Source organism: Meriones unguiculatus, chromosome 6 (assembly GCF_030254825.1).
Source record: "Meriones unguiculatus strain TT.TT164.6M chromosome 6, Bangor_MerUng_6.1, whole genome shotgun sequence".
In the NCBI taxonomy this organism is placed as follows: Eukaryota; Metazoa; Chordata; class Mammalia; order Rodentia; family Muridae; genus Meriones; species Meriones unguiculatus.
The window spans coordinates 5,847,112-5,919,200 of record NC_083354.1 but is presented as its reverse complement, the minus strand read 5'-3'; the positions used below and the strand labels follow the sequence as shown (position 1 = coordinate 5,919,200).

At 41.0% G+C, this 72,089-nt stretch overlaps 1 long non-coding RNA gene and 1 other non-coding gene across 4 annotated transcripts; both read left to right on the top strand.

Annotated features, from left to right (window-relative positions):
• Positions 1–37,461: 37,461 nt before the first annotated feature.
• LOC132654586 (uncharacterized) lies at positions 37,462–68,263 on the top strand. 3 transcript variants are annotated; one of them, XR_009592212.1, is made up of 5 exons: positions 37,462–37,653; positions 46,734–46,908; positions 47,968–48,008; positions 50,110–50,201; positions 64,698–68,263. It is a non-coding gene; the product is annotated as an uncharacterized LOC132654586 (long non-coding RNA). The 3 variants fall into 3 exon arrangements; XR_009592211.1 differs by lacking the exon at positions 64,698–68,263 and adding an exon at positions 54,534–57,587; XR_009592213.1 differs by lacking the exon at positions 64,698–68,263 and adding an exon at positions 57,484–57,579.
• Positions 65,781–65,922, top strand: LOC132654964 (small nucleolar RNA SNORA48). Its single transcript, XR_009592565.1, has one exon. It is a non-coding gene; the product is annotated as a small nucleolar RNA SNORA48 (small nucleolar RNA).
• Positions 68,264–72,089: the final 3,826 nt, after the last annotated feature.

The following is a 72,089-nucleotide window of genomic DNA, read 5'->3' as shown; positions in this document are numbered from 1 at the left end:
TGTGTGTGTGTGTGTGTGTGTGTGTGTGTGTGTGTTTGTAGAGGCAGTGGATACCCTGGCAGAAACATCTGTAAGGGCCATGGCTTTGACAACACAGTCGCAGTTTGTTCTTTCTCTTGTCTTTCAATGGCACAATCTTTTTCTCTCCTTTTCCGAAAGAAGAGGACCGAGGGTTTCCTGGTAGAATGCACAAGCTTAGTACAATAGGCTGTTTTCCCTGTTTTGTTGTTGTTGTTGTTTCTTTGTTTGTATGTTTTTGTCTTTGTTTTTTAGTGTCAGCTGAATGACTCTGATCTGATTAGGGTTAATTTCCTCTGTTTACATCCTCATCTCTTAAACATCCCTTTCCTTTCCATCCTCCAAGCCAGTTCTTGTAATACTGTATTGCAAAGTCTTGACTGGCTTCCTGCTGCCTTCAAAATAAATGAAAAGTGCCTTATTCTGACCCTCACAACTGCCCACCATTCAGCAGCCCCGCCCCTTACCCCCAGCTTCCCCCCCAGTTTTGCTTGTTTGATTTGAATGATTGTATCTTTATCCCACACTTAATTTGTTCCTGTAACAAATTTTTGGTTCCTCTATTTTGGTTCAAGTATTTGCCCAATGGGTATTTATAAGAGAAAAAGAAAAGAAAGAAAGCCTGGAAGGAGAAAAAAAGGGAGGGAAAGTAGCCACGAGGGAAATAAAGCAAAAAGTATAGGGGGACTGTGTGGCTTTTACATTCCAGCTTCCGCAGTGATACAGAGTAGCGCTTGGTACAAAGTGCTCTGATACAGAGCTACACTTGGTGCAAAGGTCTGATATTTGTGGAAATACAACAAACTCTATAGATGCAAACCACCCGGTTAGTGAAAAGCAGAAGAGGAACATTTTATGGAGGGGTCTTTGCGGATGGCCTGACGCGATCACTGTAACTGGATGCTGTTTCTGGCCCCCCACTATGTACACAGTTCGTATTAGTGGCGTGGTCTAGTTGCATACATTCTTATGGTACACACTTTGGACTGTGTCAGAAGTTAAAGCTCCTGCACCTGGGCTAGGAAATCAATGGAAGAAGGCTCTAGGCTCTGGGTTAGCCTTCTGGAGTGTGGCCCATAGCCCTGAATATGTGAAGAACATGTGACCATAGTGACTTGCCATGGAGGCAGCAGGTCCCAAAGGGGCTAGCATCGAACACCTCACTGCTTTAACAGCGCTGTAACATTCAAGCGCTTTTCATCAAAGGTCTGGGTTAAAAGCCCAACCTCACTACCCTTGGCTCTTTGCTTACTCTTCCTAAAAGTCCCTTTGCTCTGTGTATAACAGAAGAAAGAGCCCTATTAGACTATGAGAGTGAGAAGAATAATTAGGTGAAGAAAATGAGCCTTTTACACTGAGTATTTGAAAACGGACTGCCTCAAAAAAATATTGTACAATACTTGTATGGGAGCATTGTTTTTGTTTTGTGGTTGTTTTTTGTTTGTTTGTTTGTTTGTTTGTTTTTCGGGTTTTCGAGACAGGATTTTTCTGTATAGCCTTCGCTGTCCTGGACTAGCTTTGTAGAACAGGCTGGCCTCGAATTCAGAGATCTGCTTGCCTTTGCCTCCCTGAGTGCTGAGATTACAGGCATGTATCCATGCGCCTGGCAGGATCATTGTTTTAAGGGAGACTTTTAGGTTTTGACTTGTCTCAGTAATGGATATAACTTTCAAAACCACATCCTCAGAAAAGGAATGTTATGTACAATTTGGGGAATGACCTACAATACCCATAGTTTGTTTTGTTTTTGTTTGTTTGTTTTAAAAAGACCTCTGTCTGTCTCTCTTCCTCCTCTTCCCTCCCTCCTTCCTTCCCTCTCTCCCTCCCCGTGTGTGTGTGTGTGTGTGTGTGTGTGTGTGCTGGTGTATGTCTCCCACATATGTGTAGGTTGCTTTAGAGATTGGGAAAGGATGTCAGAGCCCCTGGGCCTAGAATATGGGTGATTGTGAGATGCCTTACATGGGTACTGGAAACCTAACTCACATCTGTTAGAAAAATTGGAAGCTCTTGTAATTTCTCCAGGCTCCATCCTTTTAGTTTTGAGTGAGTGTGTTTGTTAAATATATAATAAGTCAAGGCAAAAGGAGAGGGTGGGGGGGAGGAGAGTTGACTCTTGGGCAGAGCACTGTTCCCTCAGGTATGGCTTCCAAATAAAAAACAAAACAAATAACAGCAGAAAGGTAACGTACAGACACCAGGCACAAAGTGAGAGCGGAAGCCCTGTTGACAGTCAGATGCTGTTCCCCGGAGACAGTGCTGTGCAAAGCAGTGTCCCCTTGGGTGAGACTTCCAAGTTAAAGGAAAAAAAAATGGCAACAGGTGGAGATGACATCACACCAGATACAGCTACAAGAAACCAGGTGGGGAAGGTAAGGTTGTCATCTGGAGCTTCTTTTTTTTTGAAGAACCATATTTACTTTGCAAGGGAAACAGTATTTTACATTCTTCCAGACACTGATAGCTTTTGATTAAGCTTTCTCTCCATGTGTAAGCTTCTAATGGCTGCCTGAACTTTGGTTTCTTCTTCCCACTGCAAGCACTTTTAGATTATGGGGTAAGCAATCGTAGCATCACTATGTTTTTATCTTGGGCTGTTTTGCTGTCACAAAGTTAAGGAGATTCACCCATTCCTACACAAAGGGCCTTGGAAGACACTTTTGGACAAACATATTTGGGTCTGAATTGCCTGAGGGCAGCCCCACTTCCTGAGCAGGCATATTCATAGGCACAAACAGCACAGGACAAGTTACCATTACAATGTACATTATGCTCACATAGCTATATTTATTGGGTTTTGCATTTATAGTTTGTCTTAGTACTTAACTAAAAAATCTCATATGGATACTGTCTTAATCCATTCAAGCTACTGAACAAAATACCAGAGACTAGGTCCCTAGTAAACAAAAGAACTTTTTTGCAAGTCCTTGAGGCTGTGTTGTTGGACTCTTTCTAGTTTATCAGTGATGCCTTCTAGCTATGCCTTACATAACTAGAAGAGGCTGTGTGTGCTGGGTGGTTTTGTGTGTCAACTTGACAAAAGCTAGAGTCATCAGAGAGAAAGGAGCCTCAGTTGAGGAAATGCCTCCATAAGATCCCGCTGTAAGGCATTTGCTCAATTAGTGACCAATGGGGGAGGGCCCAGCCCATTTGGGTGCCAGCCCTGAGCTGGTGGTCCTGGGTTCTATAAGCAGGCTGAAGAAGCTATGAGGAGCAAGCCAGTAAGCAGCACCCCTCCCTCCATGGCCTCTGAATTAGCTCCTGCCTTCTTCTTGCCCTGTTTGAGCTCCTGTCCTGACTTCCTTTGGTGATGAACAGCAATGTGGAAGTACAAGCTGAATAAACCTTTTCCATGCTTTTTGGACATGGAGTTTTGTCACAGCAATAGAAACCATAGCTAAGACACCACAGAAGCTCTACCACATGACTTGAACACTCTTTGACGGCTTCTTTTGCGAGCCTATGGGGGCTTAGGGTTTCAACACATGAGCCTTTTAAGGATGTGGACATTCAGATTAGAGTATGTGCCTAGAGCCATGTAATCGGTAAGAGTGGATATAATGCTTCTCTGTGTCTTAAATGAGGGGTACAACATCTGGAGGTTTTGAGCCATGAACTATTTCTAAGCATTGATGAAAAAAACAGTGCAATGGTGAGAAGCTCAGCTCTCTGAGCTCAGCTGTTGCCCATGAATCCAAGTGGTATGATAAAGACTACCAGAGCTGAATATTTGAATGCCACTGAGAAGTTGGTAAAATCCTCATGCCATCTTCTTTTGTCTCACCTTTCCTGCTTTCATTCATTCCATCCGTTCTTCTCATTCCTCCTGGCAAAGTCCCCTCCTCAGTTGAGGCACACAGCAAGCCATCCCGTATGCTTCTCAGCTATTTTAGTTAGGGTTTCCATTGCTGTGATAAAACATTAGGACGAAGGGCAACTTGGAGAGAAAAAGGTTTATTTTGTATTATACTCCCACATCATAGTTTATTATTGAAGGGAAGTTAGGGCAGGAACCTGGAGGCAGGAACTGAAACAGAGACCATGGAGGAAAGCTGCTTACTGGTTTGTTTCTTATGTCTTGCTATTCGTGCTCTCTTATGTCATTGAGGACCATCTACCTAGGAGTGTTCACAGTGAGATGGAAAGCCTGGGTAAGAGAACAGGAACTACAGACACAAGCATCACCAATAGAACACAAGAAATGGAAGAATCTCAGGTGTAGAAGATATGATAAAAGAAATTGACACATCAGTCAAAGAAAGTGTTATTATCTAAAAAGTCCCTCACACAAAACATCCAGGAAATCTGCGATGCTATACCCAGTAAAACTCCCAGTCACCATGGATGGAGGAAACAAGATATTCCATGACAAACCAAATGTAAAAGTATCTATCCAAAAATCCAGCCCTACAGAAACTACTAGAAGGAACACTGCAACCTAAGAAAGCTAACTACATTCAATAAAACATAGGAGATAAATAACACCATACCAGCAAAACACACACACACGCATACAGTACTACCATAAAAATAACAGAAGTTAACAGTAATTGCTCATTAATATCTTTCAACATCAATTGACTCAATTCCCAGATAAAAAGACACAAGCTAACAGAAAGAATGCAAAACCACAATCCATCATTCTGCTGTATACAAGAAACACACCTTAGCCATAAAGATAGACATTACCTAAGAATAAAGAGCTAGAAAAAAAATTTTCCAAGTGGATCAAAGACCTCAACATAAAACCAGATACACTAAATCTAATAAAAGAGAAAGTGAGGAACAGCCCAGAACACAGTGGCATAGGAGATAACTTGCTGAACATCAACAGCTCAGGCTCCAAGATCTACAATTAATAAATGGGACTTCATGTAACGGAAAAGCTCTGTAAGTGCAAAAGACACTGACAATAGAATGAAAAAGCAGCCTATAGACTGGGAAAAAATCTTCACCACTACTACATCTGACAGAAGGTTGGTATCAAAATATAGAAAGAACTCAAGAAATTAGACACCAACAAATAAAATAACTCAACTAAAAAATGAGGTACAGAGCTAAACAGAGAATTCTCAACATAGGCATTTCTATTGACTGAGGAGCACTTAAAGAAATGTTCAGCATCCCAAATGTTCAACGGAAATGCAAATCAAAATGACTTTGAGATTCCATCTTACACCAGAATTGCTAAGATAAAAAACTCAAGTGATAGCATATGCTGGTGAGGATGTGGAGAAAGGAAACACTCCTCCATTGCTGGTGGGAGAGCAAACTTGTACAACCACTTTGGAAATCAATCTGGCTCTTTCTCAGAAAATTAGGAATAGTGCTACCTCAAGTTCCAGCTATACCACTCCTGAGCATATATACCCAAAAAATGTTCCACCATACCACAAGTACACTTACTTAACTATGTTCATAGCAGCTTTATTCATAACAGCCTGAAACTGGAAACAACCTAGATATCCCTCACCCGAAGCATGGATAAAAAAATAATGTGGTAATTTACACAATGGAATACTACTCAGCTATTAAAAACAAGTAAATCATAAAATTCGTGGGTAAATGGATAGAGGTAGAAAGGATCATCCTGAGTAAGGTAATACAGAAACAGAAAGACTCACATAGCATATACTCACTTATAAGTGGATATTAGTTATAAAGTACAGGATAACTGTTGTTCTTAAACACAATCTCAAACATTCAATTTTGCCAGTAAAAACTCAGAAGTCACGTGCTGGGGTAAAGTAAAGCCTACTATCTCAGAGAGGCAGAGAAGCAGCCAGCTGACCTTCTACTCAGCTGAAATCCCAGAAGGAAAAAACACAAAAAACAAAAAAACTTCTTCTCCACTCTGTCTTACAAAAATAAAACGAACAAAAAACGATTCAAACTGAACATCTCTCCTTTCTACTTCCTATGTGTTTCTCTATCCATCCTCCAGACTTCCTCTCACTCTGTACGGTTTTTGTCTGATTTTTCACTCCTTGCCAACTTATTGCTTGCTCCATCTCTTGACCTATGGTTGACTTTATTAAATCCTGCTTACAGAAAGTTCTTGGACTGTAGTATGGTTACCCTGTATTATATGGCTGATATCCTCTAATAAATGAGTATGAGGATGCTTATCTCTCATTCAGAAGGGCAAATAGAATAGACAGAATCACTTGAAAAAAGAACTGGATAGGAGCCTACCATAGATGTCCTCTGAAAGACTCCACCCAGCAGGGGATTGAAGCAGATGCTAAGACTCATAGCCAAACTTTGGGCCAAGTGCAGGGAATCATAGAAAAGAGTTGGGGAATAGAAAGACCCAGAAGGGGCACAAGCTCCACAAGAAGACCAACAGAGCCACCAAATCTGGGCCCAGGGGAGCCTGAAAAAACTGGTACACCAACCAAGAACCATCAATAGTGAGGATCGAGATCTCCTGCTCAGAAGTAGCTAATAGGCAGCTCAGTCTCCATGTGGGTTTCTTAGCAAGGGGAGTAGAGGCTGTCTCTGAAATGGACTCTGTTGCTAGCTCTTTGATCACTTCCCCCTGGTTGGGGAACCTTGAGAGGCCACAGAGGAAGAAGATCCAATCAGTCCTAATGAGACTTGATAGGCTGGAGTCAGATTGTAGGGGAGGAGGTCTCTCCCTTTCTGAGGAGAGGGATGGGGGAAGAGGGAGGGGGGTGGTACTGAAAGGAGACAAGGGAGGGGGTTATAATCAGTATTTAAGTGAATAGATTATAAAAATCAATTTAAAAAATTAAAAAGTTCTTGGGTTAAAGGTATGTGTTAGGGCCGAGCCACTCCACAACTTGAAACAGGTTGTTCTGGTATACAATTTTTGGTTCACAGTGAAATTAAATATTCTGCAACAAATAATCATTTGTTATTTGCTATAATCCACAGACCCAAAGAAGCTAAGTATCCAGGAGGGCCCAAGGGAGTATGCTTAAATCTCACTCAGGAGGGGAAATGTAGATGGAGGGGGGAATTGGGAGAAGGGGTGAAGAGGGGAATAAGAGGGATCAGGTACAAGGAGGACTGAGGGAGAGAGAACTGAGAAAGAGAACTGAAATCAGTAGGTGGTCAGCTCTGGGATGAGCCAGAAACCTAGGACAAAGGAAACTCCCAGGAATCTAAGAAGGTGGGCTAAGACTTCTAGCAACAGGGATATGGAACCTGAAATAGCTGCCTCCTATAACCAGGCAATACTTCCAATGAAGGGACAGAGACAACAACCCACACACAAAAACTTTGAACCAAAATTTATCCTGCCTATAAGAGACACAGGGATCAAGACGGTATAATGCCAGGATCATGGGACCCTCAGAGACCACCAGGAGACAACTCAATGCAAGAGCAAGAGAGCTTTATTACAAAGCGATCAAACTCGGGACCCAAGTCTCACAGACACAGCAGTAGAGAAGTGGGACCTCGAGCTCTGAGTGAGCAGGATTTTTAAAGGGAAAGTCTGTGAGCAGGGGGTTTCCATGGCAGCAAGCAGGGGGGTACATGTTTCCATGACAGCAAGTGGTGGGGGGCCATGTCTTGACATTACAGGATTGGGTAAAAGTTAGAGGGACGAGATGACCTTCTCTGAGGCACATAATCATAATTGGTAAGGCACATAATCACAATGGCTATTCTTCTAAACTATATCTGAAACATTGGGGAGAATTTTCCCATCTGATTCTTATTGATTATTGCCAGGGAGATTGTCTCTATTTTCTATAAAGTATTTATTCTGTGCTATTTCCTGGAGGCTGTTGCTAGGAGAGTTAACTTTGTTTTCTGCCAAGTGTACATTCTGTGATATTTCCTGGTACCTGAATTCAGCTCCAGTCAAGATGGCTTTTTATTTCAAAATGGAGTTATACCCAGGCTAACTTAAACTCTTCAATGGAACAGAAATTGAGGGAATGGCAACCAATAACTGGCTCAACTTGAGACAGATCCCATGAGAGAGAGCCAACCCCTGACACTATTAATGATATTCTGCTGTACTTGCAGACAGGAACCTAGCATAACTGTCTTCTGAGAGACTTTATCCAGCAACTGATAGAAACAGATGCAGAGACCCACAGACAAACATAGGTAGAGCTATGGGAATTTTGTTGAAGAGGAGGAAGGATTGAAGGAGCAAGAGAGGTCAAGGACACCACAAGAAAACCTACAGGGTCAACACACCTGGGTCCACAGGGGCTCACAGAATCTGAACCACCAACCTAAAAGCATGCATGATATGGACCTAGCCCCCATAGACATATGTAACAGATGTGCAGCTTGGTTCTCATGTGAGTCTCTGACAGCTGGAGCAGGGGGTGCTGTCTCTGACTCTGTTGCTGGCCTATGGATCCCTTGCTCCTAACTGAGTTGCCTTGTCTAGCCTCAGTAGGAGATGTGCTTAGTTCTACCTCAGCTTGATATACCAGGGCAGGCTGATAGCCATGATATCTTTTCTCCAAAGTGAAAGGGAGAGGGGGAAAGGTAAGGGAAGGGGGAAGAAATGGGAGGAGAAGAGGGAGGGAAAGATGAGATTGGAATATTAATTAATTAATTAAATGAAAAAAAGAGGAAATATGCAAATTAGTAAAATTAGAGATATATGAAAAGGGAGAGATCACAACCGACAGTGAAAAAAATCCAGAGAATGATAAGGACATACTTTAAAAACCAGTATTCCACCAAACTGAAAAAAATCTAAATAAAATGGATTAATTTCTTGGTATATAACATACCAAAGTAAAATCAAAATGAAACAAACAACTTAAACAAATCTATAACCCCTAGTGAAAAGAAAACCTCTAGACTCAAAATATTCAGGGCCAGATGGATTAAGTGCAGAATTCTACCAAATATTCAAAGAACTAATGTTAATACTACTCAAATTATTCTGCAAAACACAAAATGAAGAAATACTTTTTATGAAGACAGTAATTTCCTCACACCAAAACTACACAAAGACCCAACCAAAAAACTATAGACCAATATTCCTTATGAATAAAGTTTTTAAAATTCTCAGCAATTACTTATTAATTTAAAATACTAAATAATTACAAAATACATGCAAACTGAACCTAAAAACACATGAAAAAAGATCATTCACCATGATCAAATTGACTTCATCCTAAAGATTCAAGGATACGTCTACATACATAAGTCAGCAAATGTAATACGCCACATAAACAGTCTGAAAGACCAAATGTACACAGACATCTCATTAGATACAGAAAAGGCCTTTGCTGAAATCCAACAACACTTCATAATAAAAGTTTTAGATACAAGGGATACAAACGGCATACCTCAACATAATAAGAAATATGTACGGCAAGCTCACGGCCAACATCAACCTAAACTGGAGAGAAATTCAGAGCATTTCCAATAAAATCAGAAGCAAGACAAATATGTCTACTCTCTCCATTCAGCATCGTAATTTAAGTCTTTGCTAGAGTAGTAAGACAACTGAAGGAAATCAAAGTGATACAAATAGGAAAAAAAAGTAGTGAAAGTATGTTTATATGAAAATGATATGATTTTTTAAATAAAAGAGGTTGAGGACTCCACCAGAGGGAAAACACTTTTAGCAAAGGATCAGGACACAAATTTAACACACAAAAATAAGTAGCCTTCCTATTGACAAATGACAAACACATGGAGAAAGAAATTACGGAAATAATAACTACAGCCTCAAAAATATAATAAAAAATATTTTGAGATAACTCTAGCCAAGCAAGTAAAATATTTGTATAATAAAAACTTTAAGACATTGAAGAGAAAAATTGAAGGAGATATTGGAAGGCAAAAAGGTCTCCCATGGTCATGGATTGGTAGGATTAATATGGTGAAAATGGTCATCTTACAAAAAATCAATATAGAGATTCAATGAAATTCTCATCAAAAATTCCAACGCAATTCTTCACAGAAATTGAAAAACTAATCTTTGATTTCATAGAGAATCATAAAAATCCCAAGATAGCTAAAACAATCCTGAATAATAAAAGAACTGCTGAAAATATTACCATCTGAGATTTCAAGTTGTGTTACAGAGCTATAGTAATAAAAATAGCATGGTATTGACATAAAAACAGATACATTAATCAGTGGAATAGAATGAAGACTCAGACATCATTCCACACACCACAGCGCATAATTTTCAACAAAGTAAAAAATACACACTGAAGAAAAGATAGCATCTTTAACAAACGGTACTGTTCAAACTGGATAGCTGTCTACAGAATGATGAAACTAGTTCTGTATCTATCACCCTGCATAATACTCAACTCCAAATGCATCAAGGACCTCAACATAATGCCAAGACCATATAACCTAAATCTGATAGAAGAGAAAGTAGGAAATAGGTCTGGATTCATTGGCACAGAAAAGGACTTTCTGAACAGAACACTGATAACACAGGCATTAAGATGAAGAAGTAATAAATTAAAACGCTTCTATATAGCAAAAGACACCATCATTTAGGCAAAGGGTCACACTGTAGAATGGGAAAAAAATCTTTAACAATAACACAGAGAGTTAGTATCTAGAATATTACATATAGATAGATATCATATATATATAATTCTATATATATTCTATGTATATGATATTCTTGATACCAACTCTCTGTGTAATTAAAGATATATATATATATAATCTGAACACACACACATTATATACGTATATATATATATGTATATAATCTGAACACACACATATAAACCTAAACACCAAGAGAGCAAAATACACCAGGGAAATGCAAATCAAAGCTACTCTTAAATTTCATCTTACACTAGTTAGAATGGCCAAGACCAATAAAACAAATGACTCCACATGCTGACAAGGATGTAAAGGAAGGAGAACACTTGTTCATTCCTGGTTAGAAGTGCAAACTGGCACAACCACTATAGAAATCAGTGTGGGTGTCCCTCAAGAAGCTGAGAAGCACTCCAGCCATAACACTCTTAGACATACACCGAAGGGACTCTACATCCTAGCACAGAGATGCTTGCCTATCCATGTTCCTTGCTGCTCTATGCACAATAGTCAGCCTAGATGCCCATAACTTGATGAATGGATAATGAAAATGTGGTACGTTTATATGACAGAATATTACTCAGCTGTTAAAAAATAATATTATGAAAATTTCAAGTAATGGATGGAGCTTGAAACAATCCATCATCCTGACTGAGGTGACATAAACTCCAAAAGACAAAACCATGTTTTCACTTATATGTGAATGTTAGCTCTTAAGCTTTAGATATTCGTGTTTCAGTCAGAACAATCACTGAGATCAGGTAGCTAAGAAAGGAAAGGGAGGGGGATTTTCCAAAAAAAAGAAATAAAATAGAGTGCTCTAAAGAGATAAAAGAGCGGCAAGAATAGAAGGATTAAACAGGGAAAGAGATGGGAGAGCAGGGTTAAGGAAGGAAAAGGGGAGAACACAACCAATGCCAAGGCCTTTTAAAAAGCCACATGGAAGTCTACTATTCTAAAAGCTGTGTGTGTGTGCGCGTGTGTGGTATACATTTACACAATGGAATATTATTCAGTTGTTAGGCTATATAAATGTATATAAGGAAACTTCATATATATTATATATATGGAATATATATGGAAGATTATATATATATATATGAAAGATTTTAAGTGGAGTTTCCATATAATGGGAAGACAATGCTCCAGCTAGAAATCTTATACCATGAAGCAAATTCTCTAGGACCAGGAACACGTTATGTCTTATTGAGTCATTGGCTAAAGGGATTCCATAAACACCTTCAAACACCATAGGCTATTGATTGACAAGGCTATTGGCTACTTATTCTGATGGTAAGGCTCATTACTAAAGACACCTCTTACTTAAGTCATCAAACAGAGATAAATCAACCTGGTGCCAATCTAGAAGTTTCATCCCTTTAAGATACTCTACATTCTACCAGAATAGAAAAGTAATCTCGAATATTATTCATCTATAAACCCTCTGACCTACAACAGTGATGTGCCTATAATATACACTGTTGCAATTGTGGCACAAATACTATGGAAATAAATAGCCACATTTTATTGGATTTAAGGTCCATTCAATGAAACTGAACTCCTACCTGAAACTGCTAACATGGATAGGTCATGAACCTAAGGGGAAACCTCTATTACTATTCTGCTAATGGAATGTAGCAACAAAATAACTCCTAATGACATATTGCTATACCCATAGATCAATTACCTCTCTCTATCCTTATCAGAAACACAGAGATTCACAACTGGCCAAGGTGCAGAGAGGGAGAGACATTGGCACACTCAGCCATCGGTAGAACATCTTCATCAAACCTCTCCCTTCAAGGTTCAGGGATCTATTTGGAAGAGGTGGAGGAAACATTACAGGAGCCAAAGGTGGGAGAGGACTCCAAGGAAGCAGATTCTTCTGAACACAGCAGGGCTGGTGCACATGTGAGCTCGCAGAGACTGTGACAGCACACAGAAGGCATGCACAGGTTCACAGCAGACAAGAATCTCAACCCTAAGGAGAAGATTCAGGCACAAAGACCCACCCAAGATGTCTGTAATTGTCACGTGCTGTAAAGGAAAAATCTGTTTTCTCTAATGGAGTATTACTGGGAATGCCAATCACCCTCCAAGTCAGGCTCCATGCCCAGGAGATGTTGGCCAACACAAAACGAATTTCATGGTTTTTTGTGTGCTTTTAGTTTTGTTATTGTCTTATTGAGGTACTTCTTTACTTTTTTAAAGCATATATGTTTTTGGTTTTTTTTTTTAAGAGAAAGAGCAAAAAACATAAAGTTGGGTGGATAGGGAGATGGGGAGGAGCTGAAGGTAGAAAAAAATATGATCAAAATATATCATTTGAAAAAAAATTAAATAAAAAAATCCATAAAACCAACAAATAAAAATAATGAAACTTTTATGCAGCTACTTCTCTGTTCAGAGCCTTGCAAAGCTTCCCACTGCTCTCTCAATAAATGTATAACTTCCAAATATGACTTCCTGTGCTGCCTGAACCTCATTTGTACCCTGCCCTAATGTCTCATAGTGGGCCTTCTCTGCCTGTGGTGACCTCCTTCTCTTGACCTTTCTGTCCCCCAGTTCAAGGACTGTGAAATCCTCTCAGGTTCTCCTCTTGGTAGTCTTCAGTTTTCATTCTTTTATGGTTTGGGTATAAAATACTCCCCACCTGGTCCTGTGTTTAAGAACTTGTTTCCCAGCTGGTAACACTGTGGAATCTCCGAGAGCTTGGAACTTGTGGACTAAGCAGGTCACTGCAGGTGGAGTTAGCGGGAGTGGGGACTTATGGTCCAACTGCGTGTCCTGATTCACCAAAATGTGAACCTTTCTCTTGGGGCTTTTGTGTATAAACCTGTACACCTTAAAATTTTTACTGAAGTCATTTTTTTCATGCAATACATTTTGAATATATTTTCTTTCCCTTTCTCCAACTGCCTACCCTCCCAAATTTATGTTCTTTCTCTCTTTCAAAAAAAAACAAACAGGAAAACAACAGCAGCAAACCAAAACAGACAGAAAAGGAAAGGAAAAAAAAGAAAAGAAAAGAAAGAGGAAAGAAACATTTTGCCTTGTTTATGAACCACACTTGGCAAACCAACCCAAGTATGACGAGAGCGTCGTTCTTCTAATGCATGTAGCCCTTAGGATCCCAAGACTGGGGGTTGTGTCTCAGTCATAGAGGACTTAGATCATAAACACAAGGTCCGGGCTTTAACCTGCACTAGTGGAAAACAGTTTATCAAGTTGTGCATCTATATGAGGTGAATTTACTCAACAGTTTTCACAGAAGGCAAAATATGCCCCTGCTTTTTCTTCATAATTTCCATGTAAGCAGACAGGAGCGTGCTCACTGGACCTGGGCTTCACGGAGCCAGAGCTGAGTACAAGATGGGGAAGAGGGCTGAGAACCGGTGCCAAGCAGGAAGGGTAAGCACAGAGCTTCCCTAAGGGGTCCCTTGAGTTCTTTTTGGTGCCCCCAGGAGTGGGGGCGGGGTGCTCAGATACTTTTCAGCCTGACCTTGGGTGAGCAGATCTCCTAAGTAGGTAACCCTTTCATTTCCGGCTCCCAGATGGTATGTGAAACACAAAGGGGAAGGAAGGCGGATGTCGGGCACAAGCCAATATAAGAAACATTTCATTTACATTTGGAAAGAGAATAAATAGCAACTGCCAGAGCTGCAGGAATCCGGCTTGGTGCTTAGCAGCCCTGCTGGTCTCTGCCTTTGTTTTTGTTTGTTTTTGCTGAGGCTCCAGAACACTAAGACACAACAAAAAGAGACAAGAGGGCCCTAACAGGACCAAAGAAAGACAGAAGAGGAAGTCACTGAGAAAGGAAGAAGAAAGAAATCTAGTTATATACGAAACAAACAGAAGAAAAGTTAGAGTGAAAGCAACCTTCCTCAAGTATACATACATTCACACATACAAACATACATACATGTATGTGTGTATCTATACACACATATTTATACACACACACAAATATATCAGGAAGTTGTATATATAATATGTAATCTCACAGGAAACCTCACAGGAGTCCCTTCTTTAACATCCCTAATGTAAAATTACAGGAGCTGAGCAAAGCATTGTTTGAGCACAGTGTTTTCACTCCAAAATCAGAGGAAAGTTATATAAAACCAGACACTTACAAAAATGCAAATGTGAACTTATTTTAAAAGCTAAACCTGAGAATTGTTATATTGCTTTGTCCCAGAGAACTAAGCATGAATGCTTTTAAAATGTTTGGGAAATCTTAAGTTTAAGGTACTTGGTCACTGAGAAGACTGATAAAACATTTATATCTTGCCAAATGCAAGCAAAGGAAGACAGCTTACACGCCCCTCAGCACAGCATTGATTCTTCTGAGAGGGTGACAATCATTCCGGTTGAGCAATGTAGAGAAAGAAGTGAGGACGAGTCTGTAAATCGTGGCAGTGCTAGCTGAATGATGGTGATGCAGGCCTTTAATCCCAGCAGAGGCAGGCGTATCTCCGAGGTCAAGACCAGCCTGGTCTACAGAGTGAGTTTCCAGGACAGCCAGGGCTATATAGAGAAACTTACAAAACAAACAAACATCACCACAGAGCCATTTTCTCTGTCGTGCATTCATTCTTCACCCACACCCCCATCTGAGAGACTTGCTGAATGAGGATATGCTCCTTCCCTCCTGTCACAGCTAACTTAGTCACAGACCTTGCGTTTTGAATGTATTCATGTTCATGAGAAACCTAAAAATTCTTTTCTTTAGGAGGATGGAAGGTTGTCACTGGACTGAAGAGGATCCAAGCCTCGAGATGGTGGTGACATGGACAAAAAATTCAGTCTTTGAAAACACGAAAGCATATGTGCAGAGAGAAGCAATCAAGGGAACACAGGGGCCTGAGGAGGTAAAAAAAAGAGTAACTTCCGTTTCAGAGGTCTGGGCTTCTTGAGGCCTGATCTTCTGTCAACTTCCTCTGTGCCTTTCCCATAAATTTCTTCCTTTCCTTTGGTTGTGCAGTTTCACTGCTTGCCACTGCAGTCCCCAAATAAAGACATGGCTCTCCATGAGGAGGGCCAGAACAGCATCCAAAAACAACTTCACCGGGAAGCAGAGCAAGCCTTCAGTTTATCGCCCTAACAGACACAACTGAAGCGCTGTTAATAATTACACCAATGCTGCAGGAAAACGAGGATGTATGGCCGTCCCCGCCAGGTGAGGAGAAGGGGAAGTTAGACAGAACTGCTTGTGCTTCCCAGGCATGCTGGCAGCCTGTGTCTACGCTGCTTTATCAGACAGTCACGGTAATCCTATTGACTTGGACCAGGAGCTACACTAGAAATTAAATAATCTGTCTCCAGAGTCCTTTTCTACATGAGACAAGGACAGCAGGTCTCTCCGACCACACATTCTGTTCTTGTCACACCAGCAGCTCTTCTTCCCTGACAGTTTGGGCTGGGGCTGGAGCCCAGAGGAGTGATGGCTGAGAAATGCATACAATCCCACTAATGCCTCCCAGAGCTCAGGCTTCCCTATTGACTGGGACAATGGTCCTCCCTGGTTCTCAGTCGCCTGAAACGCCTCTCAGCTGAAAAAGCACAAAGCAAGAACATTTCTGCTAGGGGAAAAAGGAAAAAAGGAACTTGAAGCAATTTAGGAGAAGTCCCATTTTCACCTGAGTTACTTGAGCATCGAGGGACACAAAAGAGTAGGGAGTCAGAATTTTTTCAGATAATTGCTTGTTTTTCCTGGTCTAGCCGGTTGAAAACTCTCGGGCTTTCTTTTTCCAAACTTGTATTGGCCTCACAGCACCGAGTACCCACCATTTCAACATAAGAGCTGTGTGGCACAGGAAAAGATTCAATAGAGAAGAAAACTTGATATTTTGATTAAAAGGAAGGTGAAAAAGTCTCTCCATTAAGGTTTGATGTGATCCCAGGTTCCTTTCTATGAAAGTGCCAAATACAACAGGAAGTAATTGGTTTCAAGTTCTGTATGCTTTTTCTTCTCAGATTCTTCCAGCTCCCGGGAACAGTGCAATCATAATCATACACTGGGTGTCTGGGGCCTCTGGGATTTGCTAGCCATTGAGGGGAGTGTGACAGATAAAGGGATTGGTTACAGCCAACTGTGCCTAACCTGTCTATCCTTAGTAAGTGGGAGACTGCCAGAGTGGTAATCGTAGCCTAATTCAAGGGGACAGGATCCAGACAGGCTGCCAGCTTGCCTGCCCCGATGGTCCGGCTCGAGGAGACACTTCAGCCTTGGGCCAGAAGACAGGGCCTTAGAGACATTCTAGTCCGTGCTGAGATCACTGAAGGAGTCTACCCGGCACAGCGGCTCCAAGTACCCAGTTCCAGTTTAATTCTGAGCTGGTGAGAAGGTGGAGCAGTGACGGAAGAACTTGGAAAGAAGTTTCTGAACGGAGAAGAGCCTGATTGGGATGGAAGATCTGGATCCTCAACTCCAGCTCAGACCCGAGGGGAAACCCGTGCTGCTCTCGCTGTGGTCACAGGAGGCCGGGAGGGCATGTCTGACCTGAGGTAACGTTACTAAACCTGGTAAAGCGGAAAGATGATTATGGAGTGGAGTAAGGATAATTTATGAAAGGGGGAAAAGAGAGAGAGAGAGAGAGAGAGAGAGAGAGAGAGAGAGAGAGAGAGAGAGAGAGAGAAGAGAGAAGAGAGAGAGAGAGAGAGAGAGAGAGAGAGAGAGAGAGAGAGACATAAAACAAGTTAACAAGTTTGGATTTTGAGAACTCTATAGCTCTTTGTGGTAGTTTTGATACCCTACCGCATCTAACCAGTATTTCCTCGACTTTTGCATGCACGCAGAATTCTACCATAGCAGTTAAAGGACGCCACTATTTCTTTCGTGAACAACCCAATACTTGAGAATTATCCAAGTGTTCATATTATTTTCCATCCCCTTTCCCCACCCAATTTCCAATCAAGAAAAATAATTTAAACCAAATTACCCAAAGGCATATTTCCCCAGCATGTGTTCACAAAGTATCATCTAGTCGCCTGCGCTTAGAGAGTAATCTACAGGTGAACAGATAAGTAGCCTTTTTCGGCAGTAAATTATCTGCCAGTGTCATTCTTTCTAGCAGCATGGGAAGTAATAAGATAGAAATGGAGTGGCCCAGCGCAGAGGTCAGGGCATAGAAAGCACAGCTCACAACCAAGCAACGATTCTCATTGGCTGATGCTCTTTCCACTTATTTCCAACAGTCCCCAAATAAAAACTACCTTTTTATTTATAAACGTGATGACGGGCATTGTTAAGAAGGTTTCCTTTATAGATTCAAATTGATTTTATTTTATGCATATCATGGTTTTGGATATAGTTTTCTTCCTACAAGTCAAAATTTTTTTGTAAATATAATTACAAATTTACAAAATTTGTAAATTTTTATTTTTTTTATTTATTAATTTTTTTCTCCAGAATTGGGTAAAAATCATGACAGAAGAGGTGATTTTTTTTTAACCATAACAGCATGCTTTATATACTGGTTATAATGCTTTGATCTTCAATGGCATAAGTTTCCCAGGAGGTGAGGGAACTGTATATGTTTTGAAATCATATGAAGTTATTTCCTAAAAGTGGGATAACAGTATTTTTGGGATTCCCCAAACCCATTCTTTCATTATACATTTATATATAATGCCTCAAAATTTAAATTGTGGCCATAGAGTACTGGAGAAAGAAGGGAAGAGGGAGGAATAATTAGAACAAATATAGGAATATATATATATGTTCCATGTTTATGATAAGAATTAAAGGCAAGTTCAAGAGAGGTCAAGATCCTGTGTTAAAGCAATCTACTTTAACATAGCATGGTTCTGCTAAATTACTCTTTTTACTATGATCTTTCTTCAGACATCATAACTGCCCAACAACCAACTTTTGCTGGGATTTTTTTTTTTTAGCCAATCAGACTTGTCATTTATAAAGACTTTCTAGAAATTATGATTAATGAACATGCTTAAGCTATCTTTTTTTATTTTTTATTTTTTTTATCAGTTACATTTTATTAACTCTGTATCCCAGCCGTGTCCCGATCCCTCATTCCCTCCCAGTCCCTCCCTCCCTCCCTCCTTCATCTCCACCGTGCCCCTTTCCAAGTCCACTGATAGGGGGGACCTCCTCCCCATTCATCTGATCCTGTTTTATCGGGTATCTTCAGGACTGGCTGCAAAGCCCTCCTCTGTGGCCTAACAGGACTGCTCCTCCCTTCGGGGGTGGGGAGACCAAAGAGCCAGTCATTGAGTTCCTGTTAGAAATAGTCCCTGTTCCCCTCACTTTGGGAAACCAATTGGTTACTGAGCTACCACAGGCTACATCTGAGTGGAGGTTCTAGGTTATATCCATACATGGTCCTTGGTTGAATGTCAGTCTCAGAAGCTTAAACTATCTTTAAATTTTTAATTTTTAAGTATGTATTTGTATGTGGGAAGGTTGTATGTGTCTGAGTGCCATACCTAAAGAAGCTAGAATAAAACAGTGGATCCCCCGAGCTAGAATTACATGTGGTTGTGAGGAACCCTACTTAGGTGCTAGGAACCAACTCAGGTCATCTTCAAGAGCTGTGTAGATTTTTAATCCAGAAGACATGTGTCCACCACTATAAATATTTTGAGAGGTGAAGGTTTTCAAGAAATGTGGTTGATGTTTGGTCCTGTGTAATGGCTTGTAGTATTAAAAACAGAGAATGCTAAAAATCCACCATCGGCAAAAACTCTGGAGGGTTTTCAGCCCAAGAGGCAGAATCCGGTACTTTCTTGCTTAGCAGTGGCTGCATGTACCTCATGGAGCATGACCCAGAGCTTGAGTCATCTTTCTTCCTTCCTTTCTGATATGTCTCTAGAGTGGGCTTTGTACCCCAGGCAACCAGACATCAAGGCCTTAGTCATGCATTGACATTTTGGCCCATAAATCGACACCTTCTTGCTTCTGAGCCCTATCAGGCTTTGGATTGTGTATGCAAGCTTACCTTTGCTGAGCTGGAAAGAGCCTAAGAAAGAATGAGAGCCAGAGCTGTAACTTCCAGGTTCCAAGATTTCTAGGAATAGAAAGCTAGACAGCACAATGTGCTTTCTATTCAACTGATGTCTATTTGTATTCTGTTATTTTATTTTGTGGTGCTTGGGATTAAACCAAGGACCTTATGTGTGCTAGGAAAGCATTCTTCCACTGAGCTATACCCCTACCTCTGCTATGATCATATTTACATGAACATAGTGTTGCTAAAATTTCTTCTAAGGGGAGATTTATGCAACATCTACCCCCTGTCCACCAGGTCCCAATGGAAAACTGAGGTACAATTCTGCCAAACTTCACTCTGAAGAATCAATCCGTGTATAAGAATTCCTTACAGAGCATAGGTTAGGGGTGACATATAGGAGTGCAGGTACTGTTCCCCTAACAGACCAACCCTGAAACACCTTTGCTCAACATGGATGATGCCTTCCCTGTACTCACATAGATAGATCCATCCTCCCCTAGAATTCCCCAGCCTATACACTGTAGCTCCTCCCAAGGCCACGTACAATTAAGGCAGAGTTGCACATAGCAGTTGACAAGAATTATCTGGATATGTAGAAGAAGGTCTCCTGATCCTCTCCATCATTCTAGAAGGGGGTACAAACAGTAAGTCCAACTGGGATGGTCTTTTGCTATGACAATGTAGTGGTTTGAATAAGACTGACCCCTATAGGTGCATATATTCAAATGTTTGGTTGTCAATGGGTGGGCTGTTTAGGAAGGATAAGGAGGTGTAGCCATCTTGGAGTGATGGGCTGTGACCCCAAACTTGGAGTTGAATAAATTCTTTCTTCCCTAAAGTGACTTTTGTCAGGCTATTTTATCACAGCAAAGGAAGTGAAACCAGGGTACAGGTCAGCACGTTTTTGAAATTCAGAAGATCTAAAACATCGGCTGTTAAGTTGTGGGGAGTGGGTTGGGGAAGTTTTGCCCCATGTTTTCCCATCTTCCTTCATGCTGGCAGGCTGGACAAGAAGATTCCTATTCTCAGGTGAGAACATTTTGAAATTCAGTTTAGGCTGAGAGACCAAACAAGGTAGAAGACTCATTCCACAGCCAAAGTGAATAGGAGTGCTAGAGAAGACCTATGGTGGTTATAACCTATACAGGGGACATTTTTTCTTAAGAAAAAAGTGAAAACAAAAAGAAATTTAAACCGTTCATCTCTGATTTTTTTTTTAAAGATCTATGAAATATTGTCTAAGAATATATATACAAACACACACACACACACACGCCACTGGGCCTATTTATTTTGGTATTTACAGGCTCACAAATTCATTTGCCTTGCTTTCCATGCAAACCACACCCAAAGAAGTTGGGAAACGGGAAGCAAGCCTGTGCCACCCTCCTTCAGCACTGGGAGTCAAGCCAAGCCCCCAGCCTCTGTGACCTGAGTGTTTCATTCTTTTGTTCCGTGATGAGCTTGGTGGACAGTCCTTTCCTCTAGAGCCTGTGAATTGTTTACGCTTTGTGGTAGAAGGACTTTGCAAATAGGGTTAGGTGAAAGATTCCTGAGATGAAAAATTATAAAATTATCCTGGAGCATCCTGGTGAGCCCAGTGGGATTACTGAGGCTCCCGTGAGAGATAGAGGGAGACAATGGCATAAGAGAAAGACCCGATCCTGGACACTGGGTTCATGAGATCAAAGCAATCCGGTATAAAAAAAGACACATGCTAAAACCTGTGGACAATAGACTTCTAGAAGGCAAAAAAAAAAAAAAAAAAAAAAAAAAAAAAAAAAAAAAATAAAAAGGAGATAGGAGAGGTCCTGGAAAAAGAAGTGCAGCCAAGCCTAGACCTTGATTTTTAGTTCTGCAAGTCCGTTGTCTAACTTCTGACTAGCAGGGCTATAAGATAACCAGTTGATGTGGTTTTAAGGTATTGGGTGTGTGGCATTTTGTGTCTGAAGCTTAGGAATCAAATTCAGTGCCTCACTATCTACCTATGAATGAAAGAGGCTAATCAGAGCTCTCAACAGCTATCTGTCCGTCACTGCCTGGAGATGCCAGCTCTAAACGCATCGAGGCCAAAGCATTAGGTTCATCTGAGTTCCCTGATAGACCATTTTCCCCTGGAGCTTAAATATCCTCAACATGGACTTACAGGACACTTCTGTTTCTAAGTTTATGCTCCCCATTCACATCCTCCTGCAGTTCCAACTGCAGCATTCAAGGCACACGCCTGTGTGCCATGTCTTCCGTGCCAAAGAGAAGCTGAGAAAGTTGCTTGTTGCCAAAATAAGGGTTTTGAATTATCACTAGTGGCATTTGCCATGGTAGCATTCTGAATTTGGTGATGTAACTCTCTCATGCACTTTGCCTCTGAATTCTTGGAAAGTTTATCCCTAGATAGGATATTGAATGAAAGATACAGTTCTCACGGCTGCTTTGATAACACTATTTTCCTGGCTGTACAGAAAACACCCTGGGTTCTTTGTTTCTTCTCATGAAATGTATCCCGATCTACAGATTCTGAATCTTGTATTCTCTGCAGTTATTTATAGGAAAAGTTTTGGCTGGTGAAAAACCCACCTACAATCCTATATCAGGCTCTTCTCACAGAAGTTGAAATAAGACAGACTCGAATGTCTTCTGTGTGACATTGGACATGACGGTAAAGGCGTACTGTCTGAGCAACGCAGCGGTTTATTTTCACACTGATGGTTTAAAAACCTCTTTGGTTATTTATAACATGTGGGAAAGACTCAAAGCCACAATCCCAAAACATCTCCATGAATTACCATTCAATCTCTGCTATGCCAAGAAGGGAATGAAATTATGAAAAGACACATAATTTATTCAGTGTCATGCAATAAATAAAGGACAGAGGGGACCAAGGGAAGGGACAGAAGCTAAAGCACAGCTTCTCTGTTGTCTTGCATAGAAATGAATCCTCAAAGCACTGTAGAGTCCTTACCCAACATTATTGCTGAATAAATGAATTAAGGAATAAATGCACAATACATCTATTTATAGATGGGTTTTCAATTAAAATGTTGGCTAGTGTCATTCTTAATTTTAATTTGCATAATGCTTTTGACCTACTGTTCAGTGTTCCTTTGTGACTCCTACCCCACCGCAGCACATCCAAACTTGTCTTTTTACATCTTTAGAATATATAGTCAAAATACTAAAAGAAGAAATTGTAGCGTTTTTTTTTTCCCCTCAGTCCATTGTGTGAGTGCTGCTTCTATGCCATAGAATTCTTAGGCATCTTACTTGCAAAATTTATGGCTGTGTTTTAAACAGCTGAATGTTTTTATTATTATTATTATTATTATTATTATTATTATTAAGAAATTCATCTTTAGGTAGCCCAGAGCTAAGCCAATCTGAAATGATCAAAATAAATTTGATTTTCCTTCACTTTAAAAGAACTGCTTTGTTCAAGGAAGGGTTCTCCTTCACAATTTAGAATAAATATGCCCTTCATCCTCAGCATCTTTTAAAATCTCAGCGGTGTTATTTACATGATCTTGTATTGATGCAAGGGAGGGGACCTGCTAGTCCTTGTAAAAATCTTCATCTCCCTTTACCATCAGTAGAACAACAAGGACAAAAGGTAAAAACTTAAATTTAGAACATTTTGTTACAGGGCAGCATTGAAATGAAAGCGTTCTTTCTTTCTTTTCTTTTCTTTTTTCCTGTAAAAGCATAAGAAACCTGAGAAGTGAGAAGGCTGTTTCTGTGAACTGCTTGGGCACTAAGAATAGAAAGTGGAGGAAACAGAACAGTAATTGCAAATTGCCTTTTATATTGTGGGTTGAAGGCACTTTTCTGTCCAATAATTTTAATAAAGAAATTCCCCCAGCCATCCTCCCAATCAGTTTGAACATAACTCAAGAATTCTATACATTGTTCGCTTGGGCATGATTTTCAGTTGTGTCTAGTATCATGCCAAGACCTAGACCAGACTACTATGGCTAAAAATCAGCCTCTGGAGTTACTAGAAACTCATATTTTCTTCCATCTCTTAAACAATCAGCTATTTACAATTAACTGACTATTTTGATTTTTAAATTCAATGAATCATAAGTAGAACTTCAGACCTGTTAGAACGCTAGTGTTCAAGCTAAGTTTATGGCATTTTCTTCTGCAAACTCCATAAAACCCTTGTAGACATTGGTTCCTAGCCCATGGGATATAAGTCTCTGAAGTGTGAGGATGGTGACCCTATGCGTTCTCAGCTTCCTGGATTGGCTCTTCACTGAAGTCCTGCACAAGCGCAACTACTAACTCCCAAATATATGTAGATGGTAATGTGATACAGAAAATTCCAAATCATTTAAATATCTTAGCTAATTCATGCCTCATCGTGATGTATTTCTTTAGTCAATGGATAACTGCTTGGGGGTGTTCTGTCATTCTTGATATTGAAAATGGGCCAGTGAGGCTCAGTGATAAAAAGCTTTTAAAGCGCAAGCCTGAGGACACACATTCAATCCCTAAAACCTACATTAAAAAGCTACATGTGATGCCATAAATCTCTAATCCTAGCTCTTGTATAGCAAGATGGCAGGTGGAGACAGGATAATTGAGAGACCAAAGAATTAAAAATTAGGTTTTTGGTTATTGGATTAAAGTTTAAAGCACAAGCCTGAACAAAAAGCCAAGACAGGTGGAGACATGACCAGGCACATGTGGGGAGAACCAGCCTTAGTGCATTCTTTCCTGTCCATTAGAGATAGTTCCTAGGAAACTGGCCCAGATCACCCCTCTCCACTAGCAACAGCCAAACAAAGGGAGCCAGACTGTTAATGGGTTGGGGGCCTTCCCACAGCCAGTCGGTTTAAAATGCAACATTCCCCTTTGTGTTTCAACCTATAGATGCTTGCCAGGCTGGAATTCCCCTACTTTGGGCATGCTGGGAGGGACTGAAACCTGTAAATCACCCTCCTACCCTGAGCTCTACTCTCAATCGCTGCATTGGTGAGGGTGTGGGCCCAAGCTCGAGCTTGTAATAAAAAGATCCTCATGTGTTTTGCAAGGGACTACACTCCTGGCAGTCTTTTGGGAGTCTCGAAAATAGAGCATAATCACCAGAAGCTCGTGGACCAGCTAGCCTGGAGTAAACAACTCCGCAGAAGCTGCAAGAGAGACTTTGCCTCAAAAACAAAGTGGAAGGACAGAACTGACTCCCCCAAAGCTATCCTCTGACCTCTACATGCACACCATGACACACATGCACTGCCATTCACATGTTAAACACACAAATAATAACACTATTATACAAGTAAAAGAAAATAAACATAGTTCATTTTAAATGGAAAGGACCTCATGATGTAAAGTAGAAATAGATATAAAATCAGGCAGATAAGAGTATCAAAGGTCACCTTCCAGCACAGTCTAGAATGGCATCAGCCATTAACCAACAGAAAGAATGTCTCTCTGCTTGTAATGATAGCCTTGGGGAAAAAACTCCAAATATTTCAGGTCCTAATTGTATTGGAGAAAAATGTGAATAAAGCATAGGCTTATTCTCTCTTTCCCTCCATCCATCTCTCTCTCTCTCCACCCCCAGGTGTGTGTGCACATGTGTGTGTGCACCCCTCTTTGCTTGCAAGACAGAGGGCTGATGCTTTCCCACAGCCGTGTACAAGGGAGGAACAATCTACTGCTGAGCTCCTTATGTTCACCGCAAGCAATGTCCTTTTACGCACACGCACAATTAGATGAATTAGAAGCAAGCAAGAGGGTTTTGGAAACAGATTGAATGGGTGTGAACATAGCTGGTGATTCAGCAAAAGGCTAGACAGTGGTACTGGTGAGAACCAGCCCAGCTCAGTACTGGCTGGAGCAGAGAGAGCTGGGACACATCCTTTATTGCCATCAATCTCTCCTTTTAGGATCACTCTGACTTATTCTGATTTTATCAGGAGTTAGAAACTTCTGCAAATGCATTGCCACCATTATTTTAATTAGATCTAACAAAAGCCCTTGGGAGATAGCAGGTATCTGAGATTCTGAAAAATTAGGGGTTATTGAGGTAAACTTGATGGGGAGCCATGTTAACCTCAAAGGTGTTGTTTTCACAGGTATTGGTGACAAAGGACAATTAATCCCTGGGAAGAGATGTGAAGGAAGCCAGAATATGCATGGAGAGGACCTAGACCTCCTGCTCAGATGCACCTGCTTGGCAGCTCAGGCTCCATGTGGGTTCCCAAGTAAGGGGAACAGGGGTTGCCTCTGTCATGAACTTGGTTGCCTGCTCTTTGATCACTTGCCCCTGGTGATGTGGCCTTGCCAAGCCACAGAAGAAGAGGATCCAGGCATTCTTGATGAGACTTGATAAGCTATGAGCAGATGGCAGAGGAAGAGAACTCCCTCTTTCAGTGGACTATGAGAGGGGATGGGGGGGAAGAGGGAGGGAGAATGGGACTGGGAGGAGTTGAAGGAAGGGGTTTCAATTGGGGTATATAATAAAAAAAAAGTAAAAAGGAACAAGTTCTAGATAAAAACAAAACCAAACAACAACAACAAAAAAGCCAAAATATGTCATCCCAAACATACCTCTGGTAGAGAAAGTGTTTTTGAACTAAAGACAGTGAAGGAACAGCAACCAGAAGATAAACTGTTTCTTCTCCGCTTTTCCACTTAAGGATACAATATACATTCTCTATTATTGGAGACAGCTCTTGTCAGTTGAGAGACAGAACCACAGGAATGGACAAGTAAAACTTATCCTGGTAGGTTCCTCCCATGTTTTTAAGTTCCCAGTCTCTTGCTCTTAGGTGCCTCAAATTGTTTCCCATTGCCCTGTCATGTCTCTACAAACAGAACATCTTGACCATTGAAGAGGATGCTGTACAAGCCAGAAGTGTGAGCCGCCACTCTGAGCTACTCTCCGATGGGTTATTCTCTGTGATATGTGTGTTAAGATGCCGTGATAAATGTCCTTGTTTTGCCTCTTGTGACTCCATCATTTGTTGCAGGATTTTCATCCTGGCTAAAAAATGATGAGGACTTTCTAACTTGTACAGATATCATATTTTTCTGTTTTCTTTTTTGCTGACATTAGTTGCCAAATGCTTTGAGCGTCATGAGTGCCAGTAAGCAAATGCTGAAGAGGAGGAGGCAGGGAGATGGCGAGTTTAAGATCAGCTTGGGTGGGCTACACTATGAAGTAAAGGGATAGCTCGGTTGGTAAAGTACTTGCTGAGCAAATGTGAGGACTTAAGTTCATTTCTCTGCATCTATGCATAAACAATAAAGACAGGCATGGCAGTGTACATTTAGGGGAATGGATATAGGCAGATCCCTGGAGTTTGCTGGCCAGCCAGTTTAGACAAATAGGGGAGTGTAGGTCAATGAGAGACTCTGTCTCAAAGGTGTAACTGAGACCCTGTCTTGAAGAAGGTATTCATGAAAATGACAGTCCAAGATTGTTCTTTGGCCTGTGACACTGCAACACACGCAAATAAACATGCACACACATGCAAATATACACATACATAATAAATTAATATGATAATTATCCTGTACACAGTGAGATGATCTTGATGTAACTGTAGGGTTTTTGTTGGTGGTGATGGTGGTGGTGTTTTTTTGTTTTTGTTTTAGCAATAGGCTGGGTTCAGTAGCACCCTCTCCCCAAGCTAGGCTCAGCCACCTGCTCCCAATATGCAAACTGGAGAGGTAAATAATGGTGGCAAACAGATGAGATTCATTCAAGGATCACATCAGGAACAGAAACAAGTAAAAGGATCCAGTGACACCCCCCAAAGTTCATCTTTATGGTAATGATACACATGAGTTTTAATGTTAAAATAGGAAGAATTGGGACAGGGGAATTGAGGTATGCATAATTAAATCTTCCCAGTCAGGCTGTGGTCTGGCTGCTCAGTGTCTCAGTCCTGGTTCTGTGCAGTGGCCCTAGGAAGTCCTTATCACTGTCTTCTTTTGAGGTATCTGTCTGGTTCTTAGGAAATGGTTCCCTTCTGCTCCAGGATGCAGCCTTATGAGGGATTCTGCCCTCATATGGGAGGAAGTTCAGTGAGGGTCCGTCTATGAATTCTGCTGTTCCTGGAACCTAAGGTGGCGGCAAATCTATTCAATGACTTATCTCTGCACCTTCCACTTTGGAGAGGGCTTAGGTATGTTTAGGCTGACGCTTCAGGAATGGTTAACATGCAGTAAGTGGGTGAGCCACAGTTAGGGAGACAGACAAAGAATGAAGACAGAGATGGCAGGCCATTATTCTGTGTTTAGTTATCTTCTAACTGCTGGTTTCAATGACTTACAAGGTCCTTAGGAATGGATGGCAGTCCAGGACAGCAGATACTTGAAGCCTGTGTCACTAGTGTTTACTGACTAAGTGATAGTCAATCACGGAATTGTTAAATGAATGCTACATGCTTCTGTATTATTCATGACTTTGTATATGTGTGAAGAAAATGGAAAACTATATACGTGCTTGTACTTTGCCTCCTTTTTTCCCACCTGAGCTGTGTCTTTGGATTCAGGTCCTCAGTAGGACACATGGCACATTTTGTGTGAGAAAACAAGCATGACATCTGAAAACTGTCAGGTGTATACCTCATGCCAGTTGAGTCAGAACAGGAATCTCCTCTGCTCTTCCAGCTGCTTCATCTCTCTCTGGGAATAGCGGGGCCATTTCAAAGAAAACTCGAAAAGCCCTCAGAAATCTGTCAGCAAAGATAGAAGGAAGACTTTTTAAAACACATCCCTAAATCTGTTCCCTTTTTTTCCCCTCGCCATTGAAGCTTTTCTCAAGTTTTCAGTTACCACGGGTGGCCATTCTCACATCCCCTGCACACACATAAGACATATTTGAACCAAAATTAAGGCACTCCCAACATTCCATGCTGTGGGAGGGAGAGCTCTCAGCTATGCCGAGTGGAAACCTACATTTCCTGCTTGCAGTGGGTCAGATCCACATAGTCTCAGGCAGGTAGAGATCACACTTACCCACTGGGTGCTGGAAAGAAAATCTCCCTCGCTTCCACTCACCCAAGAGCACACACCCAAGCCATCTCTTAACCTCCAAGCCATCTCTCCAGCCGTATACGCCCACTTCTAACTCTCTTGTTTGATCTGGAATCTTTGAAGGGAAGTTAAAACTGGTCCGTACAGGGAAATATTACCATTTAAGACAGGAAAGGATTCGGTTGTCAGTAAAGAGCAGGCTGTCCGTTTTGCTAGAAATACGTGAGGGCTAATCTACCGGTGAATCTGTACTGGTTTTGCTTTATCCCAAAGCATTTGTACAGCACTTCCCTCAGGTGCTTCATTATTCATTTGTCAGGTTGAGCATTTTTGAGAGAGTTTTCAGATCTCATAAAATAAACCGGTCCTCTTCTCCTTTTTTAACCCCGTCATGGAAGGTGAGACTTCCTTTACTGAACAATGAACATGGAATATTCCACTTAATTAACTCTTCAAACTCTCATACATGAATCAAGGTTTTTTGTTTTCTTTTTAAATAAGCATAATTAAAACATTTCCAAGTAGGCCACAAAGGGGAAGTAGGACTGAGGAATGGGTAAGGCTGAAATTATGGGAAGAAGACCAATATTGTAGGCAATGTTCTACCACTGCTCCCAGCCAACAGCGCTGATAACTTGAAACTAGATGTCATGCAGGAACAACACGGGACCCAGCACACTGCAGTTAGCGTCTGCATCATAAGGATCAGGAGAAAACTTCAAGATGATAGAGATGGAAGCCTGATAACCACAGAGTAAGCACAAATACCAACTGACCATCCTAACAAAGTACTCTATGTCACAAAACCCAAGTCTTTTAAGGGAATGTGACATATGGCCTATAATTTAAAAATACTTCATCAGGCAGTATTGTATCAATATGACTTCATTTCATTTTATTCTGGACCCTGGGTCAGGCAATTATTCTAACTAGAAATTCATACTGCAATACTAGTTATTGACAGCATTTAACCAACACACCAACTCCCCAGAGGCAGCTGCAGGTGCCTCAGCTGTGCTCTGTCTTTGAACTAGACACTTGGATAGTGGTGGTGAGCATGAAGGAGAGTTTATCAGTGGGACTCCAGGGACTGGAGCTGTGAGGAGTGGTAATAAGTTCTTGAGAGATCGTCTCATCTTTTCATGAACAAGATAGAAGTATCTGGTGAAGCCCCTTATTCATGATTCATGTTGAAAATCATGTAAGGGATAAGGTTGCACAGGAGGAAGCAGGTTGGAAGAGGAGGAACTCAGAGTAGAGGTGGTTGAATACCTCCTAGACAACAGGGGGATGCCTGGTGCTTAACCATGTTGTCTGTAGCTAGCTTAAGGCCTCTCGGCAGCATTAGCAACACTGGAAGCACATTTTCCTAACTGTTAGCTCTCAGAACGCATGGTTGACCCCACTGTGGTCTTTTAATCCCCTCGTCCCATTCCGAGAGAAATGTCTTACTTCTGGAACTTGAGGCCCTTTCCCGTCTTCAAACTGTTATGGCCTTTTCTGAGCATCAGACCCAAGAGAGACGCTTAAGACAAAGGATGGACTTTATCTTCCTGCCAGATGATGAGAGCCTATCTGGAAATAGGGCTTAGAAATTACCCCTGCTCATAATTGTCATTAATTAGTATGTATAACTGTACATAGCACACACTTTGATTGGCATGCAAATGCTTTCAAAGTAGTGTCTCATAAATGTGGACCTTTACACTAGCAGATTTTCCTTTCTTAAAACAATAATGTATCATATTTAAGGAGGTAAAGAGGATAGCAATTAATAAAAAACAAGGTCAGATCATGTGTTAATGCCACGGTAGAACTGTCAGTAAGGCCAATGAGCCCAGACACATTGCCACAAAATTAATAGCATATAATGACATTTTACAGGAAAAGTAATATAAGATCTTACATAGTTTCCATGATTGTTGCAGTAACTATACAGTGACTATTTTTTTAAAAAGCTACAGTCAAAGGTTGTTGAAGGAAATATACTCCAGTAGGTAGATAGACAACTTAAGTTTTTCTTAGCTTTACAAATGCTCAAAGATAGTCTAAAGACCAATATTTTATTGCATGAAATAATCCTGCTGCAGAAAATCATTCCTTGCAATTCAAGCAGTAAGTGCAATTGGCAATCATGCCATGAAGTAAACTGCATAAACATTGCTTTTTTTCGTTTTTGCTTTTGTTTTCACTTCCTTCAAGAGATTAAATCCACATATTTCAGAAGGAAAGGATGATCAAGAGAAGGCTGCCCTCACTGCTTAACAACATAGCTGTGATTATTCAGTGCACAGCCCTGTCCAGTCACACTGGGTAGTACATATCTCAGGATAAACAGGATGCTGGGAGCTTAGGCTGAGTCGTGGGGATGGAGAAAATGAGATTAATAAAATGTTCTCTGTGGATGAGCCTGTCTGGATGCCATGTGTTCCACAAGGTTAAGGAATGGCTGAGCCAGTGTGAAAATCAAGAGCCCCCAGTTTAGCAAACCACAGCACCAAAGGGAATCTAGAGAATGCTTGCTTGGAGCAAAACCAGAACACACGACTCCTTTGCCATGAACCATTCATTAGGGCACTAAATTCATGGGCAGTGGTATTTTAAAATGGGCGCTTGACTGTGGAAAACATGTATTAGACATGCTATACAAATAGATCCTCTAGGATTTGAATGTTATTTATAGACCACAATTTTTGTACACACTAAATATGTCATAGGCTGAAATAATTAAGGCTCAGTGATTAAGAGCACTTGCTGCTCCTGCAGAGGACACAGGCTTGGTTCCCAGGACTGACACAGTGGCTCACACCAAACTGTAACTCCAGTTCCAGAGGACCCAACACCTTCCTCTGACCTCCAAAGCACCAGCATGTGGCACACATATATACAAGCAGGCAACACACTCGTGAAATTTTTAAAATTAAATATGTCAAAACATACATATTTTGGAAGCTGTATCTGGCGCCTAGACACAGGGAGGTCACAGCATTTGCTCCAGTGGCATACACGACAGCTACCGCCAGCTGGCTACCCTCTCCGATGTCACCATAGACACTCACTTTGAAAATAAATGATGGACAAGCCAGAAATGAATAAAACAATGTCACCCAAAATATGAAAGATGGAGCAGGCAACCCACTAGTCCACTGTGTGGAAGGAACTGAAGACAGCATTATGAAGTCTGATAGAAAGCTGACGCAGTATGCTTTTATGTTTGTTGTAACTATTAGCAGAAGCCAGGATTATATGTGTGCACACTCATAGTCTCACTCAAGTGAAGCTATTATTTTAATAAGTAGCTTTCAGTATATTTATGGAAAACTTCCATCACAGGTTGGGAAAGAAAACCTAGTTCTTAGCCATGGATGGTTTGAGAAGTGTTGGTGTAGACCATGACTGAACCGTAATTATTTTCAAAAACCCCATTGTCAGAGTTCAGGATCATCTGTTAACTCTTCCCCCAAACCCCACTCAAACAAAGATGAAGGGGCATCCAAGAGTCTTTGAGATCCTTAATGAAACTGAGCTGAGCCCTCCAGGACAAGGAAGGACCTCATTAAAAGAAAGTTTTGTGAGTTGCTGATTGACTAATCCTAAATTCCAGAGTCAAAAAAAAAAAAAATCTGTCTCCTCATGTCTCCTCTTGGTGGCTTGCTTTTACTTAACTCTCTCTAATCCTTTAATCCCTCCTGTCTCCTGATTCTTACTCTATAAAATCATAGTGGTTTCAGGTTCCAGGAAGAACATGTGGGTTTCATTTTGTCAAAAAAAAAAATCAGCTTTCTTCTACTTGTAGTCAAAGAGATGCAGAATTGAAGGCAGTTAGAAGGAAGAAATATGCTCCCACGGTGCATTTTGTTGTTTTGTTTGGGAACAAGGTCTTACTATGCAACTCAGAGTTGGCATCTAATCCATGCTCCGCCTGCCTCAGCCTCCAAAGTACCAAAATGACACATGTGAGGCACCACGTCTGCCTTCTAGTGAACTTTGGAAAATATTTTTAAACTCTGTCACAAATCATTATTCTAGCTACAGTTACATGAAAGCTAAGGTTAGCTGGCATTTCTGAACAGAGTCCAACAGAGGGCCTGGGAGATGCTCAGTGGGAAAGAATGATGACCTGAGTTCGAATCCCAGGACCCACAGTAGAGGGAAAAAGCCAAATCCTGAAAGTTAGTCTCTGACCTCCGTACACCTGTACACACACACACACACACACACACACACACATAAAGTAATAATAAATAAGATATTTTTCCTTTGTTCCAACATAATATTTTTTGATTATTTGGAAATTTCATATAGTGCACCCCAATCACACTCATTTCCAAGTTCTCCCAGATTCGCCCCCCTACCCTTCCTTGTGACCTCCCCCCAGAAAAAAAGAAAGCAAAGCAAAGCAAAACAAAAACTCACAACTAACCAACAACAGCCAACCATGTCCAATTGGCTTTGCCCATATAGTCACTGCCGCATGATCACACCCGCAGCGGCCAGCCCCTTAAAGAGAATGGAGCTTTTCCTCACCTGCCCTCCTTCCAGAAGCCATCAGTTGTGAGAGCTACCCTTCCCTTCGGTGTCCTTATTGCAATTTTTAAGAGTTCTTTTGAGTGGCTTCCTGTCTAGGTGTTAACTGTTTGGGGGAGTGAAATGGGGAGCATGGGAGGTTGTCACAGAAGCTTTCCCTGACTCTTCTTTCTCAACTGTGAATCTGCAGTCATCGATACCACTGCAAAAGGAACTTCCTTGTCTTTCGCAATAAGCAGGAGTGTAAATCATAGACTTCCACATGGTTTCTGGAAACAGCACAGACCACAGACACCCACAAAAATAAAATATATATTTTTTTAAAGTGTGAAAAGCTTAAGACTAAGTGTTTGGGTTTTTTTTTTTTTTTAATTTTTGTATTATTTTTTGGGTTTTTTTATTTTACTGATTTCTTAAGTGGATTATCTGTGGCTATCACTAAGCTGAGTACACACACACACACACACACACACACACACTCTCCTGGCTTTTAAATGATGTTAGAACAAAATCGGGGATGAGGCTTTGGCCACGTCAAGTTCTGCTACATAAGGGGCAGAGGTGAATCCTTCAAGGGCCCCTTTAGTTAGAGTGCAGAATTGTAAATGCTGATGGCATAATTGGTCAATAATTTAGAGAAACATTGTAATTTTTATGTATGATTGTTGATAAAATAACCATAAATGTAGCAGAGAGTTTACTGAGAAAATATCTCATGCAACAACCTTAAAGAAAAAACATTGATAGATTTGAAGCTAATAAAGGATAAGCAATCCTTCAAAACTATTCTCAATTATTATTTGGATCAGGTCTAAATTTGAAAAGAATGTTTGGTGATGTTTAGTCACATTTCTCACTGCTGTGACCAAATGCCAACAAGAAGCCACTGAAGGGAAGAAGGGTTTTCTTCCGCCGGGAAGGCAGTGGGTGGGGCTTCTCTGTAGCCACAGGAGCGCAAAGCAGCTTGGGAGAGCTCAGGACAGAGCCAGCTGCAACCCAGGACCTCCTCCAGCCCGCTCCACATCTCTCTGAACAGCACCACCTGCTGAACGCTGAATGTTCAATTATATGAGCCTGTGAGGGACATTTCACGAAAACAGTAAGGTAGAGCAGAAAGAAATGAGGTTGAGGCCACAAGGCTAAGCCTGATGACCTGGGCTGGATCCCGGGGGCCTACACAGCGGAAGGAGAGAGCAATATATATATTATATATATAGCGATATATATATATATATATATATATATATATATATATATATATAGCGGCAAGCTTGAGCTGTTTAGGAAGTGTTACAAATCACCTGTCTCCAAAAGCAAAACAAAGAAAAATACAAACAAAAGACAAAAACAAAAAGGAAAGAAAAATAGGAAACAGAGGAGGTTACAACTTAACAATTTTTTTTTGTATTTTCTTCTCTTAGAGTGAACTTTATTGAGATGTAATTTATACCTAATAAAGTACATGCGTGTTAAGCATACAGTTTGAGATTCTTAGCACCTATTTTAATGAGCGTTTTAATTGTACACACTAATGGATTCACTGGAATACTTCCCCATTTGAGTGCAATACGCATTCCTGCTTGTGTCAGCCTCCTTCCTACTGATCCTGCCTGCGCCCCCTGGCACCTCTTCCTGTCCGTGGTACTCCCTCTCTACCTTAAGGACAACTTCAAAATATAGTTTCTGTACATAATAGAAAAAAAAATAGTTTCTGCCTTTGAAAGATTTCCCTAGTTTAGTTCATTGACAGGGGAACATCCACCCACTGTGGATAATACCATTCCCTAGGAAGGGGATAAACTGCATAATATTGGAGAAACCGGGCTGTGAATGTGACTAGTTGTTTTCAGTTTCTTCCACTTTGAGTTCCCTCTAAAACATCTCTGCTCTTGTTTTGTGGTATGGTATAGTGGCTGTTACATTTTGTTTTTTATCTCTGACTTGAGGGGTTTTTTTTCTTGCTTGAATTATTTCCTATCTTAAAAAAAAAAACCTTTAAAACTTTCTGCCATGTACAATAACACTAATGTTCTAGGTGATGCATGACAGGAGCATTCTACATGTGGGGTAGAAGTTGGGAAGTTTTCCAAAGTTAGTTTGACATTTAAAGAAACGTTTGAGAGACTTTTGTGAGTCTATTCGACTTAGAAATTGTGTTGCTTTTCATGGCGACAGTTTAAAATGTTTATCCACTAAGGCATGACTTGCATTTTTGCTGGTGTTACAGTACTGTCAAATTGAAATGAGAACTTACTTCAATAGTCCCAATACAATCAGCTTTAAAGAAGGTGAGGCAACATTAGCTTTCCCTTCTTCTCATGGGTATTCAGTAGGACTTCACATCACACCCTCCCTGCAATTAGAACAGAGGTCCGAGTCTAGGATTGATGCCAGTTCTAATCCAAGGCTTTCACAAAGCAGGAATGCCTTCTTCACATGCCCGTTTTCACCCGCCAAGTGAAGACAAACGTTACAGGAAGGACAGAGTGTTTACGGACTGGCGGCAAATGATAAATATAAAAGACAGAGTGAACCTGGGTCCCTGAGTCACTACGCAAATAAGTATCTACCACCAACAAGGAATCCATGTCTTGGTTTGTTAATTGTACAAAAAAAATTAAACTGTTCTGTTTAAGTTTTTATACACTTTTAGGTCTATTTATCTTCAGTGTAGTTCAGTTTAATTGTAACACTTCAAATAACCCATGAGGTGACTTGGTTTAAGCTTTCTTTGCAAGTTATGCGTGGCTGTGGAATGTGCTTTCTTACTGAAGAGTGGCTTGATATGGGGTTCAGTGGGGTACCTTGTTACAAAGGAGCTGTGCCTGTGCCTGGGAAGCCGCTTGTTCTCTGTCTCTATCTCTCCGTGTCTGTCTCTGTCTCTGTCTCTGTCTTTCTCTCTCTCTCTCTGCTGGTCATAAAACCCAAAGCCTTATGAATGGCAGATACACTTTCTACAACTGGTTTTAGATCTCTAATACGCCTTGTGATAACGAACTTGCAGACATTTCAATTTTCTTGTTGATACTAAACTTCTTCCTTGTCATCAGCCGGTTGAGGACTTGACAGCATCATCAAAAATCTGTATGCCCTCTATTGTTTTAACTGGAATTTCCCTGTTTTCCCCTGTATCCAGAATGAAGACAGTGGGTTCAGATGAGTTCTTAGAAGAGATCAACCACGTTTCTTTGCTTCTCCCTTTTCTGTTTTGACCTTCTCAGCCTCTAGAGCATGCAATGCAAAATAAGCTTTGTTGCAATATATTATTTCACACTAGTGCAAGTTTGTGTGTGTGTGTGCACACATGCACGTGTGCATATGTGTACACATGTACATCTACACGAGTCAGTCCTGTCTGCCCTCCAGGTGGGACTGAACACAAGTCCTCAGGCTTGGCGGCAAAACATTGAGCCACTTTGCCAGCCCCCCAAATTCAGTCCTTTTGTCCTGTTCTGGTTTTACACAGCAGCAACATTGAAGATGTTATGGGCATGATGTTCATGTGTACTTTTCTCCAAGGACTTTCGTGGTGTGTGAGAGAGAGAGAGAGAGAGAGAGAGAGAGAGAGAGTAAGGGTGGTCGTTAAAATGGTTACTGTCTTTGGCCATTGTCTTTCAAATTAGTACATCTGAATGTGGCACAATTATTCTTGGCTGAGCAGTGAAAATTCCTGACTGGTGGCTGGAGGAGGAACTGAACCAGCTCAGAAAGGCTAATATATTTTATTCGGTATCTCAAAACCCAGAGAAATAGGTGTGATATCCAAGGCGATGATATTAAACCTGTTTGAATTTCATGAGCATCTCAGAGCATCAGACTCACTGACGGGGTTCTGGTCGCTGGCCACTGAGGAAGTTCCACACAGCTTATGTGTTCCACAATAATGAAACCATCAAAACGACACCGAAGAAGAGCCTTCAATAACATAAAATATTTGTGCGATAAATATCTCAATGAAAAGGCAAGTTAGATACATGCTTTGACGTATTCAATAAATAAACATGAAAATTATTTACTTCTATGCATGTACCAGACATTCAGATATTTGTGTGTACGTGTGTGTGTGTGCATGTTAAAGCAGACTCTAATGTTATATTACATTTTCCAATTTACAGTGAATATGCATTAATCTTCTAACAAAGCATCGCTATTAAATTAAGTTACTTTTTTGAATTATAAGAAAAGGCTAATGTCATAAAAATAAGGTTTAATAAAGTAAGCTGAAGACACATAAGTCATTCCAGTCCTGTGTTCTGCCGTGACTCCCCAAACATGCCCTGTGCTGTTTATTTCACTCTCCTTCTATTTCGCTATTAAAATGAACAGATGCGTTTCCCATCACATGGAGCTCCTGGAAACCTGCCAACCATTTTCTTAGCAACCGAACTCCTGCCTTGTGCGCCGTGCATGTTAACTAAAGCAGCCTGTTGACAGCTTAAAATAAACCTGCCTTTTTCCATTTAGCATTTTATCAAATGAATGTAATTTTGTTTGCTGATGAATTTAGTTCAGCATCAGGGGGATTTTTCTCTTCTTCCCGGGGAGGCTGGAGAATCAGGATTGTCATGCCAAAGGATGAAAAACAAGATTAGGGAGAAAAGACAGGCTGATACTGACAGAGGCTAATGTAAGACTATCTTTTCAATTTTACCCTTTCTCTTCCCTTGTTTTGACCTCCCTGGGTAGAATGTTGATTTAACTTTACATTCTCCTTTAGCCTCTGCATTGTAATGTTTGGGTTCCTTGATTAACTGCATTAATTTAAATGAGTGCCCTGATGATTGCTATTGTTATTATGTGGCATTTCCTGTCTTATTTTCCTTGTTTCTGATGCTTTAGTATGCTCTACAGCTAAATTCCTATAGTTCAGAAATAAAGAGGCTGGGCAATATGGAATTCAGCAAAGGAAGAAGGGGAGAGTTATCATGAGCAGCGTGGAGAATTGATATTTTTCACATAGAGCTGGCTCTACAACTTGGAATTAATCCGGTGTTTTTGCTTGAATATAAAAATAAATCTGTGTCTACACGTATATACAGACACCCTATTTCCTAAATAAGAAAACTTTAAAGTTGCTTTGAAGAGTAACAATGTAACAAAACCACGTATGGACATACACCAGCAAACACCTAACAAGTCAGCGGAAGAAGGGGTTGATCTGAATGCACGAAGTCCAAGTAGTCTCCCTCTCATCTCCCATCATTTGGAAGCTTACAGTTTAAAAACCTACAGCACTTTCTTTTCCCTGGAGCAAATTCCTGACAGTTACCACCGTCAAGCAATGAAAATTGATGACGTAGCTGTCTAGTTTCACATTTTCCCCATGGAATTAAAGACACAACAAATGCGAAGCACATTCTTGTCCGATCCACTTCTTTTCCACTTCTGCTTTATTTGTACTTTGGGAAATAGTCTTCTTTGTTATCTTTAACATTAGGCACAGCCTGTATGAGATCGACAGATATTCAACATTAAGTACTGTAAAAGGGCAAGCCGTTCCCACATTTTGACATTTTTGTTGTTCTTGTTGAGAGCCAGGATCCATCGTCGTGCTATTTCCCACACTGGTTAGCAGCTTTAGGAAAATGTCAGCTCTGTAGGGTTTATGTCTAAAATAGTTAATATATTTTTAAGACTGCCCAAGTTAATTTTCTTTTTGAGACGAGGTCCTACTTGTTAGACTCACTATGTAATTGAGGCTGGCCTTGAACTCCTCACTCTCTTATCCCCACATTCTCAGTGCTGGGATTGCAGGCATCCACCATCATGCCTACCGTAATTTTTGACTTAAACGCCACCTCAAATGTATCACAGTATACATTTGCAGCTAATCCTGCGAGGGCATTCTTTTTCTCTCTCTCTCTGTGGAGTCCGGTGCTGCTGTTAGCTGCACTCCCTGTGTGACTCACTGCTCTCGGGGAGGTGCCTTATCCATTACACCCAGGTTTTGTGAATTACACCCAGGTGGGCTGAAGGCAGATGCTGATTAAATCCTGGAAACACTCTACCACCTAGCCTCTGAGCAAAGTCAACATCCCGGGGGGTGGGGGAAACTCAGTGCCTCTGATTACTTGATTCATGTTCACGAAATTCTTTTCTCATATTAATGAAGGTTAAGCTGGGCATACCTAGCATATCTGCAGAAGAGGCCTTGATCTTAATCTTTTATCATGTTATATTTCTCAATAGAAACCTTTATATTCTCACACTTAGGGGGTTATTTCGTATCAATGTGTTTGCTTTGTCCCTACTAACCAGCCCTGAACTTCATTCCAAGGGCCCTTGTGCTTGTTAGAAACGATTGCTCTTTGGGTAGGATTCCCTTTTTGTTTTAAAACTCAGTAAACATAACACTGATACTTGCTTACTGAGGGCATGGCATTAGTGAATATGTATTAAGGTCTAGAGGTGAATTGATTCTTACCCTGGCATTCAGAAATAGAATCAGTTTTTTGCTTTTTTTGTTTTTTGTTTTTGTTTGTTTGTTTGTTTGTTTGTTTCTGGTGCCCAGCACTGGAGTGAAAAAGGACATACTGAAGCAGCATTGAGAAAGATTAAATGTCTTAATTAATTAGCGAGGGATGAATAAGTCTCTCTAAGGCAGGTCCAATGGAGTGAGTGTTGGATCTGTCCTGGCCTCTCAACTTGCAAAGGCCCACCAGGAGGCCTGATTCCATAGAAAGCAGAGTGGGTGCCCACATTTTCTTCTTACTGTGCCAGCCTACAGCTTCCCCAGATAATTATGACCTCACTACCTGGAATCACTGTTTTCCGGGTTTCGTGTTCTTGTAATTGCAAGTAATCCCAGAAACATATCTTAACAGTAAGACGAATCCTTTGAAAACGCTGGACATAATTGCCTTAAGTATATAATGATATCGAATTATGTTTTCAGCTTCAATTTAATGACCCAGGGTAACTAAAATTTGGTCGAGGGATTTAGGAGTCTAATTTCTAATATAACGTTGGGAAAGTAAAATGTATAAAGACTTGTTAAAGTGACATTGGAAGTTGTTAGGATAATTTAAGAATGGCTTTTTCTAGAACAGTGAATGAATTGAACAAGCTCTTTGACTTATAATTTGAGGGGGTGCTACCATGCCTTTGTATACGGGGGATATCTTAGGGAAATGTTTTATGTATGATTTTCCTCATAGAGCTAGACTACATCACAGTGAGAGTGCTTACTGTGAACCTGTCATGGAACAGGCTATGCTTTCTTAGATCTACAATAGCATGCTTACTTGACTAGCTAAGGTAAGGCAGCTCCATGCTTGCATTCACACATAATAAGACGGAAATTGATACGTATACACACATATAAGCTTATTATCACCATATACAGTAACATAAGCAAAAATTCGGTTACTAGAAAAAGATACCCTCCTAAGACAGAATCTGAGATGTTCTGTCTAATTCAGTAGCTATAAGATGTGTTTAAATTTAAATATAATTTTAGGGGAGGGGTGTTTTCATGTATCCAGGTTCTCAGGCTAGACCAGAATGACCTTGAACGTCTTACTTCTGACCCTCCGTCCTTCACCTCCCAAGTGCTAGGATTACAGGAGTTCACCACCATGATTCATTTATACAGCACTGGGGACTGGACCCTATGCTTCTTGCATATTAAACAAGCACTCTAACAAGTAAGCGACAGCTAAGACCCCAGTAATCTTAAAGTTCATCACTTGCTTGGTTTCTGTAGGTTTCTATTAGGCTCCAAATACCTCGTAGTTAATTTTAGCTAGGGGTTAGTAGAACAATAACACAGGTTTAGACACCTTTCACTGTTAGAGGAAGTTCTACTAAAAATATTGATTCATAGGTTAGAGAAATATTTTAAATGCACTTAACTGGATCTTATTACTCTTGGTGTAGTTTTTTGTAACCCTGGCTGGCCTGGAACTCAGTGTGTAGACTAGGCTAGCCAGAAACTCACAGGTCTCCACCTACCTCTGCCTTCCCAGTGCTGGGATTAAAGATGAACACCATGCCCAAGTCCTAGTCTAGGGCTTATTATTTTATCTTCACAATCAACTTCCCCCCAAGCCAATTTCTGTAGCGCATTACTAAAACCAGGCGTTTTTATCATGCTATTCACATAGAGAGTCAGTTTCTAATTAGAAGTTGATGAAGTCCTTTCATGCACTACCGTATCATTTGCACCACATTTTTCCAGCTTCATGAAGAAGTTGAATGATCTCACAGAAGATAACATAACTCAGGCAATTACTCAGGCTAGAAAAGTAAATATATAAGAAGGATGTATATGTGTGTGTGCATGTGTTTGAGCATGGCTAGGTGTGTTCGTGTTGTGTCTGCATGTTTGTGTAGATTTTAACCTAAAGTTGAAAATGACGGATTTATTGATACACCATGAAATGCTGGGTGTGTGTTGCCTCATCAACAAGAGGCCGGTTAGGCCCAGTGCCCTTCACAAGCTTCTGACCTACCCAAAGGAAGCGTTAGAGTAAGTCCTTTAAAGGGGCTGTGTTGGTCAGAGCACACTGCTCACATTTCCTTGAGCAAATAAAGTTGCTTGACTAAACCTGCCACTAAGGAAGTAGGAAAGTAGGAACTCCCCCTCCCCCCCCGACCAAGAGCAGCAATAAAACCTGTCGCAAGGCCTTCTAGCAGATTGCTGTCTACAGAGGGGTCTCCAAGTGGACAGACCATATAGGGTATACAGAAGGAGGTGTCTCTAGGGAATTGGCCTAAGTGGCAACAGAGGCTGAAAAGTGCCAAAACACACTATCAGCTAGAGACCCAGGGATTCGGATACCGTGGTAGGTGCTGGTGTGAGACCTGGTGTCTGAGGGTCAGAGACACAGAGCTCTCAGGGAAGCGGCAGGTGAAAATGAGAGAAAGTTCAGTTCTTTCTGACTCTCCTGCTCTGTTAAGGCCATCAGTGAATTTTTGGTTGCTGCCTGGTGAGGAACTGTCCTCATTTCACTGACTCGAGTGCCATCCCCCTCTAGACATGTCACTGAAGGACACTCACAGGCACTCTCGCAGGCACACCCTTATTCTCCCTGCTTTTTACCCTCCCTTCTTCCCTGTCATCTTTCTGTCTCTGTCTCTGTCTCTCTCACACACACACACACACATAGCCACACCCTCACAGGCACACTCACATACACAAACTCTCTCTGTCTCTCACAAACACACTTTTCTACACACACACACACTCACACACACCCTCTCTCTCAAAGACACGCTCTCATATACACACATACTCTCACAGACATACTCTAATACACACACACACACACACACACACACACAGGAGCACATTGTAGACACAACAACCTCATGGGTACCCAAGAGTAGCTTTAGTTTAACTCTGTCACGTTCTGGCATAAAATTAACCACCTTGTACTCTCTTTTGTGTACCCTATTATTATAATGCAGCTGCTTTCCAGACAGTATTTTTATCTCTGACTAGAAAAGGAAGTCTCATTTTTAGAACATCGGAGGTATTGGGTTCTCCCACATTATCAGCCCCAGACTGTTGCGGATTAGAGCCTGTTCCAAGCTGAGAGCCCATTGTACTGGCTGCCCTCGTGGTATATCTAAATCCCCATCAAATGAATGCACAATAGAAAGATGCGTTTATAACTCTGCCCGTTCCAGTCACACAGCCCTCACCGAGAGCAAGAAGTCTGCTTCTTCATAACTTGAATGGTTTTGGTAAGAGGTGCTGTTCCCAGCTACAGGGCCAGAAGAAGAAAAGATTCCACTGGGAGTCTCTAAGTAATAATTGTTCCTTTAATTACCACCAGGGCATTTCAGAAAAAAAAAAGAAAAGAAAAGAAAAGAAAAGATTTCCTGGCTACTTTATTCCACGTAGTAAGGAGAGATGAGGTAATCTTTCAGAAGAAGCCTGTATTGGTGGCACCCAGGAACCACACCTGTCACACTGGTCTTTTTATCCCCTCCGTGTCGCATTTACTAAGAACACACAAAGCTGAAACAGCCTGCTTTCGGTCACAGTTCTTACAAGCTGGAGCTAGAGTGGGAACCTGTCTTCCGCATTCCAGCTTTATTCATGGATCTAGCAAGCATCCTCCTTTCTATTTCAGTAGCTAAAATTCCTTAGATCACATTACTGTGTTTGCCAGTCCATCTGCCAAAGGCATTACAGGTACTTGTTCATGTATCCTTAAAATCACCCTGTTAAATAAGTACTATTGCTTGCTATCCTGGGGCTGAAGGAGTAAAGCAGAGAGAAATAAACATGGCACACAGATTATTTTGCTAAAAAGTGTTACTGCCAGATTTTGAAACCAAGTCTGACTGAAGTGCCTGTTCATACTACTTATGAAGAGTGCTTCACTCTTGCATCCAAATTTCAGGTGCCTTGAAAAAGAGAGAAAGAGAGACAGTAAACCTGAAGTCCCAGAAAAAGAAACTGAATTACTTGTGAACCAATATGAGGCATTGGATAATGGTCTATATATTAAAATGATAATTAGAAAAGGAAATCACTTAATCGTGAAATAAAAATGGACTTTTGTCCCAGTGGCTCTATTACTAATTTTGCTTTTCCAATCTCATTTTTGTCTTAAGCATGCTTATTTTGAATCTAATCCAGTTGAAGCAAGCTTATAATTAAAGTGGCATTTACTACCACAGACATTTTTCATACTGATTAGTCGGGAATGTCTAGAGCAGAGGAAGTCCTTTGGGATCCGGGTACATCCACTGTCTCGATCACATGGTATAAATGGGCAGCTCAACTGCCCCTTGGGGAAAGCCAGCATGAGGAAGAGCCACAGCAGAAACCAGGGAGCTGAGTTCTCTAAGGTATGTTCGTTGCTGGGAGATTCTGTGTCACTAGCTTTTAATCAGCTGGTCATGCAAAGAAAGGAAGAAAAAAAATGAATGAAAGATCACATGGCAACTTTCAATGATTCTAATACAACTTTTGCTACACTATGGAATGTCCTGGCAAAGTCAGGCTGTTGACACCAGTTGTGATTCCTAAGCTGCTCTAACTCGTCTATTTCCATTTGTGTTTAAGAACTGCTGTACCCCAAATAGCAAAGTTTTAAAATGATGTTCTAATGATGCCAACCAATGGAAATGCATATATAATTTCTTACCATTCCGATGAGTAACATTCACCAGGCTCTATGTATGTAGCTGATGTCTAAACAGCCACCAACACACTTAGACATCCTACCTCCAAAAAAAAAAAAAAAAAAAAAAAAAAAACAGTATTCTCAATTCCTGTAATTCTCACGTGGCGCCCAGGATTTGAAATAATAATTATGCAGCTTGCTGCTCATCGTAATAGAAAATGCAGATGTTCCTCACATTGCTTGGCCGGAAAAGTGGCAGAAAAAGCAATCATTTCTCTATACCACAAACAGCTCTATCGACCTCCAGCAATGTCAGCATCGAAACCAGGACGCTTCCAAGGAAGCGGCTGGGGTCTTTGGACTAGATTTGAAGAAGATAGTTTGTTGGCCATGAACTCCTAGGGTATGCTATTTGAAAACTAGCTTCCAAGTATATTCAGGACATTCTGTGCATTCTGCAAAAACTGGGAAGGATTAGGCTTGATTTTTTTTTAAAAAAAAAGAGTGAATATTCACTCTCATTTATTACCTCAAATTAGAATATCATGTAGGGAATTAAAGGATTTTCTCTAATCCCCATCCCTCTTTTTACTCCAGTCTTGAAGCTGATTATAAAACTTGAGATTCGGTGCCTATGGTGAGTCTAAATATGGATTAAGCCATTAAGAATCTCACTCCTGTAATATACTACTACTTTACAGAAAGAATGACCCCAATCATAGATTCTTACAGGTATTTAGAAGAGAATTTAAAACTACAGGGGAAGCAGTAATTTTGTCCCACCACAAACAAATCAATCTGTGATTTGTGAATTGAGACTTCCCTAGAGAGATATAGGCAATTAAGAACTGGAAGCTCTTAATTAGGAGAAAAAAGACTCAGCTATGGTGGACGGAGAAGTGGATGAGTTCCAGAAGGGCGCTCCGTGCATGGTAAGGGCTGAGTACTTGAAGCAATGTTAACTTCTAAAGCAGCGTGGAACAGCTCGTTACCAAAAAACTTTAACCATGCCCACATCTTCCTGGAGTACACTCCTCTAGGACTCTGATCTCAGTGGCTGGTTTCTTTGGCTGCTGTTGTGGTACATTCACTGAGTAAATGGCCCTGCTTTCCCCCAGTGGCACCAAAGAGGGCATACCGGATACAACACCTTCCAGATCTTCAGAAGGATGGCTTTTATAATCCATCATAAGCCAAGAACAATGGCTTCCACCCATCTCTGCCAGAATTAATTCCACATGAGCTCTCAGACTTTGACTGAGGGTTTTCACTTATTTTTTATGACACATTAAGAACCACCTCTAAACCCCAAATCCTTCCTGTTTTTAACATGGACTTTTCCCAGGAACTATCCAAACTTTGACCTCCAGTTTAATTTTTGAAATGTAAATGTGCATTCTTTGATTGTACTGTAAGTCTACAGGTACTGAGCACAGATTGGGCACAAAGCCCTCAATCAAGACAAAGTCACTGTGAGGCAAGTATAATTTGTGGTTTGGGTTTTAGGAAGCAAATATGTAAAAACAAAACAAAAGAAAAAACAGGAAAGTAAGACAACAGTGGTTCTTTCAGTGTGAAGACTTCAAATTGAAAGACTGCCTTTGGGATACTCATGAAATTTTTAATTACAACTGTAAATCTAAAAGTAAGGTTGAGTGAAAGTGTACGGGGCAGAGTTTGTGACAGAGCAAAAATGCAAATGTCTCCAAAGGAATTCAGAAAACAGAATAATAATCCGGATGCCACGGGCTGAAAACAACAAAATCCTCTGTGGTCTACTGGAAGATAAAGGCGAGCTGACATTTCCAGCTCATGTGAAGTATTCACAGCCCTTCTCTACCCACTAGATGCTCTGTCTGACGGCTTTCTAAAGTGATCTAGAACTGCTCCTGGCCTTCCGAAGTTTATTTCCCCAATACTGTTATTTTATGTGTTACACTGCAGGCATCTTGCCTGCTTTCTTGCCTACAGGGAATAATTTTTACCTAAGTATTAGCATTAGTGACTCGAACATAATATTTCTTGAATATTTTTATCCCCCTCTTGTTAAAGGCCATCCATTACCTCCATTCTGTTTCCTGCACTGGTGTTTTTCATGCTGTTTGCGGTGATTTTCAGAAGGCAAAAATCTTAAATGCATAGAGGGACGCTCCCCTGAAACAAAATTTTCAAAGACATTTGTTTCTTGGAACTGTTGCTGGGGTTTTAAAACGGGAATGTTCTACCCAGGAAAACATGAAATGTGTGAATAGGACATATTTTACCACTGTGGGTGGTTCGAATTTTCCCTAAATATTTTTTTTGTTTTCTTTTTCTTACATTTCATAAGAAATTATTTGTGTGCTTCAGATTTTCCTATATTTTTTTTTCTTATTGTTCCTTGCTGTCAACTCACATAAATATATGATTTCAGGATGTTTTCTGGTTGGACTCCTGAGAGATGGCAACATCAAACAGGTTTATTATAGGCATGTGCTAAGCAGAACTGCAGGAAGCTCGCAAAGGCTGTTAGCAGAAGCCAAGAGGAAATCTTTAAAAACGCAATGAGCTATGTCACACTCACAGAGGACACAAAGAAATTGCTTTTTTTTTTTTTTTTTTGCACCTCCACACATATTCTCAGTAGGTAGAAGGATGCTGGGAAGACAAGCGCCTAAGGAGGATCCATGCCGCAGCGCAGAGGGAGAGCTGAGGGTGCCGGGCTGCCCAGACAGCATCATTGAGGATGGGACCACCACCCCCCAGTCTCAAGCTGCTCTGCAGCTTGGAAACTCTGCAAAGCTAGCCATGGGGAAGAGGTTGTTTGTTTGTTTGTTTGTTTGTTTGTTTTTAACAAACGGGAGATGGCCCCTTTAGTGCATGGGTATTATAGTCATTAGATCCAAAGACAAACTCGGCTGCTATTTAAAAAAAGAAAGAAAGAAAAAAAAATGCTGGAGGGTTTGTGCGCCCCGCTGACGGCTGTTCACATTGATTTGCCGCATAGATTGATTGCTTTTGGCATTTGCACCCCTTCTGAACAACGGGGGGAAGAAAAATCCAGTGACCAGGGCAAATGCACGAATGATGAATGAACGTGAAAGACACATTTGGTGTCATGCTGAGCTGCGATGGATAACAGCCCTTGAAAGTAGTAACAGCTGGATTTGAGTTTTTAAAATCGGGACTGGGTTATTAATGGGGGAATTGGGATGCTGGGAGTCTGCGAGGGAGATTAAACGCTTATCTGAAATGAATGGGCTTTATGCTCTATCTTGGGAGGGCGGCAGCCAGGTGGATGTGAGGTGAGGCGCTGGCCCTTAGCGGATGACTTCTATGCAGCGGAACCTCAGCTCTGTTGTATCCTGCCACCGGGGCACGCTAACCCGAGCAGCACAAAATGGCTTTTGTATTTATTGTGGGGATTTTGTAAAGTGTATTGTCCAATAAATCTCACACTGTCTTCTTCATGAAGATATCAAGGAGAAATTCCACTCAGACTTTAGGGACTTGGAAAGCTACGTTCTCTGGAGAACTGATGCTATTTCTCCTTTATCGACACTGAATCTTGTGACTGGCAGGGTTTTCTTCCTCCTTAGCCCCCAGCGAAGCAAGCAGATGATTTAAAGTTAAGAATAAGATCTTCATAACAAACTGTAACTAACATTAAAAAAATAAAAATAAAAAAAAGAATAAGATCTTCAGGGTGAATTGGTGTTTAATACTTTTGTTGTTGGCTTAATTTTGCCATCTTATTCTTACCTCAGTTTTAGCTTTATGTCTTTTTATCTTTTAATATGTACTTTATATATATACTTTTAATATGTATATGGGTACTACAGAAACAGGAAATATTTTCTTTGCTTTTTTTTTGACAGACTATCAAGATCTTATGTATTCCAAGCTAGCCTCAAATTCTGTGAGTAACTGATGATGACCTTGAACTTCTGATCTTCCTGACTCACGTATTTTCAAATAATAAATTGTTATTTAGACATTTACTCAAGTGGCATGGTGGTTATAAAAGAACATTTCCTTAGCTTTGAGGAGACGCACATTGAAGCACAGGTGAAAATGTAACGACATGGGGCTGTGCTCTACCTTTTAATAGCTCCTAAACAACAAGAGAGACGGGTGAGAATGGAAAGATTTAGGCAAGTGTGGACTCTCGGTGGGTTTTATTCTACTATTTCACTAATTTCTGCATGAATCTGACTTTGAATTAGTGAGCGCCTCTCTTCTTGAATTCTGCTTCCGAGGTAGGAAGATGCCAACCCCTTTCTTAATTTAACAATTAAGTTTCCACTAGAAAATACTTTATTTGCTGGTTGCTTATATATTCTTCAGAAAGAGGTTTGGCTGTTTGGCTTTTTTTTTTGTCCTGGTCTTCTCAGTTGGCATGTCAGCTCACAGACTCTAGGACAGAATGAGAGCAGCGACTCTGCAACTGAAGGCGTGTAAGGCAGGCAAGCTGTGGGCAGAGGGGTGCGCGGACACACACACACACACACACACACACACACACACTACAGTCCACCTCCACTGCCAGTCAGTTTTGTACTTCCATTGTTCTCCACCAGAACCAAATGGGAATTCAAGACTGATATCCTCAAACTTGCATTATATATATATATATACATATATATATATACATACATACACACACACATCTATATATACACAAACACATATATACAATTACATAATATATAACATATAATATTAGAATTTTATTTTAGTAAATACGTATTTATATAATTACACTTTTCAAATGCCATTGATGTTCCTGGGCTCGGTGCCTCTCTGACTCCATGTGTTTCTAATAATTTTGCTCATCCTACACAAGATTGATGATTTGAACTGAGAATTGGAATTTGAGTGCTAAAAAAGAGTGGATGTTGGTAAAAAAAAAAAAAAAAAAAAAATTGAGTTTGAAATGTCTGTTGTGGCCACTAAGCTGTCTGCTCTGGGAAACAGTTTCAGGGAGTATAGCCTGACAGCTGGAGGAAACACGGAAGCAGTAAAATAAGAGCTGCTCCCCCCCATCTCACACTGATAACATGGCTGAAGAACCACGTGTTGCTTGTGGCCGTGAAGAGCGTAGGGACTCATGTTTCCAAGTGACGTCATGAAATGCCCCAGCTTTCTTCTTCTGGTCCTGCTGGTTTACTTCTGCACGCCAGCTGGATCGCGAAGCGTCTGCAAGGACTGTTTTAAAGAACTCTGACTACGAACCTTAACTGTGGTGTGACCCCTTAGGCTGCTGAAGATGCTTGTGCTGCTTTCAGTGTTAGCCGATACCTTCTGCTTTCTATTTCCCAGGGTACATTCCACGGGTAATGCGGAAGGACACCCTGAAAGAATGGTTTGGGCAGTGGTCCAGAAGGCAGCGTGCCACTCACAAGCTGTGGTATGGCTGCGGGGGGCGGGGTGTCACAATACATTGGTGATCCCAGCAGGTTACACACTACAGTGTTGTGTACTGACACATTGTGTGTGTGTGTGTGTGTGTGTTTTAAATATAAAGATCACTTTGCTATACCAAAAAAACACAGATATCAACCACAAAACAACAGATATCCACCAAAAAACACGATAAATCAACATAGACACTCAAACAAACCTTTGCCCAGCCTCAAGCTCTATATATCCAAGTAAACTTCGATTTGGCTAGATCAGCTGTTCTGAGGCTGTGACACTTCTCCCGGGATGTTACACTTTCACTGTCAACCATGGCTGTGTGCACCTCCCCATTAACCATGAAAGAGTTGAAGCTAGAAAAACCCCTTTATATTTCCTTTCCTGACTCAAGAGTCCTTCCCCTGCGTGGGGTTTTGTTCATTTGTTTGGAGTTTATCTCTTTATTTTTCTCAGTAAAATGTTGGCTGCTTAGATCCTTTGTGGTTTCATAGGACTTATAGGATTATGGGTTGTTGTTGTTTTTTTCTATGAAGAATGTCATTTTTACTTACTGGTTTGTTTAAATTTATTACTATTTATGTGTCTTCATGTATGTGAAGGCTCCTCTGCTCTTGACTGCAGAACCAAACCTCCAGACCCAGATGGACATTTATTTTGACGAAAATCGCATCGAATCTCCATACCTCTTCGAGTAAGTGTGGTCATTTTAAGAATACGTTTTAAAATGTATTTCATTATTTTTAGTTTATACATGTGTACGACCCCAACTACATGCATGTATACCACATACGTGCCCAGGGAGGCTGGAATAGAGTGTCAGGCTCCTTTATAATGAAATGACAGGTGATTGTGGGCTGGCCGACTTGGGTGCCAAAAACGGAATCTGAATCCTCCAAAAAAGCAGTACGCGCACGATGGTGCTGAACCATCTCCCCAGCCCCATGTGACAGTAGTTCTTCTTCTGGTCTGCATACACCTAACCTCCTTCCATTTTTACGTCCTCCATATTTTTTTTTTTAGTCCATGCTCCATAATTTTCACTGTAGATGTTTAATTGCCCCCGCTTATTGCTATTTTTATACAAATTGAGAATAGACTGTTTTCTTAATTTTTTTGAGTAATTTTACCATTAGTGTAAAAATTCTACCAGTTTTTGTATGTTGATTTTGTATTTTGACAGAAGTTTGGATGCTTCTGACTATAGAAATTTTCATCTACCAACATAGATAATTAATGCCTTCCTTTCCAATTTAGAGTCCTTTTATTTATTTATTTTTCTCTTCCTTAAGTGTTTCTGCTAGGAATTCTAGTACCCTATTAAACAAGAGTAGTGAAAATGAAATACCTTTCTTGTTTCTAATATGGGAAAAAGCTGAAAGCATGTACAATTATGTAGAAGTGTGGCCTCTTTTCTTAAATATATGACTTCTGTATTTTGAGGTGTGTTCATTGTAGGTCTGAGTTGTTGAACAGAGATTTTTATCCTGACAGGAAATACAAATCATTGCATGCTTTTGTGTGTGTGTGTTGAAATGATTATATGGGTTTTGTGCTTTATTTCTTTGATGTCTCATGTTTTTGCTTGTTTTGTGCCAGGCTATACTATATGGCTGGTAAGTTCAACTAGACACAAACCTAGATGTATCTGAGAATCACAACTGAAAAAATAAGGCATCAGCTTTATCTCTGGGAATTGGATTTTGAACCTTAAAAAGTTTAATAAACTTCCATTATAGTCAGTTTATTTATAATCATTTTACCCTTCCTTGCGTTTTGACTTTCACAATCTTTTCAAAGTATGCTTTAACCTCCCAGTTCTGTGCTCCTCTGTTTACATTATCAATCCTTTACATAAAGGACAAACTCTTCATGTAAAAAAAAAAAAATTCCTCATCTAAAAGCATTACCCGTTTTTTTTTAATCTTTACCCGAAATACATTGTAAGTGTATTTCCAGCTCTTTGTTTTACTTGATGTTTCCTTTCCACCTTATTTTTCCTTAGAAAATTCAGAAGAGGCTATTTTCTTTATAAAGCAACTATATTTTAAATGAATCCCCAAACACTGCATCTGAGACATAGAAAACATGTATGTAATATCTTAAATATTAAGCAACTATCAATACAGGAAGAATGTTAATAGTTCCACATTTTCTTGATTAACAACTTGATTAACTATTTGTTCAAGATTTAAATCTTCTCATAATAAACACTTGGAAATTGTATTTTTTTTTTTAAATAAATTTCTTATTTGGATCTATAAGCGAATCAAAGGTAGGAAGAAAAATAGGCATTTCTATTTTTCCTTTCTTTTCTTTACCTTTTGAGTCACCCGTTTATCTTTGTAGTATTATGCTAGTTGTTTAATAGCTGTTAGCCTAACTTATGTCGTCTTTCTTTAAAGATATGAAAGCACAGAGATGAGCTGTTTCCCCAGGTGCATTGTAAAAGACAAATTACAGTTCCGCCATAATGAAAAAAAACAAAGATCATCTGTAAGCCTCAAGATGCCTTTGCAAGCCTTTAAACCAGTACACAGAAAAGAACTTTTTTCTTTCCCCTATTTAACTCCAAATTTTTAGAGTTCAATTTTGTCTCGGTTTGGTTAAAATAAGGAACTTGAAGCACATGCTTTTCCTAAAGTACTTATAGTCATCAAAAATATCCTTAAAACACTTTTATTCACACATGTGCATATATATTCATATACATATATGCACACATATTAAAATTAGGCATCATGCTAAAGCATTTTTAAAATGCTACATAAGTAAAGTGGCCACAGCTTTTGTTGTCAGTTGTTTCTTAGAACATGAGATGACGAACAGAATGATGAGCATGGAAACCATTACCATGAACAGACACAGAGCAATTAGAATAGAGTGCATACAGGGGAGGCAGAAACGGATAGACACGGAGACAGAGGCAAAAATAGGAAAAGAGATAGAAAGAAGCCGGTGTGACGACCCATGCCTTTAATCCCAACACTCAGTAGGCAGAGACAGGCCTGCAAGTTTGTGCCAGCCTGATCTACAAAGTGAATCCAGGGCAACCAGGGCTACACAGAGAAATCCTGTCTCAAAAAAAAAAAATGGAGAGAGAAATAGAAGAAAGAGAGGAAAGAAGAGAGGGGTGGAGGAAGGGAGAAAGGGAGGAAGAGAGGAAAGTAGGGGAAAAAGGAAGGAAGGGAAAAACTAAAGTAAAAGCTCTCAGTTTTTACCTCTTTGAAACATGAGATTTTGTGACACAAAAGATCTACAAATAAAATATGTATTCTTGAGTTCTTATATGAAGTCTGAAATATCAGTAATTTCCTCCTATTGTGTGGAATGGCCTGTGAGATCTCTCTGATCTCTGTATACAATTGTTTCGTCTGTTGGAATTTCTTTCCAATGAGGTATGTTAGATCCTCCCACTGTTACTGTTTTGAAAGCCCATCTCTCTCGAGATAGAACATTTCATTTAAATCTTTGAAAGGTTCTGTTTTGAGTTCATATATATTTACAGTTCTAAAATTGTCTTGCTAATTGATCCCTTTATCAGTAAATAATGCTATATGATGTCTCTTTGGACAGTTTGTAATGCAAAGTCAACATTATTTGATATAATGTAGCTAATTCCTCTCACTTTTGACTTCCATTTGTGGAACTCTTCAGAGCAAGGCAACATATACACATATACACTGAGCATTTTTCTTTAAATCACAGTGTCCTTGGGAGTTCAAGGCTCTGACATATTGGCCCAAATTACACATTTTGATACCTTGTCCCTTCTTTTTATGTCTAGTTTGATATTGATGCAAAAAGGACCATCTAGGAAAAACTTTTTTTCCTGTTTCATGTAATTTTTTTATAGACAAGCAAAAATGCTACTTTATTTAAGCAAAACGTTTTTAATGTGATGCTAGCAAATTTTGAATGAGAAGTTGCATGGTTGTGCTGCCCACTTCTGTGCTCATGAGGAAACCATGAGGACCTTTGCTAGGAAGCAATCTAAAATTTGCCCCAAATTAGATACAAATGCCTTTCTTTGGTGCTTATCTTGTTAGAGCATAAGAAAAATAACCTTTCATAAGATTCTATAATGTCTCAAATATTTTAGGTCAATAAAGTCTCAGAGGGCAGGCTTGGTAGATGACACCTATAAACCCTATCCCTGGAAGGCAGAGACAGGAGGATTACTGAGAGTTTGAGGCCAACCTGGGCTACAGGGTGAGACTTAGTCTCAAACCAAACAAACAAAAATCATAACTTTACACAGCTGTAGTCCCAGCAGTTGAAAAATGGAAGAAAGAAGATCAGATGTTCAAAGCAGATTCAGATATAGCAAGCTCATGTACTCATGAAATACATGAGACCATGTCTCAACAGCAACAAAACAACACCAACAAAGAAAAAAAACAAACCAGAAAAGGCACAGAGAGAGAATATTGCCCACATATTGTTAAGATTTCTTAAAGTAATTCTTGAAAATGAACAGATTGGTATGATCAAATCAGGTAAGCTCTTTGCTCCTGAATACCTGAACTTAATAAATCTTAAAACATTCAAGTGTGTAAAAGGCATAAAGGAAGGAAGTAAATGTGTGAGTTTGAACTCTTATCTAATTAAAGTTGCCTCGATAGGAATCATGCAAAATATCTGTGGCATTCCTGGGAGGAAATGAGAGCATTAACAATGTAGACTGCTAGCAGTATGTCACACACTACTTGTTTGGATAACCAACTAAAGGGCTTGGTACCAAGTACAAGACAATGCAGAACAACGTTCTTCAAACTGGGGTATGTTATACATTAAGGGACCCAGAATGAATAGCTTTAAGCTTTTTCTCACCATGACATATTGATTGCCACCCTGACGGGCTCTACAGTGATCCTGGAGACAAATTGCTGTACATGTATGTTAGGGACTTTCTAGATTAGGTTAATTAAAATGGGAAGATCACCCCAACCCTAAGTGATAAAAAGGAGAAAATGAGCTGAGAGCTGAGCACCAGCCTTTGTCTCTCTCTGATTTTTGACTCCAGGTGCAATATGACCAGTTGCCACAATCCTCAGGCCACCATGCTTTCTCTGCCTTGAAGGAGCTCGCCTTCAAACTGTGAGATAAGTTAAACCTTTCTGGAAGTTGTGTCTTAATTAAGATTACCATTGCCCTGATGAAACACCAAGACCAAAACCCAAGCTGTGGAGGAAAGGGTCTATTTGACTTACACTTCCGTATCACTGCTCATCATCGAAAGAAGTCAGCACAGGAACTGATACAGGGCAGGAACCTGGAGGCAGGAGCTGATGCAGAGGCTGTGTGGAGGGGTGCTGCTCACCGACCTGCTCTTTATGGTTTGCTTAGCCTGCTCTCTCTTTTTATTATTGTTTATTTATTTATTCACTTTACATCCCTCCTTCCTCTCCCCCTGGTCCTATCCTTCCTCTCTCTTTCCCCTTCCCCTTTCCCCTATTCCTCAAAAAAGAGGAGCCTTCTACATACCCACCCTAGCTCATCAAGTCACATCAGGACTGAGCACATCCCCTTCCCCTATGGCCTGGCAAGGCAGGCCTGCCAGGGAGAAGTGACTGGAAAGCAGGCAGCAGAGTCCATGTCAAAGACAGCCACCATTTCCCTTACTAGCAAACCCACGTGAAGCCTGGGCTGCCCATCAGCTACATCAGACATGGGTCCAGTCTATGCATGGTCCTTGCTTGGTGCTTCAGTCTCCACAAGCCCGTCTGGGCACTAGCTAGTTGGCTCTGTTGGTCTTCTTGTGGAATTTCTGTCACCTCCAGGTCCTTCTACCCTTCCACCCACTTTTCCACAAGACTCCCTACACTTCACCAGTGAGTCGCAGCATCTGTTTCAATCCACTGTTGGGTAGAGCCTCTCAGAGGACAGCTATGCTGTGCTGTGCTGTGCTGTGCTGTGCTGTGCTGTGCTGTGCTGTGCTGTGCTGTGCTGTGCTGTGCTGTGCTATGCTCCTGTCTGTGAGCATAGCAGAATATCGTTATAGAACTCAGGACCCACCAGCCCAGGTATGGCACCACCCACAATGAGCCTTCCCTCACCCATCAATCATTAATTAAGAAAATGCCCTCCAGGCTTGCCTACAATTCAATCTTATGGAGGCATTTTCTTAATTGAGGTCCCCTCCCCTCAGGTGACTTTAGCTTGTGTCAAGTTGACATAAAACTATGCAGCCCAAGTTGCTTTTGTTAGGCATTTTATTACAACAGTGATTTAACCAGGCTCTGGCTGTTTCATTGGTAGTTCTCCCACATTACCCAAGAAAACCAGACCTTTTTACCCTTTGACTCTGATCATCACACATTTTTAATTATATATAAATCTCTCATCAAACCAAAGGGACGAATTAAAGTATAAAATATCGGCAGAGGAGATGACCAGTATGAAATATTAAAGGTCTGAGTACATTATGCTGCTCAAGTGACAATGTAAACAATGACTTTTTCACCAGAAGCTTTCATCTAATGTATAATAAGAATATTCAGCTGTGGAAAACAGGCTTTCAAGTTCATTTTGTCTAAGATCTGTATTTTCCCTACACACTTGTTATTCTCGGTAGAGAGAATGAACTTCATGACTGCATTGTTTTACCTGCATTGTGGTCTCTGTTTCCGTTGCATGCTTTCAAAGAGAAAGAGATGGAAATGCACATGAACACCACCCTCAAGTCTTTCCAAAGAGATTGCTCTATGACAAAATCCATCCTTGGATATATGTTCATATACAAGTTTCCTGATCACTGTCATTCATCAGTTATGTGTTCTTTTCATTCTTGCATTTCACATCACTGCACTATAATAGCCCACCAAGCATTGCTCATGATAATTCCCTGTTGTAATCCCTTGAAATGGTTAAGGGCATGGTGTCTGGACTTCTCTATTGCTATGCCACAACAAAATGAAATACACCTACATAGCTATGAATATCTAATAAAATATGCTCAAGATGAAATCTAGGATATAATATCCTAAAATTTAGAAATCATCGTTATTTAATTAGGATTAATTTCTTCCTGTCAGATGTTGATATTTTAACACTGTCAAATGTGTAATTATAAACTTAATAAGTTTCAAGCATTAGATGAAATTACCAAGCAATCCATATGTAACAATTCTCAAGTGTCTGTCTGTAAAGCCATCTGCCATGTCTTTTCAAGGCCTGATAAGTCAAGCTTCAATATTGACACTGACATTAAATGGGTCTTTGTTCATGGATGTAGGGGGATAATTCTTGACATTTTTCAGCTCATAAGTAGTTTCAGACCAGATTTTGTCCAACTTTAGTGTCACAATTGAGATGCTTCTGTGAGAAAGATGATGAACATAATGAACTGCCACTTGCTTTGTCTTTTAACATCTCTTTCACTTTGAGTGTTTAGTCATTCTCTTGATCTGCATGTGTGTGTGTATGAACACGTGTGTTCAGTTGCATGCATTTGTGTGCGTGAATGAGGCCATGGACTTGCTACAGAGTATACCTCACTTTCCACATTATGTGAGACAAGGTCTCTTATTTATTTGTACCTCACACATCAGCCATGCTGTCTAGCACGCAAACATGTAGGGGATCTTCTTCTCTCTGCTTCCCATGCTGGTATGGCAGAGACATGATCTAAAATCCAGAGTTAGGTAGGTTTTGGGCATTCAAACTCAAGTCCTCACAGTTGCACAGCAACTCACCGACCCATCTTTTAGCCCCTTCGTTGCTGTCTTGGGTTTCTCTAGGCAGCCTTGGCTGGCTTGGAACTCACTGTGTAGACCAGGCTAGGCTTGAATTTCTGCTAACCTCCTGTCTCTACTTCCAAAAGCTATAATTACAGACATGTTTCACAATGCCCAACATTAAGATTTTTTTTCCTTTAGTTTTGAACACACACATTTACAGTTATTTTCATTTCCCATTACCCTTTGTTATTCCTTTTCCTATTCCCCCATCTGAACTCCTTTTTCTTCCCATAGTCATCCAGTGGCTACACCATCTATAAACCATTAGAGAACATGACAGCGTCTCCTGCAGACACCTGAACAGTTGTTACCTCCTCAAAAAATAAAATAAATTAAAAAAGATGGATCCTCATGGGTACTTCTTCCATCCATAGTGGAAAGCCGAAGGCCCAACTTGTGCAGGCGTTCATAGGTGCTGTTGACATGCAATGTCTTATCCGGATGGGAGCATTTCATGTCATTCTTCTCCATCCTTGGGTCTTAAATTCTTTCCAACTTGTTTTCTGTGACATTCTCTGGGTCTGGATGGGTGGGGCGGAAATAGAGTCCTATTTATGGCTGAACACTCGTTAGTCATTTATTCTTAGCACTTTGACCAGATCTGAGTTTCTGTATTAACTGTTACCCTCTAAGAAAAAGAGCTTTTCTTCCACCCCAGGCTGGCAGCTGAACTAGTATTCTATGGCTATAAACACAAATACTTAAAGGCCGTTTGGCAATATGTTCACTTAGGGAAGCAAGAGTTATGTGTTCCTCTCTTGGGCACTTTTCCTCCCTAACCACAGACTTTTGAACAGACTTATAGCATCAGGTATACATTTCCTCTCATGCAGTGAGCCTCAAATCTAGTCATGGAGGGGTTTATTATCCCTGATATGCTAATGGCCACTGCTACACCTGTGGGTATCTGTCTGGTGGGCTGGGATGGTAGCACACATAGTTTAGAGCTGAGTGAGACACTGAAGAGTTTTCTCACCCATGAGCATACTTGTCTATCAACTGATGAGCACACATTGAAAATGTGTTTCATAAAACAGTGAAATTCTATTTAGCGGATAGAGAATAAAAGCATGAAATTTTCAGGAAGGTGCACAGCCCTCCTGAATGCTAGCCAGCTCAGTTCCGTTCTTGACCATCGTATGTCCTGTGGCTAAAATGTGTGGTGTTTCTAGCAAGAGTCTTACCGTCTAGGCCTGGTGACTAAACAAGAGCAATAGCAAAAAATCCTCTATATTTTGGGGCCTTTTGTCTGTCTGGCCAACAGATTTTAGGGAGATATCTGCCCTGGCACTGAGTTCTTTAAAAGCCTGTGATTCGGATGTGTGATATTCTTTATCCACGAATGGTACCTCCCTTCCAGGTTTTTTTTTTTTTATTATTTAAACATAATTTTTAAAGTTATATATTTTGGTTTCTGCATAACTTTTAAAATACATACTAAATTTTTGTTAACCATTTTCCCTCCCCTCTCTTCTACATTTCCCTACCTCAGTCCTGTCTAAGACTTCATTATTAGGACCCCTGCTATTTTCATACCCTCTCTGTTTTTGTATCTCCACTTCACAAGGATCCCTTATTGATGCCTGGCCTCTACAGACCCTTACTTAAGTTTAAATATAGAAATCTAAAAATTCAAAGCTAGCTAAGATATGCATATGAGAGAGAACATATGGTGTTTGTCTTTTTGGGCCTGGGTTGCCTCATTCAGTATACTATTTCCCAGTGCCATCTATTTTCATGAAAATCTCAGAGTCTCACTATTTAACAATGGAATAGAACTCTACTATATGTATGAATCACATTTTCAATATTCATTCATCAGTTTGCGGACAAGATCTTGGCTAATTCCGTTTCCTACCTCTATTGTGTCTAGAGCTGCAATGCTCATGGATGCACAGGTATCACTGTTGTCCTGAAAACATAGACACACAGGTAACATGGAATGGGCAGGTTATATCTATGTATTTAGTAATATATGAATGTATTTATGTAACAGCAATTAAAGAAGAAACCATGAATTTGAAAGGGAGCAAGGAAGGCTGTGTATTGGAAGGTTTAAAGAGAGGAAAGGGGAAGGAGGAAATGATATAATTATATTATAATCTCAAAAGATTGAGAAAAACCGAAAGCTAAAAATAGGAGTTCCATATGCCCCAGCTGTACCATTCTTAGACATTTACCCAAAGGACTCTACAACAGAGAGATCCTCCTGCTCAAAACGACCTGTGACCCTTAAATGTGGGAGTTGACTGTGGTTCTTAGGTCATTTTTGGTTTAGCTTTGGCAGGTCATAGGTATTTAAAAATTAATCCTTTATTTTGGGTTTTTATTATTAAGGATATAGCTTTTTAAAGTATGATCCTCTGGATTTCATCCACGCCATTCGCTATATCTCCCTTTTTGTCTACAATCTTGTTAATTTGGGGTTGAAGGGATATGCAGTGTGCTGTGTGCATGTAGGTGCCTGAAGAGCTTAGAAGATGGTGTGAGGTCCCCCGAAACATGACAAACAGGTAGCGGTGAGCTATCTGATGTCTGTGCTGGGAGATGAACCTGAGTCCATGGGAAATGAACCTGGCTTCTCTGGAAGAGCCACAAGTGCTCTTAAATTATGAACCACCCATCTCTCCAGCCTTTTAAGAGACATGCAAGCTGGTGAAGAAAAGTCTGTGTGAAGACAGAGGCAGATGCAGCTATGAGCCACAGTGTCACCACACAGCCTTTCAAAGATAGACTATGTAAGATGCAGAATCTCTCCTTGTGCATGTACAAAAACTCTGTCCCAAGGGCCTCTGCTCTGAGAAAAATCCACCACCAGGTATGTTGTTATAGTCGTCACAGAAAACTGATGCAGAAACTTTGAAGAAAATCTAATATATTATGCCTACATTATTTCTAAAGTTCAGCTAACCACTATCAAAATGCTTTAAATATTTATATTACTATAAATAAATCACATATAATTATTAATAACTTTTAAGATAATAATTAATTCTAAAAAATAGCCTAATTGAATGGTTTTATGGGTTGATAAATATAAGAAAAATAATCTTAACTTTATAATATTTTGATGGCTATTACATCCCACTACAGATGTTTGACCGGATGTTCATAGTACAAATAGGCTAATAGGCTGCTTTCTGTGGTCATACATACATACATATATATATATATATATATATATATATATATATATACATACATACATACATACACACACACACATATATATACATAGTTATACAGATATATCTGCTCTGTGTCAGCCATGTCCAACATTGCAGCCATTAGCTGAGTGTGAATAATGAGCACCTGAAATATGATTTACGTGACTGCAGGATTGAATTTTAAGTTGCAGTTCATTTCAATTAATTTAAATTCAGCTCCAGAATGTATCATGTCCTAGGTTGAGTGCCTAGCACTGCAAGAAAAAAATTAAAAAAAAAAAGATGAATATAATGAAATGTGACTGGTGGCTACTGTATTGAATATTTCAGCCTTAACTATTTTTTTCCAAGTTAGGTAACATACAACCTTTACGTCCATAGAATTGAAGAGAACACAATCTCCCATGGGTGGGGTAGACTGAGTCTGTCATGGTGACCACATGGCACCATGTAGGAGAAAACACATGACATTCTCAATGGAGTTACTAAATCCAGGGAGTTGTAGGAATGGGATTATTTGTAAACATAATGACAGTGGACACCCTGGGGTAGTAGCAGGAAGTTATTATCTGTGATCATCAAGTAACACAGAGGGAGAGTTTCCAGAACATTCCTGGAAGTGGTATGTGTGGAAATTCACCTCTCTCTGAAGTGGCTCTTTTGTGAGCTACTATGGACACTCTGGTTTGTGACTAGTCAGCCTCTGTTGTCACATGACCTCTTCTATGTGGGCCTGCATGACTCTGTGTGTCTTGTAAAAGCACTGCTTATTGAGTTCGGCTCTCTTCAATTCAAGATTACTAACGTGGCTATGTCTGTATGACCTCTCTAACAATAACCATCTTCTCCCTTTGGTCCTTACTAGAAGCTGAAAGCCAAGCACACACATGTGTCCATAGAGGACAGTGATGTCCATTTAGGAGGATGGGATCCCATTCACAGAAAACGAAAATAAAATCATTTTAATTACACAAGTGCTTTTAGCATCCAATTCAACTGGAATTCAAACCACTGAGTGGCAGGGCTGTAACTAAACTCAACACTAAGATCTCTATCTGAGCCCTGATTAGTTTCAGCAGAAGTGATTCATCTAAAGGAAGACACTCTAAGTGAGAAGAGGGGCACCCCGTTCATCCGTTCATTTCACATGTGTTTTCCCCAAATGTGCCTAGAGCTGTAAAGCCTTGTTCTTAAAGCTCACCACTGCTTTAAGCCTCATACTGTGTATTCAGAGGGAATATTCAGAAGGAAGCCATGTGGTAATATAAATTTTAATCATAATGATAATTTTTATGATAATATCTGTAGAAGGTGAAGGGACATCTAGCTTTAAGAAAAATAATATGAAATGCTGAATTTTGTGAGCTTTATAAACATTTTCGGCATCATTTATTTGTTATTTGTGGTATGTGTGTGTTTGTTCGTGTATGTGTGTGTATATGCACACGCATACATGCGCTTGCATGAGTTTATATACATCATGTGTGTGTAGATGTCAACAGAGGCCAGAAGAAGTTGGCTCCCCTAAAGCTGGAGCTGCAGATGGTTGTTGGCTGCCTGCCGTGGGTGCTGGGAACTGAATCTGGGTCTTTGAGAAGAGTAGCAAGCTCTCCACAAGAGCTTTACCACTAAGTCACAGTCACAGTCCTTCTCCGAACTTTTAAAAATGTATTCTTACAAAAAGATGGAATCAAATCACTGTAACTCGTGAACTGTCAGTGGAAAGGATAGATCCAAGTATCTGTCTCTCCACAGACAAAAAGCAGTTAAGAAACTGAAAAAGAAAGAGGAGAAAACAATTTTTTTTAGAAATCTGGATTTTAAGCTAGAGCTTAAAATAATCTGGGGAACATTTAATCACCAAAGAACAGCTGAACCTTCATGTATGCCCTAGCAATCCTACCCTGTGTGTGTGTGCACCCAAAGGACTGAAAACAGACTCATATAAAATTTTGGCATAAATATTTGTTGCAGTTATTAATAATGAAAAAGTGAAAATTACCCAAATGTCCATCAACCGATGATCAGTTAAAATTTGGCACATTTTTTACAATGGAATGTTATTCAGCTATACAAAAGGAATGTGCATTACCACGATATGGATTAACCTTGACAACACTATGCCAAAAGAAATAAAATAATCACGAAACACCTATTGTAGGATTTACTTCCACAGACTATCCAGAACAGGCAAACCCATAAAGAAAGAAAGAAAATGAACAGTTCCCTGATAATGAAAGATGGAGAATAACTGCACATAGATATGGCTTCCTCCAAGATGAGGCAAATGCTTTAGGAATAGACAAAGGTAATGATTGAATAGTTTCATGAATGCACAAACTCCACCCAACTCTCCACTTAAAAATAGTTTAAACCGTAAATTTTATGCTGTGTAGATTTTGTCCCCATAAAAAAAAAATCCATGGCTTAGGATAATAATATGAAGCATTTTCATCTGCAGACTTAATATTTTCAACATTCTCGGTTACCACCTTTGTAAGGTTGAAGATGTTAGAATGAGAGACGGTCAGTGTTACTTTTAAGATGTGTGGCAAGGTAGGTTGAGTTAAGTGAGACAACCACCATTTGACTGTTTTTCATGAAAAAAAAAAAATGCTGTAGTGCCCTAAGGATGGATTTTATGACTTCACAATTTCAGGTGACTCTTCTTTGTAGTTTTTAGATTTTCTAGGAGGTCTAAGAACAACAACAAAAATATGAAGGCCACTGACATCAAGGATCAGAGAAAGAAGGTGAATTTAGCCTTGCTGAGTTGGAGGAGGAGTTAGACTTTGAGTGGACTGACTTCTGGAGGCAGAGAATCTTGGGAAGCACTGTGCCAGAGCCTGGATAGCACAGGTTTGAATGTTGTGCTTGCCAGCTCCATACATTAGCTGCTGTGCCTCAGCGTCCAGTCATTAGATTGAGGATTCAATGACCTGGCATATGGAGAGAGTTTAGAGTAACCATGTCAACACTTGCTGATCAGTCAACATTTCTAAAATAACAACATTTGACACCAATCTGCATTGGCACGAACGGTGGGTGGGCAGTCATTTCTCATCTGCACCCGTTACATTAAACAGACTTGCTTTCGGCTACAGGCTGGGTCCAGGTCTCCTCCAAATCTTTCATCTACTTTGAAATAGTTGCTAACCAGGGCACATGCCTTGTGTGGCAAAATAGCAAAACATGAGATATTAATCATTAAAGAAAAGCCACTTTACTGTTGTCCTCATTTCATTTGTTTTATGTGTCTCTCTGAATTTTAGTATTTTCATTGGAATTTAAGTAGAGATTACACTATAATCCATTTAAGAACTTCTTGATTGTCAGACAAATATATACCTCAGTGAAGAATACTAGAATTATATCAGCAGCGATGAATCCTAAGCAATGAGGGCATATATACACACAAAGATAGAGACAGAGACAGAGAGATAGAGACAGAGAATTTCTTTAGAGCAGAGAATCCTAAGCAATGAGGGCATATATACACACAAAGATAGAGACAGAGACAGAGAGATAGAGACAGAGAATTTCTTTAGATCTTGATTTCATTTGACTATGAGTTTCTCTGTTAGCCTTCTGACCAGCCAGCTGTGTGTGCTGTCTGGGAAATGTTGGCTGCATCTACTGAAGATAAATAACGTGGAACTGCTCTTTCTGGCTGAGTGATTCGCTGTGCTTCTGAGCAGGTGACACACATCCGAGGGAACTCGGTCTCTGCCCTGCATGTCTTACAGTCCAGAGCCACCAAAGCTGTAGTCTCTTTTTTTTTTTTTTTTTTTGTTTTCTGGTGAGAAAACTATGAAAAATCATCCTTATGGAGAGATAAACGAGAGACTGGTGAATTGCACCTCTGCGGGCAACCTAGATTCGTAAACATTGAAGACCGTTCATGAGCTTTTCTTCCAGGAACAGTCCATTCAGCTTGCAAGACAAGTAACTATTAACAAGACAAGTAACTATTTTTTTAAATTCATTTTTATTCATGTGAATATGTGTGTGGCTGCGTGTCTGTGTGAACACATGCATGCAGTAACCGCAGAGGGTCAGAAGAGGTCACTGGATTCCCTGAAAATGGAGTTACAGACAGTTAGGAACCACTTGACGAAGGTGCTGGGAACTGAACCTGGGTCCTCTTGCAAGAGCAGTGAGTGCTCCTAACCACTGTGCAATCTCTCCAGTTCAAGCTTCTGGGATTCTTTTTTTTTAATATATATATAACAAAGTGAATAAAATTAGCCGTCTGTAAACATCTCACATTTTGATCAACAGTGTTTGGACTCATCTCATGGAAGCAAGTGTTCACCATGAAAAGTAGGGAAGGTGGAGTGTTCCCGTCCGGCAGCAAAAATCCTTCCTCCTCAGTGTGCACCGTGTGCCTTTCAAACACTGGTGGGATGGGATTACGCTTGTTTCTAGAAAGACAGTGCTGATTGACTGTGACTGGATGTGAGTCACAGTTGAGCTGCTGACAGCTGTTCTTGTTAATTGTGGTTTAAACGTTTTATATGATGGCTATATTTCCTTAGGCTGGGTGAGCAACAAAGCCTAGCCCCGGAGCTGGAAGAGCCACCGTTCTCAGGGAGCACTAGCAACTGAAGTTTGTGTGAAACGACCGTGCCCTCTGACCTTATGTTGGACTTCCCAGTGTTAAGGCTTGTGCCTGTGAGCACAGTTGCCATTTATCATGGCGCCTCCTTAGAACCTCTATGACAAGAGAAAAACATCAAAGGCAGAACAGATGGTTTCTAAGTAGAGAAAAAAAAAACAACAAAAAACAACAGTGGTTAAAGTGTGTGTTTTTCCATTGATAAAGAAATAGTTATTTGGAAGAAAAATACTCCTGAATGTTTACAGAGAGACTTGGTGCCTTTCCTTCTCCCTGATGTCTTGCTGCATGTATACACGACTGTGGACTGCGCAATGGACCATCACAGGTAACAAGGTGGCGATTCAATTAATTTTTAAAAAAATATATGTCTACAAGGTTACAAAATAGATACATTCTTTTTTTTTTCCTTACTGTCTTCTTACATCATGGCTTCAGCAATACAGCGTTAACACCTTGTTTTCATGGCCCTTACATTGTCTTCAGCACTTATCAGTCATCTAGAGAGGAGTCCAGGTAGAAGGCAGCACGCACTTAGAACACATACAAGCACTATACCAACTTACACAAGGGACTTGAGTGCCTGTCAATCAGAGGACTTGGTGTCAGCCTCCCGACACCAAGGGACAACTGCATTACTTTTATAAATCTGAAAAATTTCTGAAAACCACATCAGCCCTCTCTTTCCCCTCAATTCTTGAAATATACTATAAAAAATATACTACAAAAAAAAAATAACATTTTACTCCCTGTCAATGGATAAAGAAACACCTTGTTGGTTGTGGTGTTCTTACACCAGTCAAAGGCAGAGCAGGTGATAGTATTTCGTTCATTCTAGCTTGATGCCTGTCTTGGTGGCTAATGTTGTTTTATGCCTAGGACACATCAAAATCAAAATCAAATCAAATCTAATACAGGGCAGTGCAGCACAGGAGGAGAAAGACATACAGAAACCTGCAGACCACAAACCTGTTCTCTGGTAGATGGGCACAAGTGGCCTTAGACACACATTTACTAGAGGAGGTCACCCAAGCTACCACCAGCCATGCAGCCAGCCTGAATCAGGAGCCACCACATGTGCAGGTATGTGGTGGTCAGATGGAAGAGAGAGAAGTGGAGCAGCTTGAGTATTATGAAGAGAGATGGAATTGGAGACTAGAGCACGCAAGAAATAGCCTGCTGTGAGTGGCCAGTCCTGCCACCTGGGGCCATGCTGAGGTCCCAGCCTGAACTGCCACTGAGGGCCATGTCTGGGTCTGTGCCTAGGCATTGGCATGGGGCAGTGTGTGCATGTCCTTGGTTCGTATTACCATTAGAAACAATGAGACGTCCCTGGTCAGGCAGCCACCAGGGACCACGAGGATGTCCAGGGGGCTGTGGAGAACTGGCTCCACCCCTCACTAGCTGAGATGCTCTGGAGAGCTAGCCCTGCCCCTCACCAGCTGCAGCTCTCAGGAGAGTGGTCCCTGCACTTCACCTGGACAGCACAGCAGAGCTGTCCCTGGCAGTGAGAACACATGTGAACTGGCCCAAGGGTGAAAGCACTGAAGAGCTAACCCTGCCACTCATCAGCCATGAGGTAACAACATGTCTGTGAGAGAAAAGAAGATGCCCTCCCCCACATTACCCCTCACCACCTCTGGCAGCAAAGAGAGCTAGTCCTGGGATCATGAGACTGGGATGAGCTGGCCCTGTCCCTCACCAGCTTCAGCACTTGGAAGAGCAGGCCCTGGACTGCATGAGTGAGGAAGAGCTAGATCAGCCCCTCTCAAAATTCAGGACATGAGAGTGGGCCCTGTGCCTTGGCTGTGCAGCACAGTGGAGCTGTCTCTGAAGGCATGGGCGTGAGTGAGCCGGCCCTGAGGGCATAAGAGCAGAAGAGCTAGCCCTGCCTCCTGCTGATGGCAGCATTTGGTGGCCGAAGCAGTACTGGAGAGCTTACCCTGGTAGTGTGGATAGAGAGAGCCAGAGTGTTGACCAACCCAGCTACCACCCAGCCCCAGATCCTGGGCCCTGAGTTGGCCCATTCCAAAAATCTATAGCATATGCAAACAGTTGGGATGCATGAAAGGGCCAGCCCTGCTGATCCAAAGCTGCAGAATCTCCATGGCACAGGGCAACAACAGGATATCTGGGAGGAGGCCTGGTGAGGATCCAACATTGATGATGTCCCAGAAGCCAAAGATCTCTCACTAGACCAACGATTCTACTACAATAAACATTTGCAAGTGAAAATGTGTAGACAGAGGATTATACTGTGGGACACACAGTGACACACTACATCTCATCCACAATGAGATGTTTTCTATGCTTTGTTGGTTGTTGTTGCTGTTCTTGTTGCTGCTGCTGTTGTTGTGTGTGTGTGTGTGTGTGTGTGTGTGTTATTTTGGGAAGGAGGTTGCAAGTGTCAAAGGTGGATATGAGGGGACGGGGAGATGCACAGGACTGGGGTGCATAATATAAAACTCACAAAGAATCAATGAAAAGTCTTTTAAAAGAAATAACATTTATACATCAATATGTTGGTAAATAAGAACCTTGGCGTCACACAAAGGAACACATGGATAAAGTGGAATTTAGAATGATAAAGAAACAAAGGAGTGAGCAAGCTTTAGGTCAAGACAATCAACACATTTACTGCCTGTGTGCCTTAGTTTAGATAATGGATGATGGCAACTTTCCTCTTTACATCCTTTACTGATTAACAAACAAACATGAAAACTCCTGAAGAAGCAAGCTGGGCTCTGGGGCCTGGGAATAGGACCTTGCTGGCAGTTTCGACCCTGCCGGCAAGATGGAACTTGTTCCTGAGATGGCTGGACCCAGGAAACTGTCTCTTAACAAGAGTGGGATCCATCCTCTTCTCTCCCTTAACCTAGCATCCTGGCACCACTCCCTGAGGCCCACAGGTTCTGCCTCTACTAGTATAGGACTCAACGTCTCTGGAAACTCCTCATCCCTCCTCTCAACAGCCCTGTGTTCATCGTCTCACACACAGGGACATTCAGACCAACGGGTCTCAACCTTCCTGATGCAGCAACGCTTTTATATGGTTCCTCATGTTGTGGTGACCCCCAACCATACAATTATTTCATTGCTACTTCATAACTGTAATTTTGCTGCTGTTACGGATCATAATGTAAATATTAGCCTAGCTAATATGCTACTCCGAAGGTGCTGCGCCCCACACGTTGAGAACCACTGATTTAGGCCTTTCTCGCTGGAGTCACCCCTGAGCCAGATGTATTCCATAGGCTTCTCTGGCATCACACAGACCCTGGGGGGAAAAATAATAAAAATTGTTCAGTTTTTCTGAAGCGCAAAGAGTGAGCTTGACAAAGCTGTCTTGTTACTTCTCTCCTGCAGTGGTGTCCCATGGTGAACATTGTCAGCTCAGCAACATATATAAAGTAATAAAATTTTAAAAAGGACAATTGTTAGTGAGCAGAGTGGAGGCAAGAGGCAGGCTTCCTGACATTAAGCTATTAACCCTAAGAATGATGGCTAGGCTGGTCCCTGCTTAGAGACCTCTTGTGCCTTGAGGGCCCTTTACGGTGGTCTCCTGCTAAAACTTCTGCTCCCTCCCCCTCTGCCTCTGCCTCTTCTGTTCCTCCCCACACCCCTTCTGCTCCATCCACTCCTCTTCCTCCTTCTCTTTATTCTCAAACCCTCTCATCAAAGAACAGCATATTTGAAACAGCTGCTCTGCTGGCAGTGGGTGGGAGCCAGGAGCTTGCCTCCTGTCCCCTGCTTGCTACATTCCTGCTCTACGCCTCAGAAATCTGAACAGACCAGTCTGGAGGACCAAGTGGGTGGCGTGTGCAAGTGTACGTGTGAGCATGCGTCCCCGTGCAGAGGTGGGACAGAGAAAAGGTAATTTTATGGTTCATTTAAAGAAAAATGGAACATGCTCCAAACTCCTCCCCGCTTTCTTTCTAAACCTCTGACTTTATGTCCTGGGCTCCCTAGAACTGGGGTTGAATTGTAAGCCAACAAACACTTGTAGTGCTTGCCAAGATGCTTTCCTGCTGAGAACTTCACAGCAGTCCCTGCCCCAAGGAAGCAGCAACTGACTGACCTACTGTCCGTCCTTCTCCTGAGAGAGACTGCAAATTTGCAGATGTTCGTCCGATTGCTTGTCTGAACCTCAACACAAATACTTTTACTTCTCGTTTGCTTCTTGGAGGAGGCTTGCTATGAACGCATTCTCATCCAAACCCCACACAGCCACACCTGAAAGCATGGCCTTCGTGTAAATGCACCTGGGGCCATGCGCTTTCTGCAGCTTCCCTTGGAAGCTTCCCTTTCTGCATTAAACCTGGGAGCTCGTCTTTTCTGCAGCCACACCTAGAAGCGTGTATGCCCTTTCTGAGACAGCCAGCATTTGTAACATCAACAAACGGAGCAGTTTGGTAAAAGAGGAAAAGCGGTAGACATCAGAGACCACCAAATGACAAAAGCTACATAAACAATTGTGGGTGGCTCGGAGGTCTGTGAATTATCCGAAACCCATCACGAAGGAAGGAAGCTGAGAGCGTTCTGAAGTGAGCACATGCTTACTGTTATCTCAGAGGCTTCTCACACTGTGGCCCCCTCGATTAGTGTGATTCATAAGAGAAGGGCTTTATAGGAAGTACATAGGTAACATCCAGCCAAATTTAAAGAAAAAAAATCTGTTTTAAATATGGAAATAAAAAAAAAAACTGACCTTGAGGGCCATACCAAAACAAGGCACCACACACAGAAAAAAATCTATTTACTGTAATTTCTGGTTAACAACTGCAATTTCTGAGGGTGACTTTTGAGCTCACTGTGTCTACTTTAAAAACAAGTCCAGCACAAGCGGCTTTGTTGTGCTTGGCTTTGTTGTGGAGGACACGGAGGAGACAGGCAGCAGCCTGTTGCTCTCTGTTAGGAAAGCTTTGAACGGCGCTGGAGGGGGCTGGGTACTTTCCTTCCAGGTCAGACGTGGGCTGGGCCAGCTGCTGCCCCTACAGGGAGATTACTGAATATCCTTCAAGGCTCTTTCCAACTAATCATGTTTTGAGTATATGAATATAAGTTCATTTGGAGGTCAGGGAGGGTAGAAACAAAAAAAAAAAAAAAAAGAGGAGTTTTAGCAGAGGCTTTTGGAATTGAGGAAGTTAGAAGGGTTGTTGCTTCCGAAGGAAGGGCTGCCAGGCTTTGGACTTGCGGGAAGGACAGGACATCATTCCAGATGGAAATAGATATGCCACGAGTGTAGACGAGGATGAGTAAGTGCAAGTAAATGAGGGGGGCGGTATTGACGGAAGAATGAGGAGTAGAATAGAAAAGGCCTCTGGGTGGTAGAAATCGAGCTACCTTGTTGGAGGCAAAGGTGAGTGGAGCGCAAAACCTGATGGAGACTCGTGCATTAGCTGATAAACCTGACAGTTGCCTAAGGACATGAACTTCGGAGCAACTGAGACAGACGCACAGGGCAGCGGGAGAGCTGGGCCCTGGGTGCTAGTTTCTTCCTGCGGAGGCACGGGGCTTCCCTAACTCAACACAAGGGCGTGGCCGCAGATCTGCGGATCCAGGGCAGGGCAGCCTTCCTGTTGGAGGTGCGTCTCTTGTCTGTATGGAGATGAAAGGGCCACACAGAAAAATCTGAGGACACACTCTCCAGGCCAGAACAAGGGAGTCTGGGAACTTCCAACTTGCCTCACAGCTTAGGGGTCACTGTAAAAACACAGGGGAAACCCTGTGTTGGTAAACTAGTTAACGTGGCTGCAAGACACACTTCAGTGAGAAGTGAAAAGACTGGGAACCAGCCAGGCGCAGATCTGTTTCCAAAGGAGTGAAACTCGCCACCTATTTTGTGATCCCACCATTATAATTACAGAGTAGCATAAATTCTGTAATTATACTTCCCCAGGCCACTGTGATTGGGTGGCCTGGGGAAGGTACAGTGTGGGGTGATGCTGAGCCCTCTGGACTGTAAAGGACTGGACCCTTATGCCACAGACTCCAGGTAAACTGATCCCTGGGGATGGAACTGCACAATGGACCAGGCAAGAAGGATCAGCGTTCGCTGAAAGCTACAGTCATTTTAGGTAGCTTTTCCTTTCTTTCGTTTCAGCATTACTGGATTAGAACTGCATAAGTTTGTGTTTTCATTCCATTTCTTAAGTATATGATGTCCAAACAGAATTAAGAAAAAAAAAAAAAGCCAAAAATGAATTCTGAAAGCTGGGACTAGAATTTGGACCACAAGGCATCGGACCCATTGTGATCCTCAGAGGCTGCTGTGTGGATGTCCAGTCATGTCTCTACCACGTTTCTGTTGGGTTCCGGGTAGAAGCCGAGAAAACTCACTTTAGAGACAGAAGCTTAAAATGCAATCTTCATTATCTGCCCTCGCAGGGAGGTGGCCAGTTTGGGACCTGAACCTTGTCCCCAAAGGGAGATTGTACAACATTTTAAAAGGATGGGAACAGGAGCTGGGTGGGCTGTTGCAATGACCAATCATATTTTGACACAAGGGATTGAGCCAGGACGTTTAGCTGGTGACTGGACCTTATTTAGGTCATCTGGCTTCAGGACCCTCAGCTTTTTGCAGTCATGTCCTGTCTTGGACTTTGGCCTGGAATTTAGAGTGATACAGGGGGTGGGGGTGGGGGAGTAGGCCAGCTGCACTTAGTTAATTAAGTCAAGACAGGCAACCAAATTATGACTTGCATGCCTTAGCTTAGATAAAGGGTTAACACTTAGATACTGGTTAATACCTGAAGAAGCAGGATAGGAGTTCTGTTCCTGGGCCTGGGAACATGAACTAAGTTTTGACCCTGCTAGCAAGATGGAACTTGTTCCTGAGATAGCTGGACCCAGAAAACTGCCTCTGAACAATCTCCTGTGTAGATGTCACTACTCTGGAAAGCTTCCTGTCTTATAGTTGACCTAGTCATGCTTCTCGACCTCTCTTCCAAAATGTTGCTTCAGGAAACCACAGTGGGAGAAGGCAGGCCAGAACACATGGCCTGTCACGGGCACAGGCTGAGCAGGGTTAAGGACTAATCTTTGGGTGGGACAAT